This window comes from Triticum aestivum, chromosome 4A (genome assembly GCF_018294505.1).
Source record: "Triticum aestivum cultivar Chinese Spring chromosome 4A, IWGSC CS RefSeq v2.1, whole genome shotgun sequence".
Taxonomy (NCBI): Eukaryota; Viridiplantae; Streptophyta; class Magnoliopsida; order Poales; family Poaceae; genus Triticum; species Triticum aestivum.
Window position 1 is genome coordinate 686551275 of NC_057803.1, and position 72089 is coordinate 686623363.

Sequence of the window (72089 nt, forward strand, 5' to 3'; positions counted from 1 at the left end):
TTGTTTTATCATATGCATTAGACATGTCAAGTTCTCAATTAATGTGTGGTGCATACGTAGTTCAAAAGGAGTTTGCATGCAGAAGCAAAAGATGGGAGAAAAAAGGAAAAGAAAAACTGTAGGCGCTAAATTTTAAGATGCTAGAGTGGGAAAAGGGTGCCAAAGTGTTGCTATCAATTCATTCAGTTCCTTGAACCTATTCTGCAGTATTTTATCATCGGTCTTTCCGATGGATCACGCTGAGAGACCGAATATGTCCGTCCAATTTATCGAACCATTTGGTACGTTACGGACTTCCATGTCTGAACTTATGAACGATTTGCCGTGAAGAGCATGCAACTAATTGGTGTTCACAACTGAAGTAGGAGTAGATCACTATATAAAGTCGACCCTGCAGCTCTCTAACCACGCAAAAACAAACCAGTGTAGCAGCAACCAAGAAAAAGAGGGCTACAGTTCAAGTGTGTTCAGTAGCTAAGATGGCTACAGCAAGAGCTCTAGCCACCATGGCAATCTTCCTGCTGGTGGCGCTCTCCACCTCCGTCGCGTCCTCACTCCGCCCGAGTCTCGGTGTCTGCCGTGCAAGTGGCTATCTTCCAGGAAAGTCGGGCAACTGCGAGAAGAGCAACGACCCGGACTGTTGTGAGGACGGCAAGAGATACCCGCAGTACCACTGCTCGCCCCCGGTCACTGCAACCACCAAGGCCGTCTTGACGCTCAACAGCTTCGAGAAGGGCAAGGACGGTGGCGGCCCATCAGAGTGTGACAACGCCTACCATAGCGACGAGGAGATGGTCGTCGCGCTCTCCACCGGCTGGTTCAAGAACATGGCCCGTTGCGGGCACCGTATCAAGATCACTGCCAATGGCAACTCCGTGTATGCCAAGGTGGTGGACGAATGCGATTCCGTGTATGGCTGCGACGAGGACCACAACTATGAGCCACCCTGTGCCAACAACATCGTCGACGCGTCCCCGGCGGTGTGGAACGCATTGGGGCTCGACCAGAACGTCGGCATGGAGGGCATCACCTGGTCTGACCAGTGAGCATCTTCGTTTTGTAAACCACAGTTGCTGGCTGTGCTCGCATCACTTTGTCGGTCAGAGTGTCATGTATATAATTTTCGTTGTCAGAGAGGAGCCCAGTTATACCGATCCTATAGGGGGAGGTCAGATTATGTATATGATTGTGTGATTTTATAAAATAAACAGTGCAGCCTATGGTTTAGCACCGATGAGAAGTTCTTGCGTGTGATCTTCTAACTGCCTCTCAACACTCTCAAAAACTGACGAACAAATAGTGCAAAGAAACAACTTTACTCCCATAACAGATTAATAAGTAACATGGCATATATCCAAATAATAAGATATGTATCCGATTGAGCTTTCCCCTCCACACAGAACAAGCATCCACTGAAAAATTTGTAATTTTTGAGATGTGTGTAGATTATTAACGAGTCAAACATGGATATTGGATAATGAGAGCTAAAAAGCTCACCTTGGAGTCTTCAACGGTACCCGCATACTCGAAGAGTTCGGCAAGATACAGGCTGTCAATGTCGTAGTGTAGGTTCCCGACATACACCTTGGCTTCCGCGAGCAGCTCGTCGTTGTCCTCATACATATACTCCTCATCCACTTCGTGCTGGTATGGCTCTTGTCGCTGGGGGGTGGCGCCTCTAGGAGCTGCCTTGCGCACAATCAGACGTCTGCCGTACACTTCCTGTCCACATCGAAGGGCAATCAGAAAAGCATGAGAATTCTACATTCTTTACCACAAGCTTACATCTCATATGAATTAACCATGACAACTGCACGAAATGAACTAGATTTAAGAACAATCTCATGTGCATTTCATAGTAATGAATGAAACAAAGTTATTATAGAATGAAGAGGCTAGTGACTAAGCTGGTCTCAGATTAAGGTGTGAGAATGATAAACCAATATCAGCACATTCAATGGGTATTGCAAGCATGTAAATTACTAGCTCAACTGTGAGCACACAAGCTATAGCTAAGATAGGAGAATAGGTTCCCCATAACTCCTTTTGGTCAAGTGAGCCCTGGCACCAAAAGTTAAAATGTTTCAGTAGATTAGGAAATACTCCCTATGTCTCAAGATATAAGATGTTTTTTTGTTAGTACTGTAGTACATAAATATGTGTTACTATTTTTATGTGGGGTTGCAATATTTCGTGTAAGGTGTTGAATTTTTGTGAAACAAATTAGATGCATATTCGTTTGTCATTTTGGCCCCTGTTCCTCACTCCATTTGTGCAGTCCACACAACCATTTCTCCGCTATTTTTTGCATGTTAGTTATACATACTACGTAATAGGTACTACTCCCTCCATATCAAAATATAAGACGTTTTTTCACACTAGACATTTTTATTTTTGACTAACTTCTAAATAATTCTAAGAGTTCCTTTTTAAATTTTAAATGGACGTAGTGGTGCACGAGCTCCAAAAACCCACTATCAACATATTCGCTTGAACTAAAATTCGGAAAATATAAGGAAACCAGGCCCACCAAATTAGAACATATACTCACATAGCCATGGTAGATCCTCACAGCCCTGTCAGCCTCTTGAACAGTACTCATGGTGACAAACCCAAATCCACGGCTCTGGCCTGTTTCTCTGTTATAAATGACCTGCAAATCCCAACAGTAGATATATTAGCTGCATTTTACAACAGAGAACGATAGAGAAAACATACATATCCTAACACCTATAAAACGTCTGAGTGTATCGAATGCTTATGAAGTTCTCTAAAAAAAGAAGTACCAATCAAACAGATCAGCTAACAATATAATGAGTAGTGATCAATCTGAGTGGCAAGACCTAAATACGACTGCAACCTAAACATATTGTACAAGATCATTACAAACTAGCCAACTGACTCAGCAGCTTCTACTGTGCATAAATCCATTCATGCTGTTTAGGGATTTGAGGCCTTCACATGTCGATGAGAGGATAGGGAAAATTAAAAGCTATAAGGCTCACTTTCGAGGACAGAACGGCGCCAGCATGCTCGAAGCTCAACGCGAGGGCCCTGTTGCTAATGTTGTAAGGTAGGTTCCCAGCATACACCTTTGTGCCATCTCGCGCGTATTCCTCCTCTGTCATGTACTCCCCATCCTCTTCATGCCAGTCTGGCTCTGGTTGGTATCTTATTTCCGCAGCGTGAGCATTGCGAACATCTCTTGCAGCTCTTGTTGCAGTGTTTTCTCTTGGTGCACTGTCAGTTTGCTCTACAGGGTGAGTAATTTGAGAAGTGTAGCCATTGCTTGTATGTCTTGCAGCTCTCGTCGCAAGGTTTGCTCTTGGTTCACGGACAGTTGGATGTACAGGTTGAGTGATTTGAGCAGTGCGAGCATTGCTTGTAACTCTTACAGCTCTTATCGCAGGGTGTGGCATTGGTGCACTGACCATTGGTTCTAAAGGGCTAGTTACTTGAGCGGTGTCAACATTGCTTGTACCACTTGCAGGTCTTGTTGCAGGGTGTGGCCTTGATGCACAGGCAGTTGGCTCTACAATCAGTCGGGCTCTAACCGAAGTATGATTTTCTTGGTTTTGGTTCACAACATTCCGGAGAGGACTCCGGTTGGCAAGTGAAAGGCGGCTGAAAACTGACGTCACTGTTGGGTGCACCACTGTAGGGTATACAAGGTTTTCCTTTTCTGGATGAGATGCCGGAAGCCCTTTGCACTTGAATGCAAGCCTCATCGCTCTCCATTTTGTTTCCTTATCTGTAGCATGACAATGATCATCAGCCAAGAGACCTGTGCCCCAATAAGCACACGGAGCTGGGGCGTCGCATACAAAACAGTAGCACTGCATTTCGAAAACAACAATGAATTCGCATTGTACAGCATTGCCAACAGGATCAGGGAGTGAAAATGCTTGTAACTCACCATGGCACGTACAGTGCTTCTCGTGAGAGGTAGCGCCGAAGGGCATAGTAGAACATAAATGGCGCGAGTGAGGGAAGTCGCGGCATGCAAACTGCAGAGCAAAAACATAGCCGATAATGAAGGAATGATAGCGCAGTTAAACAGTAGTACTACAGGTTCTGCATAAAAGAAATATATAATGGGCGTCTATGTAACAATTTTTTTTCCTTTTCTGAAATGCGCATCTAAATGGGCGTTATTTTGTATTAGAAGAAACAAGCCCAAATATCGAAAAAATATAATGGTATCGGTAGTGACCACGAATGCCCAACCAAGTTAGATTTTGCAGTGAAAAACTTAGTGGCCTGCTCTAAGACAAATACAAAGAAATAAGAAATAATAGGCTAAAGTAGATAATTGCACAATAGTCAGGTACTCAGCTCAGGTGGGCCAAGTATGGAAGGGCAGAAACCATGTTACAAGTTGAATAATGCATCTTTCACATTATTTGCAATCATAAGTTGTGTTCTGCAGGAGTGACTGAACACACGATAGACTCTTAAATTTTTGTCTCCTGTTTTCTGTAAAGAAATCCACATGCTCTCCGAATCACCTTTGCAACTCGATTTTGAAGACAAACACACATACATGTCCAATAAATCAGGAATAGGTATGCATAAGGTTTTGGTTACCGAATGAGGTAATTTTACCTAGGGGGACTGGTAAACATGGTTACCACGGTTACCGAGAAATACCGAGAATATTTTGAACGAATTTTATTATTGAATTCTGAATTCAAATAAGTGAATAAATGAACAATCAAACCAGAGACCTCCCAAAACAGGAATTAGGTTGCTACCAACACGTCAGAACCAACTCTCATGGCATTAATTAGGTCTCACGTACTTTACTATAAATTGAGCGTTTAAATTCAAAAAATTAAAAAATTGGTATTTGTTGTTCGGTATGGGTATTTACCGAGGGTTACGGAAATACGCGGTAACCATGGAAAATCTTGCAATTTCGACCGGTAACCAAAACCTTGGGTATGCACACCACTGCTCGTACGGTATTTGCAGGATCAAAATTTAGAGAAACAAAATAGCTTGCCTTCCTCAGTAACTACATGTCAATGGAAACAACAAATGAATGACACTGCAGGTAAACTGTACTAGCAGTGTCGGAGCTATATGCGTGCTTTTGGGGGCGGGGGGCTGTCGCCCCCTAGTCTTGGGAAAATATGTGAACGAGTTTTTTTTAGAGGGCTTAGATGAGAAGTGGTGAAAATTGGCTATTTGCCACTTTCAATACGGGGCTTCACAAAATTGCCACTCTTAACAATAGCTTCGTAAAAATGTCATCCAGCTCGTGTGCACTTTGATTAACATGTCAGCTTTCTATTTTCCATTGCTTTCCTTTTTCTTTTCTATTTTCTACAAATCCAATGTTGAGAGTGCCAATTTTGCGAAGCTCCAAGTGGTAACTGGTGCCACACCAACTTCCCAGACCTCTTCGACGAACTCCAGAACTCCCTCCTGCCCACTCGCCACATTAGGTGGATGGAGATTGGAGCTCTCGCGTGGACCATCTGGACGATTTGCAATAAGCTCGTGATTCAGCATACTCCGCTTCGACGGGCTTCTGACGCTCTCTTCAAACTGTCTGGTTTCTTGCAGTTCTGGCGGCCGCGTAGCCGCCCTCAGGACCGGGACGACATATCCGCCTTCATCGTCGACATTCGATCGATGGCCGTCCGCCTGTCGCCGCCGCCTCCTCCGCCCCCTCCAGAGCCTGATTAGATGCTTGGCGAGCGCTCGCCTTGGCTTCGGCCTTTTTTATGTGTTTTATCTGGGCTTGTTGAGCTGTGCGCTCAGCAGTATCTTTGGATCTCTGTGTCTTTTTTGGGTGTGTGTTCTGTACTAGACATTGTATGTGTGCTTTGGGCGGTTTGCTTTATTTATAAAGCGGGGCGAAAGTCTTTTTTGGTAAGTGGCAAATAGCCAATTTTCTCAAGAAGAAAAATAGTATTACGCCTAGTACAGCTTTTACCCAAAAGCTTCTTGATTAGAGAAAACCCCTTATGTGACTAATCCCTTGTTTACCTGTCATTCTTTTTGGGTCTATATCCGGAAATCTGCAAGGCCTGATGGCTTTTATTTTGATCCCTGATTTAGTTCCCCGCATATTTTTTGGGGGTCATTAAATGAACACGGAATATAAAAATTAATATATCATCTCTAAAGTCTATACGACGTTTGCAACTCGATTCTGAAGTTAAGTCATGCACGCGCGTAGATGTCCAATCCACAGTTAGGCCCGATACGTTACGTAGTCTGTGGCACAGTGCAAAAACATATCATCTCCGTACGTGGAGCCTGTTCGGCAGCCCTCGGCTCCGCAGCACAGCTCCTGGAGCGGCGAGTGTGGCACCGAACGCGTTAGCGTCATGCTTTCCTCGAGGCGGAGCAGGCCATTTTCTCGGAGCGGCCCAAGTGACGCTCCGCGCGCTTCGCATCTACGTGGAGTAGGGAGTTGAGAAGCGAGGCCGAACAGGCCCGTAGTCTCCAATTTTCGCAAAGTGCTTCTGTTCTATTCTATGGCACACACAGAATAAATGCAGCGTTATGGATCAAATTACCTGGCCTTTCTCTGCAACTATCTGCAACTCATCCGAGCTGCCATCGTTTCCCGCAGCACCGTCCTCATCCGCAACGGCGACGGCCCCATCAGGGTCGCTGTCCAGAACCACGCAGTCACCGTCGGCACCGCCGGACTCGCCCTTCCTCGCCACGAGATCGCAGACCCCGTCATCAGCAGCATCGTCAAAACGCAGCTTCCTCCTCCTCCTCCTCGTCGGAGCTGATGTCCACAACGTCCGGCGCCGCAGGCCCGTCCCTTCCGCCCCCAGCACCCTTGGCTGGACCAGACGGAGGCCTCCGAGAAACCAGGAAGCCCTGAAGGAGGCCACAGTATCCCGCCATGGACGTACCAATCCCGGACCCCAGAGGCTGCCGCTGCCAAGAAACGGACTTTATGGGACCGCGCGTAGAAATGCAGCAGATCTTGGCTCGATCGGTCGCGCTCGCTTCTACCGCCGGTGAATTCGGCGTCGATTGAGGGCACCCCCTATCCCTATGATGCTCTGCTGTGCGTATGGGCGGTTCGCTTTTTTTTGTTTTTGAAATTTGACTTGCAACCCTGGCCGTTTCGTAAAAGAGGCGTGGGCCGGGTCGGTGGGAAATTATTGCCCAGCCCGCTTATCATTGGGTCCAGTACCAACAGCTGCAATACAATTTCTCAAAACAAAATTTTTACCTGCAATACATATTTTTTGTTTACTTCGCTCAAAACAAAATTGGGCATGGAACAACTGCAATATACAATGCTGGCGTTCTTTCACCAGAACGACTCCTACCGGAAGCAGGAAAAGGTGATATATAGCCTTGATTATGGTTGACGAAAGCATATATGATACGCATGCTTGTGCGTATTCTAGAAAAATGATTGGAGAAAGCAGAGCCAAAATCCTAAGAGGTTTCCTGTGAGTGGGTAGAGTAGCTGCACAGGACTACCACTCGCATGCCAACTAGGGTGTGTAGGCTCCTACCCTTGGGGACTTGTTTTTTCTGAATCCTAGGAATGCGATGATTAGCCATGGGGCCCGATGGCTGTAGAAGATGTGCACGGACCTCTTCACAATTGGGAGAGTTCTAGACCTCCAATTGGTGTTTGCCGCATCCAAGATGGTGGCTAGAAACAGATCATCCGCTTGTTCTAGGAGGATCGTTAGCTTGACGATAGTGCCTTACAAAGGTTGCGCTTGAGTTACCGCTTCTATTCTCAGGGCGCAACATGAAGCGGTGAATCATCTGGGAGGTCTTAGATGGACTATACTTTGATATTGGACATTTGGGGGGGTGGGGGGGGGGGGGGGGGGGTTGAGCCCTCTAGACTACATCGAGGTTTGGTGGATGGTGCGTATGTGCAACTTACCACCACACTAGATGTGCTCCTTTGGCATTCAACGGCAAACATATCCCATTACCCCCCCACCCCAACTTGTTTGGTAAAATGACCGAGAGGTAAAAAATAGTTTTCTATTTTTTATTGATTCCATGTGTTATTTCATTTGTGTGAAATTGTAATTTTCATCACAAGATTTTCCAACTCAAGAAAATGCATCAAAAGAAGAGCATGTTTCTTGACATGGAAGATGAGGGCTTTGGTTGAACCAAATCCACGGACGGCGGGGAGGGGAGCAAATTACACTACAAAAAGAAAACAAGTTGTTGTGTGTGACGCATGGAAGAAAATTGGTCTTGATCTGGTCATCGATGTTGAGCAACAAATTTCAATTTATTTAGAGTGTATCTATGAGTACTTCAAGGCCAACAATAAGGGTGTCATCCATCGATCACAAGTCTCGTGGCGTGTCAAAAGTGGTCGGCATGCTTGATATTTGTTGAGAGTCTCAATCCAAGTGGTACAAATGCCTATAATAAGGTGATTCTTTATTTGCATTGATCAATTTTTTCTTCATCTCTTGTATGCATTGGTGGCTAACTTATTTTCACAGTTGTGGTATGTAGCTCAACTTTGCTCAAGAATTGTACAAGGGCAAAGCAAAGAAAGGCAATGTATTCGGTTTACACCATTGTTGGGTGGACCTTCGCAATATGGAGAAATGGAAGAACTGCCTCATCAACAAAATCCCAAATACGAAGAAACTGCATAGCTCGGTTGGAAATGCTTTACAAGTTGACCACCGACGATGATGCATCAAGTATCAAGGAGTGAAAAAGAACCCCACTTCCAACTTGGATACTACCAATAGGCTCAATGGAGGAAGAAAGGCAAGAAGAAGTTGAAGAAGGGAGGATATAATGACTACAAGGAATCATTGGGCAACATCATATAGCAATAAGAAAGGACATGGCCGTTGAAAGGGCCACATTGGAGATCAAAGAAATGAAGGAGAGGAGGAAGGCGAGGAGAGGAGGGCGGAGGTCGGGGAGATGAAGGTGGTCTATGATGAAAGAATCAAGAGCTTGGAAGCATCGAAACACGATCATCTTTCACAATGCACAATTATCTTAGCGCCCCTACTTGACACATTTAAGTTGCATGCCAGGGAATGGATGATGATGGGCGTGAGGGGTATGGTGGTGTTGCTTCCGCTGGTGGCAATTTCTAGCATCGGGAGGCATCAAATTGTAATTTGTAGTTACGGGGTGTTTCCCTTCTTAGAGCTTGTACAAACATTTCTTTCTATCAATGTATCTAGAGTTCTAGACGCAGGGCTTTTGCATTTTCTTGCAAAAAATAACAAGAGAGGGAAAACGTGGCAAGGATGGCAGTATCTAACCCAACATCACATGGAAGCCAGTTTGAACCCCGATGGGAGATGGAGGAAATTTGGAACCTTTCGAAAAATTTTACCTATGCAATGCCATTTTAACTTTAAGTTCAAGGTAATACACTTCAAGATTCCTAACAAACAATCCCTCCTTGGTGGCTGACTGCGCTCGTGGTCACGCCCGACCCCATATTCATAATACATAAAGCAAAGATGGTATTTGAAGCATCTCCATAAATGATCGTGATTTTATTAGAAGGTGACAGGATATATTTAAGAATTTATTTCTCAAATAGACAGTAAATGGAACTTACTTTGATTGGAAAATATTGTACTGGACATGGCATTTTTGCACATATGTAGTTTATATATGCATAGAGGAGCATCTAGGATTTCTCGCAAGAAAAGAGAGGAGCTTCTAGGGTTTCTATTATAGAATTTTATCACAAGTGGATATGAGGGTTTGTTTGTAAATTCAAGACTAGAGTTTGTTATTTTAATAAACTAGATCATCAATGGTGCGCGATGTTGCGCCCGTCTATTCTTTTTTTTAACATAGCACAAACACAAGCACTCATACATACGCGCATACACTCATCCCTATAAACGCACACGCACACCCTACCCCTATGAGCCAGCATATCATCTTGAGATTTACGAAGTCGCCACGGGACGTCTCCACCCACTGAAAACACATCGCCGGAAATCCTTAAATAAATTAAGAATAATGTGAGCACCAGGACATGAGCCCTGGTGGGCTGAGGATACCACTGTCCTTCTAACCATCCAACCACAGGTTGGTTCGCTATTCTTTTATTCAAATGGTATGAAATATTCGTAGAATTTTGATACAAATAGAGTTGTTTGCAGTATAAGGCAACACCTGATCGGACTTTCTAGATTAACAGAATAGAGAACATGTACTTGTTCTTAGGGTGATAATACGATGAAACATATAGTATCTACAAACGACTTGGTGTATAGGGTGAGCAGTATATTCTTCTTTCCAACAAGTAGTGCTCATACACAACAGCCATCATGCTTTTCTTTAAAATGGTTCCAGCTTTTTACCTCATTAAACAAAATCTTCCTCGGCATACATCCAGCCATCATGACAGCTTCAATATAAAATTATCTAGTTAGAACAAGACTCGAGGCTCTATTTCTGAAAATATCATGCAATACAAAAGCATCGGATACCAAGATGCGATCACCAGCTAGGAAACTACGTATTATGCATGATTACTGACCTACTGCAGGAGGTGATGTTTGTATTTGTGTGCAAAGACAAATGCTTCATCAATTCAATAATATATAGTCACTGTTGCAACATTACACTGAAACTTTGTCGTAATGCCTTCTTATGATCCTAGTCTTAATTCATACGATAGTTTCAAATTTATACTAGTTTTGGTACTTTATTTCATCTATGTCATGCAGGTTTCAAACTGGCTATGTTCGTAGGCTGTTCTTTAGATAAGCCTTAAACAGGGCATGAAGTAATGGACATTTCTTAAGATGAAATTGTGACACTAGATAGGTTAATTACCCCTATCACTTGATTCACTTCAACATATACACCTAAGTTATTCTGCATCCAAGCAAGTTCCAGGCCGAGGTAAGAGTATCTAAGTTTCATGACCTTCTGCAGGTTCAGTTTGACCTTCTGTAGTAAAATAACCACGTACTGTTCTCAGAATAGCTCACAAGGAGCACATATCGAATCAAGATTAGTTAAGAACCTTACTTTACCACAAATCAAGCTTTCAAATTTTGGCTTATGCGCCTTAGAGTGTACCAGGATCTCACTAGAGGGAATCTCTGACGTTGCAACATTCATTATGGTAAAACTAGAAAATGGTGCAGCACATGTTCCTTTCCTAGACTACATTCAGCCCTATTTTGCACAAAGAGATATAGATATAGATAGTTCAAGGTTCAAGGTGAATGTGCATCGGTATGGAACTGGTTGGGCACAGGACTACTGTTGTATCGGCGCAGATTTGAGATTCAGATACCAAGCTTCCTGACCAACACTCCTAAATTCTCAATGTGAACATGAACAGAATTATGAAACAGCTTACCAGGGCATTTCCTTGCAGGGCCATTGGTAGTACTGCTGCTATTTAGATTGCCATTGATCCTGTGAAAGTGTGAAGCATGAGTTAACCAAGCATACTGGTGTGGATGCTTCTTTATAATGTTCCCACTGCCAACAATCAACAATATGTCTCAAATATGTTCCATCGCAAGTAGCGCATTTCTTCAACAAGGCTCAAACTTGAGAACAATGTAGGGTTCATGTTCTCAAACTCAATGATCTAGGCAGGCTCGAGGTCCATGTATATCCTTGTACTCCATTCACATTTCTGTGAGAGCAACAGGAAACTGAGGACAAATATTCTATATACTGGCTTCTGAGGAGTATAGTGCATAGGCATTGGGGCCCATAGAGGAACAATTAGGTAAAAGAGCAAAGGCCAATCAACTAGAGGGGATCTCATATTCTCCCGGCCTTGGTGCATTTACAGTTGGGTCTAGTCGGTGAGTAACTTGCGCAGTGGAAGCATTGCTTGTACTACTTCTAGCTCCTGTTATACGGTATGCTCTTGGGGCACTGACAGTTGGCGCTACATTCAGCGAGGCTCCAACCGAAGTATGTGCGTGTTGGTTTGGACTGACAGCATTCTGAGGAGGAATCCGGTTGCTAAGAGGGAGGCAGACTGGGTCTGCCCGCTCCCTTGCAACCTTCACTCCCAGGGCATTTCCCTCCAGAATCTGCAGAAATGCAAAGTGAGAACCAGATTCCCGAACCGAAACTCAAGTTGACACTCAAACCAACCAACCGTCACACTGACCTGCTTGTTGAGGGCGCGTATCGCCTTGTACGATTCCTCGTCGGTCGCCATTGTGACGAAGCCAAATCCCCTCGAACACGAGGCCCCTTCTCGGCGCTCATAGACAACTCTTGCATCAACCACTTTGCCATGCTTGCTGAACAGCTCCTCCAGCCGAGAGTTGTCCACTTGACTCGGCAGATTGCATACGAATATTCTGAGTGGGGAACCGGATTGACGGCGAGGGGCATCCACCCGGGCGCCTCCTCTAGGAGCTGCGATTTTTACAGTCAGAGGCCTGCCATACATCCCCTGTAATGTCCACACGAAAGGTTAATCAGCGAAGCCCAATGCAAAATGTTTCTAGTCTTTAGCAATATGAACTAAACAACGCATGACACATTCCTACAGGCTCAAAAAAATAACTTAGATTAAAGAACACTCTCATGTACATGCTGCATAGCACCTACGAATGAATGAGCTAGTATACGAGACTAACAGAATGAGAAAAGGATGATTAAGCTGGCTTGAATTAAAAGACTAGCCCCATCAAGTTACACAATATACTCACAGAGCCATGATAGATCCTCACAGCCTTCTCAGCCTCCTGAACAGTACTCATGGTGACAAACCCAAATCCACGGCTCTGGCCTGTTTCTCTGTCATAAATGACCTGCACATTTCATGCATTTTAGAACAGAAAGAAAGAAAAACATACCTACAAGCTGCATCCCAACAGTAATTTGAGGCATTTTTTCACGTATAGTTGTGTGGACAGACAATGAAGAGCTAAAAAGCTCACCTTTGAGAACAGGACGACCCCAGCACCTTGGAAGCTTAGCTTGAGTCTCTCATTGTCAATGTGGTAGGGTAGGTTCCCGACGTACATCGTGGCCCCCTCCGGCGCATCGGGCTCCGGGAGGTAGCCACCTGCAGTGGCAGGGTACGTAATTTGAGCAGAGTGAGCATTGCTTGAAGCTCCTGCCGCAGGGTATACTCTTGGTGCACTGACAGTTTGCTCCACGGTGCGAGTAATTTGAGCAGACTGAGCATTGCTAGTACCTCTTCCAGTTCTTGCTGCAGAGTATGCTCTTGCTGCACCGACAGTTGGCTCTACTGGGTGAGTAATTTGAGCAGTGTGAGTGCTGCTTGTACCTCTTCCAGCTCCCACTTCAGGGTGTGGCCTTGGTGCATTGACAGTTGGCTCTACTAGGCGAGTAACTTGAGCACTGTGGGCACTGCTTGTACCACTTCTTCCAACTCCTGTTGCAGAGAATGCTCTTGGGGCAGAAATTTGAGCAGTGTGAGTGCTGCTTGTACCTCTTCCAGCTCCTGCCACAGGGTGTGCCCTTGGTGCACTGACAGTTGGCTCTCCTAGGCGGGTAACTTGAGCAGTGTGAGCACTGCCTGTACCACTTCCCTCTCTTGGCGCATTGACAATCGGTGCTACACTCAGTGAGGCTCTAACTGAAGTATGTGTGTTTCGGTTTTGGGTCACAACATCCTGAAGAGAAATCTGATTGCTAAGAAAAAGGCGGCCGAGCGACACCATTGCTGGGTGCACAGCAGTTTCTGTTTCTGGATGAGACGCTGGTAGATTTCTGCACCTGAATGCCTCCCTCAGCATTTTCCACTTGGTTTCCTTATCCGTGGCGTGACAATGATCGCCAACCGAGAGACCCTTACCCCAATGACTGCATGGAGCTGGGGCGTCACACACAAAACAGTAGCACTGCATTTGGAAAATGGAGATAAAATGCCTTTTAAAACAAATCTACTGTCTGCTCTGCTTAATATAACCATTATGTATCACATTGTCAGCAGCACCAGGGAGTGGAAATGTTCATAACTTACCATGGCACAATGTTTCTCGTGAGAGGTAGCGCCGAAGGGCATATTAGAACATAAATGGCGCGAGTGTGGGAAGTCCCTGCATGCTACCTGCAGAAGCATATATAACCAATAATGAAAATATGATTCTGCAGGTAAACAGAAGTGGCATAGGTTCCACATAGAAGCTCCTAAACTCTGAAATGTCCTTCTCAAATTTAATTTCAACTAAAAAACCACATATATTCACAGACAATACGAGCAGACAAGCATGGAAGAATTGTGTTACAAATTGAATAATGTATCTTTAACAACTTGCAATAAAATCAGTTATGCTTATCACCAAATTCAGATTACGGTGTGCTCTCCAAATCACTTTGCAAGTCGACTGTCTCACATCTCTACAAAAAAAATGCCCTGAAATATAACAAGGAGGTACTGCTTCTACTGTAAATCCACAAAGTTAAATTGCAATTCCAGAGATCAAAATGCAAGGAAGCCAATACCTTGCCTTTCTCCGCGACTATCTGCAGCTCCTCATCCGAGCCGCCGTCCTTCTCATCATTCACGGCGACCGCGCTGAAAGGATCACTGTCCAGAATCACGCAGTCATCGTCGTCGTCGTCGTCTTCAACGCCACCGGCCATGCCCTTCGGCTGCGGTGGCGCCTCCGCCGGCGAATTCCTGACCATTGGGGACAACAAGCCCTCATCCTGACCAGCAGAACGCAGCTGCCGTGCCACTGGGAGAGAGTACTCCGTCTCGGCCATGATCTCCATATCCCACGATGTCAACCCAACCATAGAAGAACTCGAGCACAGATCGCCCGCCGCCGCCGGCGAGTTCCTGGCCGCGGGGGGCAGGTTCTCCTCCCGATAATCAAAACGCAGCATCCTCGCCGCTCCGGAAGAGCGTTCCATGTCGCAGCGGACCTCCACATCCCGCGGCGACACCGCCCACCCAGCCTGAGAAGAACTCAAGAACGGATCGCCGGGCCTCCTGGCGAGGATTCCAGCAGACGGACGCCCCCGAGGAGCCAGGAAAACCTGAGCAAGGCCGCAGAAACCCTCGACAAGGCCGCCGCAGCAGCCAAAGCTGTCGCCGCCCGCCATGGATCCGGAACCCCCAAAGGCCGCGCTACCAGGTGACGCCTCCGGGAGCACGCACGCCCAGCCCGTCGGGGTCGCTCAATGGCTTCTTACCGACGGGAATTCGGCGGCGATTGGGGGCGAGGAGCTCGGCCTGCGGCGCGACCATGGCCAGCACCGTCTCTAGCAGACTGATTCCCAGTAAACGGAGTACTGTACTGAGCAACGCCGTAGTCGATTGAAAAAAAATTTGTTCAGTCGATTAATGGAAGACAGAGCAGCCGCTCGCCGGAAAGGGGGCTGGGGGTTTAGAGGGATGAGCGGCGGCGACACCGGTCACGGGTGGCGGGGAACGGCGGTTGGGCCAGCGTCGGAGGTGACGCCGTAGAGAGGAGGAGGACGAAAGCCACGGAAGCAGGAGGACACAGGGGAAAGTGACTGAACTTGAATAAAAAAATCAGGTAAATGCCGTACATGTGCTCCTCTCATTATGCTCTGCTAATTATGATTGATTTGGTTTGATGCCACGGATGCTGAATAGTACCCAAATGCTAAACCACATGTGGCGCGAAGCGATTCGGCCTGACGTTTTCTATAATTACTCCATCCGTTCCTAAATATAAGTCTTTGTAAAGATTTTATTATGAAACACATACGGATATATATAGATGCATTTTAAGTGTAGATTCATCCATTTTGCTCCGTATGTAGTTCACCTAGTGAAATCTCTACAAAGACTTATATCTAAGGACGGAGGGAGTATTAGAGTCGTCATCTGAAAAAAGAAAATAAACCAGAAAAACTGAAAATTGTCATTTGAAAGGAAAGTTGGTATGCTTGACAACTAAAGTTGTGATCTTCGCGTCACTAAACTTGTCATAAAAAAAATTCAGAATTGTCATGTGTTTGTGTCACTTATGGCACTTATCAGGGTCCTGGAATCCAAATGATGGCTATTGGGAGTTTATTACCGACTTCTCTTACATCAAACTCACAAAAAGTTACTACATTCTAGCAATTATAATTTTGTCACATGTTTTTTTTGGGTAAATTTTATTAGATGTTGATTTGCTAAATAATCAAGTGGCGAGCAATACATTATCAAATGTATGAGTATGGTCGTACCTCCCCAAAAGGGACCGGATGTGGGCAGACTCGTTTTCTCATGCCTTAACATCTCTTGCACGTCCCTCCGAAAAATATGCCGTCTTCGATGGCACTATCGGTCGCAAAACACATATCGTTGACGCGTCAGGGTAAGGGTCTGTGCGCACCGACCGTTGGGGCGGATTGGGATGGCTTCCTCAACCCACGACAACAGCGGTGTGATGGGTCAAAAACTCTTCCTCTTCCTCATCCACCTCATCTCCAACACGACAGAGGGATGGATCTGTCCTATCCTCATTCATGAGGGTTAGGACTTGCGCTTTTAGCACCATGGATATAAAATAGGCTAATAAGTTATAAATAATAGATATAGTAGATAGTAAATATTAAGGGGAGCCCTCTTTTGGGGGGGCTCATGTTTACCAAAAAAAATAGAAACACACAATCAAGGAAGAGGACCAGGAGGTGGACTGTCAGACAAAAAAACGAATGACTTCACGGTGAATCCTATTTGACACTCATTGCGGCAAACTGTTGGCGAAACACACAAGGAAAGAAAAGAGTAACACAAGCTGGCCTCGTTAAAAAGGTCCTCGCATGTGACTATAGTACCCAGTTTTGCAAACCCTCTAAAAGGATCCTCGCATGTTTTGTAAACCTTTTAGAAGGTTCCTAAATTGGTTTTCTTTCTTTTTGTTGTTTTTCTTTACCTTTTTTGGTTTTCTTTTCTGTTTTTGTGTTTCTTTTTCTTTTTTCCTTTTTTCTGTTTCTTTTTTGTTTCGCAGATTTAGTACGAAATGTTGTTTGTGTTTCTTTTTTCCTTGCAGTGAAGTAAATCAGCGACACTTATTTTGAGATGGAGGGAGTATTAGTTACGCAGAAGAGAATTCTTCACTTAATTAGAGAAACTGTCACAAACTGTTGAGTGGCACACATAAGTTAGCCCACACACACCTCTCCCAAGAGGGCCCTGTCAAGATAGTACACTGTGTCATCATCACCACTTTTCCCCCGTGCATGTGTCTTCACCATCCCTAATATCGAGCAAGCGACTCCAACTTTCCCGCGGAGATCATTGACCCAAGTAACCCACAACGTAGAGGCCGTGCAGCGTCATGAAGATCCGCACCAGAACTCAGCCACCAGTGACAAGGACAAGACAGCTCCGACTCCGACGGAGAGTTACAAAGAAGGACTATGCAAGGTTGGTGCCACGAAAGACCACCGAACATACCACCTGTTGCTCGTCATCGTCACCTCCGAGACCCACGACCATAGCTCCGACTTTGCAACAACCAACAAACTGAAGCAATCCCGCAGACACACCAAAGAAGAGCTGACTAACACAACCGTTGACTCGTCCCCGACATCGCTCACCGTTGTCATCGTCGCCGCAGAAACCTCGACGCCGTCGCGACCATCGAGATGACTTTTCATCCTCACGCATCCACTAGTCCCACCAGCCGGAGACCACTCCAAGAACGACACCTACAAGGGAGCCCTCCTTTGGGCATTAGAAGTAGTAGATATTAGATATTAAAGGGGTGAAAAAATTGAAACACACAATTGAGGGAGATGAGCAGGAGGTAGAGTGTCAAACAAAAAAACGACGGACTTAGCAGTGAATCCTATTTGCCATTCATTGTGGCAAACTGCTGGCGAAACATACATGTGAGGAAATGAATGAGTAAATGGGCCGGCCTTTTGTAGCTAGCATAGGTGGCTTCAATACCCAATTTGGAAACCTTCTAGAAAGTTCCTGAATAGGTTTTCTTTCTTTCTGTCATTTTCTGTACTTGTTGTATTAGATTTATTTTTTCTCCTTCTTATAAATTAAAAAATCCACAAAATGTCCCCTTTTTCAAAATGTGTTCACAAATTCAACATATGTTTTCATTTTCAAAAAAAGTTTATTTTCCAATATTATTCACAAATTCAGAAAATAGTTCAGATTTCAAAAATATGATCCTACAAAATGTTCACAATTTCAAATTAGTTGTTGTTATACCAAAGATGGTAAAAATAATCGAAGATTGTTCCCATTTTTTCGAAAACGATTCGTGATTTAAAAAATCGAAACGTTTAGAGAAGATTTGACGCTCACTGCGCATAACAGGACGCAAAACTCACAGGGCGCGCGCTGTTGGGCCAGCCCATTCGCGCCGTTCTGTAGCAACCCGTACTATTTGCTGTGTGTGTTTTCATTTTAATAAGTTTTGTCGTTGATTTTTTGAAAAATAAAATGCAAAGCTTTATAATTTTAAATGTGAACTTTTTTCGAAATTTCGCAAACATTTTTCAAAATCTTAAGAAATTTTGTAGTTTTTGAGGACTTCCTGAACTTTCATAATATTTTCCCAATTCGAATGTTTTTGATTTTTTGTTGAAAGTGCAAAAAAAATTAGTTTTGACAGCCTTTTTTCAAAAAAGAATTTTCTTTTAAATTTTCAGAAAAATTTGAATTATAAAACATGTTGGTAAATTATGAACTTTTTGAATTTAAATAGTTTTCAACTGCTATTTTTATTATTATAAAATTTGGGAAAATTTCAAAAAAAATATTAATATTTTTTAAGTTTGTTTATAAAGGATTTTGAAAATAAAAACCACTAAGAAAAAAATGAACCAGACCAGAACCTTGTTGATTTATTTTTAGAAATCTTGTCTGACTTTATTGTATAATATAAGTGTTCAAGGGCAAGCTGGTCAGGGGAGTACGCAGCCATGAATGACGATTTATATCTAAATTACAGGCAAACATTGTGAGATTATGGGCTTCAAAATTGAAGCTTCTATGCTAGTGAATACAAACACAAGACTGGGAAAGATCCGAACCATCAACAATGTCTGTTATGATACCTCCGTTTCTTCCTCCGAGTCGTTGATGAATATCGTTGATTACTCCCAAGCAATCTTATGCAATATGTAAACGATAAAGATTCAGATCCTCAGCTAGTGCAAGTGCTTCCCGGACAGCAAAAGACTCCAACAGTGTAGGGTCGGTCACATGAGAATACTATCGCCGACGAACCCAGGTATGCTCCAGTTTGGTGGCGGCGTATCACAGCAGCTGCTCTAGGCTGACCATTGCGGGCGATGGCAATGGTCAACATTAAACTTTGAAGTATTTGCCGGTGGTGGGAGCCAACATCCAGGTTCATCAGCTGACAGTCGAGCTTGGGGACGAGGATGGCTCGTTGGAGTTGCCCTCACCATGAGATCATGCAGAAAGGAAAATAATGAATGCGTTTGTTTGCTGGGGACTTTGGAAAATCGATTCATATATAGCTTTCCTTCTTGCGTACCAGATGGAACATAGGGTGACCACTAGCCACGTGAATTGGTCATGGATTGAACCTTGTTTTTTATATGCGGGGTAAAAATAAAAACCCCATACCTGAGCCTAACGTTATTGGGCCCCATAATTTGGCGCACGGTGAGATGATATATATCGCTTGTGGGCGATCTTCCATCCAAAATGGGCGAGGCCGAGCCCGCGTTGAGACGTGCGTCTCCCAGAAGTGCACACCCTTGTTTTTTCGGCTTCCCCGTTGGTTGTTTTATGTTAGTCTGTTTTATTATATCAAATATTTATCTGGGTTTGGTTTTATTTTAAATATTATTTGTTGAATATGAAAAATGATATCAGATTTGGAAAAATATCACTAAATAAAAAAAATCATGAAATGTAAAAATATTCATGTAATTGTAAAATTATTTATGAATTAAAAAAACTCACGCATTTTTAAGAGTATTCACAAATTACAAAAACATCAAATTTGAAAAATATTCACGTTTTCAAAATGTTCATGAATTTGAAAAATATCCATGAATTACAAAATAAAAATAAAAGGGGAAATAAAAATAGAAAAAAGCAGAAAGAAAATCGGGAAATATAAACAAAACTTCTGAAATCTTCGTAAAACTGTCCAAAAGATTCCAGTCGCTTCTAAGAGCATCTCCAATAGATGGTTCAAATTATGACGGTCCAAAATCGGAGATGTAAATTTTGGACCGTCAAAAAGTGTGTTTTGGAGCTCCGAAAAAAGGCCAACTCAGACAGATGGTCCAAATTCATGGTCCAAAAGAGCAACTCCAATAGATGGTCCAAATTCATGGTCCAAAACCGGCCAGCAGCCGCCCGACTGTTGTTCAACTGCGGTGGAAGAAGATGGCCGCCGGTTGGATTGGCTGCTGCTGACGGCTGCGGTCGGCTCCGGACGATGACGGTGATAAGAAATGAGGTTGGAGGCCGACCAAGAGGAGCTCGGTGGGCCGCGAAGACTAGTTCGGCAGCCGGGCGGAGGGCAGCGGGGATGCGGTCGTGCGGCCGGCGCAACAACCGTGGACAGGCTCACGACCGACGGGAGGAGGTCGGCGGAGGCCTACCGCGGCAGCCGGACCGCCGGAGGGGCCGAATCCCGCGCCAGCTACCACTCGATTCGGCGGCGGACGGGCGGCAGCGGGGAGGCGATGGGGGCGGAGGGCGGCGGAGGGGATGGGGGGTGGCGGCGGCGCCGACGGCGAGGTTTTGGGCGGTTGCGGTGGCAGATTCCGGTCGCCTGTGTCGCGGGCGGGCGGACAGGCGCGGGCGGGAACGAAAATGAAGTGGCGGTTGGGCGTTCGCGGGCGGCGGCTAGTTTTGGACCAGATGCATCTCGTGATGTATATTTGCATCACGAGGTGTTGCATTTTACATTACGAGGAGGCCGCGGTCCATTCTTTTTTGCATATGGACCGTCTGTTGGAACAACATTTTTTTGCCCCAAACAGTCCAAAAGTTAGTTACTTTTACATTTGAACCATCTATTGGAGATGCTCTAAGAACCACCGAAACTTCCTCCTAGCGTTCCTCTGCTTAGGCTTTGTACAATGGGAGATGTTTAGGAAGATACTTAGAAAAATAAATCGGAATTTTTTGAAGCACCGGTGCCTATTTCTATAGAAGAAACGCTTAGTTAAGCATCTACCCTGTACAAATAAGCACCGGTGCTTAAGAAAATCTTGATTTATTTTTTTAAGCACCTCGCCTAAGCACCTCTCATTATACAAGGCCTTATGGGTCTGTCCAAAGAGATAGCGCTAGTGAGCGACTTTAGGCATATCATTTGCTCAAAATAAAAATTATTTATGCTCGTGCTCCTGCTACTTCCGCTATTGATGGGCCAGACCCCTCAAGGAATCGCTATGCTAATGGTTGCAACGGGCGATATATAGCATTTTGGGGCCTTCACATTTTTTGATACTGTACAATGGGTCGTAGTAACACATGAAACATACATATGAGGGTTGCCAAAATCACTAATTAAGGAGTACTCTTTGCAAATATCACTCCCACCTTCTCGGGTTGAGATAAGTGGCCCACTGACTTGTCGCAGCCTGAGAGTTTTCCAAAAAGGAAAATTTAGATTCGTTTATTCAAACCATTTTATCTCTTAAACTGTACGCCCAAATCTCAAACGTTTTCATCGTTGGAGTGCTCGCGCCGAGATCTTCAAACTAGATCACATGTTGAAAGGTTTTGGTAAACTTTTTTAACAAAAAACATCGGGCGAAAAACCCGAACCGGGAGCACGTGTTTTTTCCTTTCTGAAAGGCACTCGCAGAAGCAAATCCGTGCCTCCAATAAAAGAAAATATATTCCTCTCACGAAAAAATGTTTTTCCTTTTTTTCAGAAGCACATCTGTGCCCCATGAGAAGTACATATGTGCCTCCCACGGTAGAAAAAAAACACATTTTTCTTTTCTTTTCCGAGAGACACATGGTTGTGCCTCTCGCGAAAGCAAATTTGTGCCTCCAGGAGAAGTAAATATGTACCTCTCGCGGAAGGAAAATAAAAAGAACACGTTCTTTTTTACTTTTCTAAGAGGCATGAAAACACGTTCTTTTTCACTTTACTAAAATGCACAAACGGCTGTGCATCTTGCGGACGCAAATCCGCACCTTCGCAAGAACTACATATGTGCCTCTCGCGGGAAGTATAAAAATGCAGAAGCAAAACTATACCTCCACGAGAAGTAAATCTATGCATCTCGTGAAAGGGAAAAAACATCTAAAAACGAAAAAGCCAAAAAAAAATCTAAAAACGGAAAACGGTTAAAAAAACCCCGAAAGGAGCGCCTAGCACGCTACATGTGGCGCGCTCCTGCCCACCAAAAAAGACCTTTGCAGGGCTCCCCAAGGAGGGTCGTTGATTGGTTGCTCTGTCATTGTTGTTGTGGTCTCGAACCATCCTGCGGTACTGTGCTGCCACACATGTATGTGATCTTCTCCAATTTGCAGTTTCATGCACCAGCTCGTCCGCTGCCGCGCTGTAGCAACTGCTTCGTGCATCTTTGCTGGATGTGGGCGAAATCCTCACCAGAGTTCAATATTTGTGGTGTGTACCGCTCGCCATTTCATTGATCGCCTTTTTTAGAAATGTTACCCAAAAGTTTAGGGGGTTTGCAGGAAAAATGCAGTCAGTCATATGCAACCAAAACTCAAGTTGTGCGAGATAATTACACCTACGGTCCTCATACTCTCCGGCATGTAACACAACGGTCCCTGAATTCGCGGAACGCTCCACTACGGTCCTCAAATACGAGGATACACTCCTATACGGTCCTGGTTACGTCTCGCGCCCAACCAGGTGCCACGTCAGTGTACAGTAGATGTGTGGGGCCCCATGTCAGCATAGGAGAGAGAAAAACAAGGAAAAATAAAATGCTAGGCGGAGGATCGAACCTGAGACCTCCAGAAAAGCGAACAGACGAGCTGGCCACAAGGCCAACCTGTCCATCATGTTTACGTGTCAGCTAGGAAGCTATATAGAGCAGTTCCATATATCGCTAGCTTTCGCCTGCGCACATACTGGCCCGGCCCAGTAGCGTAGCGTATCTCTTCTACTTTTTTCTCGAATCTTCAAGCGATTTTCCTGTACGTTGCCTACCGGTTTCCTTTTTATTTTTACCCAGGTTTATGTTTAATTTTCCCATATAAAAAATATAATCATTATTAATATACAATTTCTGTGTATTTTAAATCTTTAATTTATTTTCATATAATTGGTCCGGCCTAGTAGCATACCGTGTTTATTTTTTCTTTCTATTTTTAAATTTCATTTTTTTAATATAAAATAATACAATTATTGTGTATTTTAAATATTTATTCTATTTTCATTAATTTGTACCTTGAAGACGTAAACATGAACTTTTTCCAAAATTTATGTGGATTTAAGAAAATGTCAGAAAAATGTATGTATCTTCATTCAGGACCACAAACATGCGCAATTATTGTGTATCTTCATTGTATATTTAAAATACACAAATATTTAGAAAATTGGCAACGTGTATTTTTGAATTATATTCGCGTGGTGTCACAAAATGTTTATATTTTTGCCCAATTATATGCCCAACTACCGGTTTTTATATTAAAGTAAATTTTCAAAAAAATAATAATCATGTTTACCTCTTCAAGTTACTCAATAATTAAAACACAATGAATATTAAAATACACAATAGTTGTGTATTAGAAATTATTGTAATTTTTTCTTACATTTGTTTTTTTAACTAGAAAAGATAAAAAGAAAACCGGTCATTGGGCATATAATAGGGCAAAAATATAAACATTTTGTAATTATTTTGGGCATATATTAGTAATTATTTTTGAATTATATTCGCGTGGTGTCACAAAATGTTTATATATTTGCCCAATTATATGCCCAACTACCGGTTTTTATATTAAAGTAAATTTTCAAAAAATAATAATCATGTTTACCTCTTCAAGTTACTCAATAATTAAAACACAATGAATATTAAAATACACAATAATTGTGTATTAGTAATTATTGTAATTTTTTCTTACATTTGTTTTTTTAACTGGAAAAGATAAAAAGAAAACCGGTCATTGGGCATATAATAGGGCAAAAATATAAACATTTTGTAATTATTTTGGGCATATATTAGTAATTATTTTTGAATTATATTCGCGTGGTGTCACAAAATGTTTATATATTTGCCCAATTATATGCCCAACTACCAGTTTTTATATTAAAGTAAATTTTCAAAAAATAATAATCATGTTTACCTCTTCAAGTTACTCAATAATTAAAACACAATGAATATTAAAATACACAATAATTGTGTATTAGTAATTATTGTAATTTTTTCTTACATTTCTTTTTTTAACTGGAAAAGATAAAAAGAAAACCGGTCATTGGGCATATAATAGGGCAAAAATATAAACATTTTGTAATTATTTTGGGCATATATTAGTAATTATTTTTGAATTATATTCGCGTGGTGTCACAAAATGTTTATATATTTGCCCAATTATATGCCCAACTACCAGTTTTTATATTAAAGTAAATTTTCAAAAAATAATAATCATGTTTACCTCTTCAAGTTACTCAATAATTAAAACACAATGAATATTAAAATACACAATAATTGTGTATTAGTAATTATTGTAATTTTTTCTTACATTTCTTTTTTTAACTGGAAAAGATAAAAAGAAAACCGGTCATTGGGCATATAATAGGGCAAAATGATAACCATGTTCTAAAACCATGCTGAACATTATTCAAAATATACTTTGTTAATTTTTAAAATTATTATGTATTTTAATACAATGAGGATACAAAATAATGCGTGTTTGTGGTCATGAATGAAGATACATAAATTTTCTTATAATTTATTTTATTTAAATCCATATAAATTTTAGAAAAAGCTAATGTTTATGTCTTCAAGGCACACAATAATGAAAATAGAATAAAGATTTAAAATACACAATAATTGTATATTTATAATTATTGTATTTTTATATGGGGAAAATAAACATATACCTGGGAAAAAAAGAAAACCGGTAGGAAATGGACAGGAAACTCGCTTGAAGATTCGAGAAAAAAGAAGAAGAGATACGCTACTGGGCCGGCCCTGTTATTTTTTCCCTCTCTTACGCAGAGGTCTCGGGTTCGATCCTCGGCGTAGCATTGCTTTTATTTTTCCTTTTTTTCTCTCTCCTATACTGACATGGGGGCCCACACATTTACTGTAGTACACTGACGTGGCACCTGGCTGGGCGCGAGGCATAGAGTGAGGTGTAGCCAGGACCGTATTGGAGCGTATCCTCGTATTTAAAGACCGTAGTGGAGCATTCCGTGAGTCCCAGGACCGTTTTGTTACATGCCGGAGAGTACGAAGACCGTAGGTGTAATCATCTCCAAGTTGTGCGGTCTGACTAATCGGTTTCTAAGTGTAGGGTGGATAAAGTGCACCCACGTCCCACCACACAAATTCTGCGATCGTCGGTGCCATTTGGAGATCGCAACGGCTTAATTTGGCCAAGGGAAAGAAACAGTTAATCTCGTTGTCGTTGCTAAACTAATGATCGGCCGATGATCTGAATTGCTTGACAGAGAGCAGAGCTAGAACGCACTCTCGGCCCCCAACGGGTGGTAGACACGACACCGGCCCTACTCGTCGTCTGCACACCTATTGCCCCAATGCGGCTACCGGACGTGCCTATCGCGCAAGTAAGTTAACCATTTTTCTTTTTGCACGACAGAAGAGGCGTCCCTCAAGGTAGGTATAGATTAGAAAGATAGCCCCGTTCAATCGGATCGACGGGCACATTCCGAGCACGGACGGAAGCGGCCAACTAAATTGTGTGTGCACGCGCGCACGGTAGCTCCATGGATGGATGGGCCTTTCAGTGCCTCATCATGCGGGTGCCGGCCACTGCCCAAAGCCTAGCTAGGCAGATAGCACTCCATGCAGCATGCATGGTAGCACCGGCCGGTGAGATAGCCATGCCCGGATCCGCCGCAAAGGCCGCACGTACGGTGGGCGGTGAATCGGACGAGCAGTCCGTCATCATACTGCCTCTCTGGCTCCCTGCTCGATCGAGCTTCCGTGCGGCGACGAACGATCATGCCGCGCTTTACGTCCCGCCCCTGCCGGCCGGCCGGCGCTATCTCCGCGTCCTCGGCCGATCGATCTCCTGCACGGGCCACTCGAGCGGTTGGTTGGCCTCCCTGTGCACGCACGCACGCACGCACGCACTCACCCACCTTCCTCTTCCATTTCCACGTCTCCTCTGCTTCTTATCCGCTTCGATCGCCTCCGCTCGCACTCACGCGCCACTCGAGCCCCGTCCCTACTCCTCAGGTGAAAGTGAAACCAAACGGATAGGGCTGACAAGTCGCTGGACGGAAAGCTTACCTGAAATGATGGACGGACACGGACGGTCGAGGGCGGCAGTGGCAGTCCCTGGCCGAGCACTAGCACCCATCCATCCAGCTCCAGGGCGCGAGTGGGAGCAGAAGAGAAAAGGCTCGATCGACATGCACTGCACCTGCACGTAGTACGTCCGCCCGGCTGGGATCCACGCGCCGCCGCTGCATGCGTTGCGTTGGCCTAGCATAGCACCGCCGGTCGCCGGAAGAGAAATGCCATTGTGGTTGGACTCCATACCACGTGTGGAAGAAACCAACAGGGAAAACGAACGTCATTAGCCGGCTTTTCTGCACGTGCCATGGATGAAGAACAATTTAATTAGTATTGCTGAAAACAACCACGTGCATGCATGCACTTGATCGCTTGGGGTAGGCACAAAGAACAAAACCGTGCATTCACCCAAGTTGTACTGCTGAAAACAATTGGCACCGGACGGAGTGGATGGGTACGTACGTGGTAACTCGTGTTGCTTAGTTGCACCGCCATGCACGGATATGCATGGTTCGTTGTCGTTGGTTGGTTGGTGTGTGGGTACGAACTACTCCTAGTAGCTAGGAGCTGAGGAAGCAGCAGGATGGATGAGGCAGTATCATGGATCTCTGTCGCGTCAGGCTTTGGCTCGTGTCGTGTCGTGTCGTGTGTTGATGCGGTTCCCGTAGGATAGGAGAACAATCAAACATGCATGCACACCTGGACTGCATGCCCATCGATTGGTCTGCCCGCTGGTTCGCACTATCGATCCACCGGTTACTTGGATAGATAGATGGATAGATAGATAGACGGATGGATACAATGTACTAGCTCGCGGCAAAGCACTTTACTCCACTTGACTGGGACTCGAAAGATGGGTCATGTCATTAAATCAAGTAGACACTTACCATTATAAACTTTTTTTGCTAAACAAGATTGCCATTTGCGACTTTTTTTTTGCAAAGAAAATTTACGGATAATAAGTTATGCAATTCGTACTGTGGTCTTCTGCACATCAGTATGTAGCTAACTCTGTGTTTTTTCTTACTCCTTCTCTCAGAGGTGCTCCTAGAGGCAGGATGTTTATACGTGTATTCATAGGGATGAGTGTATGTGTGTATGAGCTTATACATCTGTATTGTGTTTAAAAAAAAAGCTAAATTGACAACACAAGGATCTACTCGAGACCTACATAAATAGTTTTTACAAACTTTCATGAAATGCACAACTTTTTAACTTCCACAAAATTGGTTCATATGTACCGAAGGTCCAAAAATTCTCTTCGCCTACACATTTTTTTTGGGGGAGGGGGGGGGGGGGGGGGCACTGTACCTACTTTGCTGTTAGGCGCATGAGAAATTTTGAGTATTTTGCCCCTTGTTTCGGTTTAAATTAAGTTAAGAAATGCCACTATTTCAGATGTTTTTTTTTCGGGTATAAACTTGTACGTATTACTCAAGCAGCAACCTTACACTCGTCCTTACAGAAATCTCTGAAGGCCGGAGCCCAGCCACGGTTATCCTATCAGTTCTTGCAAAACTTGCTAAAAGTTCACTGACTACATCTTTTATCCCTCGCAAAAACATAAATCGTATGGTTGCATATAGGCTTAATTAGACGAAGGGACAAAACATGCATCAAACTGACAGGCGAGAGGCCGACGAAAAAGTACGACGTAGATTATAGGGCCGTTTGCTCTTTACCCCTCACATCTTCTCTTTCAATGCAGCTATCATTTGGTTATAGTACCTATCTCTTGTGTTGATGTAATAGCATCTACCTGCCCCCGTTGGAAAAGGACAAGAACAAGTCTGCTTGAGGTCATGTTTTTTCTGCCCTTTTAACATGTTTGCCCTGCCTCTTTAACCATGCAAAAAATTATGGTATTTACTCGACAATATAATTAGAATTTTTGTGTAGGTCAAGGTTTAAATATATTTCAGACCATGTATGTATATTCTATGATAATATGCACTATGAAGATAGTATCATACTCCCCACTAGTATATGATACTCCCCACTATGAGTAGTCTTACTGCCAATAATTGATATGCGTGTCGTGAGGTTGCTAGACTGCCTAGCTTCAGCATCCAATACTTGGGCCAGTTCTTTTGATGTTTTTTTTTTTGCTTCTAGAATAACATGTTCCGTACCCAGTTTATTCCAAAAATCCAAGCAAAAATGTTTTTGTAGAAATCCACTAGTCAAATCTTAATTAGTAGACTTCTAAAAAAATAATTTTTGTTGGGCTTCAAGAATAAGCTGGGTAGGGGCAGCCTATTCCAGCTTATTCTATAAACCAGTAAAAGAACCGGCCCTTGGTGGTTAGGAAAAAAACACTTAACTAAGGACTATTTATCCATAAATAAATCATGATGATAGCAGAAACAATATCAATTTTATAATTATATCTAAACATGTGAGCACATACTAAACATAAAACTGCAAATTATATGAAACATCACGTACTAAACATATAGAACTATAACATCTATGATCTATGAATCGTTGAAAACATTAAGTATGACTAATATGTGAACCAGTTAAATAGGGGATGAATGGACATATATATGTCTAAGCTTGGTTCAGCTCGCATTCAACAAGCACAGAGCGAGGTGGGCCGCGGCATAGAAGCGCGCGGAAATCTGTCCTTCTCAGAAGCTTCAATAACATGTGGGAGAGATCTCTTATAAAAAGGTCTCAACTCTTCTCCACTCCCGGGGTGGTACAAAATTTCCCATCATATCATTACACCCCGCATGGGCCTTCGAGATATTTCAGGAATTATTTCATTTATGGTGCCAAGGCTCATCTATAACTCAACAACTAAGACATAGTCGTTAGATGGGGGACAAGTGATGGACGATGGATAAGGAGTGGTGCAGTGAACTGGTCGCTCCCAATGGATAACTCAGAATAGAACATAGATGTAAAGAGTGTTATGAGTTTTCCCTCAAAAAAGATTGCTAGGAATTAAAAATAATAATAACTCATATACAAAATTAAAAAAATCATGAAAAAACTAAGAGTCCTTTTGTCATGTGCAAAAATGAAAAATATATAAGTATGCCTTTCTTGTCTTTTTGTATTGAAGGTAAGTTATCAGTTTTATTCTTTGCAAATTATCGATCAATAACTTTCCCTTTATTCATGACATCTTATTATTATTTTGAACTTTCGTTTTTGCGAGAAAAGGCATCTAGTTCTATTGCAAAAGTTCATCACAAGTACAAAGCATCCCAAATATAATAAAAAGTGCATCGAGATACTTAGACCACCAAACGACCAATACTTAAAACAACCGGCAATAACCGGCATGAGGTTTGGAGGGCGTGGTGAATTATATAAAGCAATGACAATATATATCATCAACCAATATGACATTCGATTCCGCGGACGACATAAATAGTTATTGCTGTTTCTGAAATTTTGCATCCATGTTCATCTAATTATTATTTTTGCATATAGTTCATAGACTTCAAAACAGCAAAGCGTATTTTGAGTCTGCAAATGCGAGCACACTTTAAACAATTTTACGAAGTTTACCATTCAAGTCAAGCTGACTACAAATGGTTCAAATGTAAAACAGACTTTTCTTCTCGCCAAGATTTTCTTTTTGACCTTTCTCTTGCAAAAGACAGCCCGATACCATTACCAATACCAATACCCAACACTCTGCACAGTCGTTTCATCAGTCTCTCTCTCTCTCTCTCTCCGGCCCGCACCTCCTTTATATAAGGGATAGGTGGCGCACTGAGAGGAATTGCGAGCCGCTGTGCACACACCAGGCAAAACAGCACAACACACACCAGAGAGCAGAGAAAGAGGGAAGGAGAGGCCAAGGAGAAGGATGAGGCAGCAGGCGAGCAGGTTCAAGAGGATGTGCGTCTTCTGCGGCAGCAGCCAGGGCAACAAGAGCAGCTACCACGACGCCGCCATCGACCTCGCCAACCAGCTCGTACGTACTCCTCATGCATCTGATCTCCTCTCCTCTTTGAGCATCACAGTTAAGCTCTTGTTTGCTGGCCAAGGGGGCTGTGAGGACGTTTTCCTGGCTTGTTCAGCTCATCAAGGCCTAAAGCAAGCGGGGAGACTTTTAGCGCACTAATTGCTGAATGATTAAGCGGTTAGTCTGTCTGTTGGTCTGACCCTTGATGAGATTCAGAATGGAGTACACCTTGATGCATGATTAAGAGAAACTTGTACTTACATGCATGCGCACCTGCTGCACATGCATGGACGGTCTTGTCTCCTCGCTGCTCGTTGACATTAATCAATCTCCCTTAACTTGCGCCGATTAATCACGTGCTGGATATTCCTATCAACCAACTGTCCCAAAAGGCCGATCTATTAGGAAGAAATGGCATTCAGACTACGTGTTCTTTTCAGATAGATACTGTGTCAAACTACATCTAATCTACGTACATGAGGATAGATGATCTTGCTTGCCAGCAGCTCTCAATAGTCAATACAGCGCTGGCATGCAGCGTGGTAGGGTAGAGCTTTTCTAATCACCCTCTTCCAGCTTCTTTGGCTCCTCATGTCGACTGGTAAATTAATATAACTAGTAAATGAGCACGTGCAATGCACATTAATATTAGAGAGAAAATCAATTGCACGTTGATATTAGGTCAGATATACCCCACAAAAAAAGATATTAGGTCGGATATCATTTACGTGTTAATTATGAGATTAATATAGATGTTGATATTTGATATTCTATCAATTGCACGCTCAACGTGTTGAGAGCTTACCATTAGAGCAATCTAGGTCGTTGGATTGACATAATTTGATGACCGAGATTACTTGAGTCTGTCTCTTTGACTCTTTTTATATTGGTATAGCTGCAGATATAGATAGATACCCACTACCCAAGCTGAAGGAGCAGTAGCCAATTAATTACGTGTCAGGTCCGGTCTGATGGCACCCGCAAATTAAAGCATTGGATCGTCAGCTTCAGTTCTCCTCCTGTAGGATCGGCGCATGCATCACTAGGCAGTACAGTTACAGTATTACGTACGTAGTACAAGTCCACCAGTATCCCCACGGCATTCACTCGTTACGTACGACAAGTCTTGTCTACTACTACTGTATTACTGTACAAGGACTTCACTCTCGATCACGTACGTTGTACGTACTGTCGGACCGGCTTGCGTACGTGCTGCCGGTCAGATCTCAAATGTACTTACGTACGTACGGTGGTACTGGTACGTACTGTAGCTAGGAGCTAGCTGACCAAACGTCGGATGCAGGTGGGCGGGGGCATCGACCTGGTGTACGGCGGCGGCAGCATCGGGCTGATGGGGCTCGTCTCGCAGGCCGTCTACCACGGCGGCAGGCACGTCATCGGGTAACAAGTTGCTACTTACTGTATAATATTGTATTACTCTAGTTCATTAGTATAATCTTGTGTCATCTTGGTGACTTGTTCCACTATGCGCGTGCAGGGTCATTCCCAAGACTCTGATGACCCCCGAGGTATGCACTGCACTACTTGTCTCCTACAGTCCTACTGAACTTAATACAGTAGAGTATTTCATTGGTATAGAAAGAAGCATGGCATGCCCATCCATTGCGAGCCTCGATCATGAGTTCATGACACTAGCACCTCACTGGATCTTGGAATGCCCACTTGTAGCTCCTGGCTAGCCTAGGACTAACTAATAATTAGTCTATTTCTCAGGAGTGTTCCATCCTCCTAATCCAAGGGAACACACAGCCCACCGGAACCATAGAGCTACTTCCTCCGTCCGGTAAAAAGTGTACATCTAGAAATTTTAAGACAAATTATGGAGTTAAATAAAAAATGCATTAAAAAAGTGCAGGCCATCATCTCTTTTCTCTTTAATTACCTAACCTTCAATGAGCTAAGTGCATGTAAAAAGTAAGAAGATCATGTGTAGATTGCTATTGGTCTTGATTACCGTGTGATGAGAGAGAAGTATTTTTTCTATTTTAAAGTTCATTGAAAAGATAGAAGTACAATTTTTTTATGGACAAATTTTGAAGCTGGATATACATTTTTCATGGGACGGAAGGAATAGACGTTGTCTCCCATATAAAACTGAAAAAACAATCCACAGAATCACCAGACCCCACGTACGGAGCACCCGCAGATCCAAGCCGGGCGGGCGTGAGCATAAACAACGGGGGGAGCAGCCGCAGCTTTGCGTGCGATTGCGCGATGATTCCGTTCCCCGGCCAACACGAGCAGACAGACATGCATGCTTCCCTTGGATTGGAATCAACATATCAAGGCCGAGACATGCTCCTCGATCGGACGAACGTTCTTAAACTGGGGTTTCTCTGCGTGTCGTGCTTAGCCCCGTACAGACAGGCGTGCCGATCACTCGCTGTCAGCAGCTGATCCGGGCAGGCTGGACTCACTCACTCACTGTCCAGCTGAGCACATTCACTAGCTCATCATGTGCGCCGCGCACACAGCGCTGCTCTGCTTGGACGTGCCGGTCTTATAACATGGGGTGGCAGCTACTAGCGTGCCCCTTACCGTTAATAACACCTGCAGGCTGCAGTGCAACTTGCACGCCGTGCAGCGGTGGGTGTGCGCAGTAGATGTCCATGTCCGTCAGACCATCGTGCCCACGCCCACGCAGATCGAGAAGAGGAGGAGTAGTAACGTCGTGGACTTCCTTCCCCCGCCCGGCCGGCAACGGCGAGCAGTCCAGCTCGTCTTGTTGCGTGCCGACATGCATGCGCAATGACGCGCCATTATCGTACCATACGCACAATTAAGCTGTGCGTGCATCTGCATTTCTCAGAGCGAGTGATTTCTGCGAGTGCATGTAATGGATGTGATGGTCCTTGTTCGTCTTTGTGGCAGATCGTCGGGGAGATGGTGGGGGAGGTGAGGCCGGTGGGCGACATGCACCAGCGCAAGGCCCAGATGGCCAGCCTCTCCGACGCCTTCATAGCCCTGCCCGGTACGTACGCTCGCATCATTGCCTCGTTGATTGATTGTCGCATTGCATTGCACCCGCTCAGTCTGTCGGCCAGGTCAGATTTGGCCCCCATGTCCATATTCATGGGCTCTGCACAATGCTAAATGCTTCTCTGACATGCCGCCTCTGTTTGTTAGTAGTACTAGTCGGCGGATGCAGCTTAATAAATCCCATGTGTTTTGTGGTTGATCAATTAAGGTGGGTACGGGACGCTGGAGGAGCTGCTGGAGGTGATCACCTGGGCGCAGCTAGGGATCCATCACAAGCCGGTACGTACGTGATTGAGACTCAACATGCATGCATGCATGAGAACCGAAGCTAAATTTAGCATCGTGGAGGGTTCAGGTGGGTCTGCTGAATGTGGAGGGGTACTACGACTCGCTGCTGACCTTCATCGACCAGGCCGTGGAGGAAGGATTCATCAGCCCCGCCGCCCGCCGCATCATCGTCTCCGCCCCCACCGCCCACCAACTCATGGAGAAACTCGAGGTGCGCGTGCGTGTGCCTGCAATTGAAAGTTAACTGCATGCAGAAATTCAGAAACAATCTACGGAGTACAACCAATTAATTTGAGTGTCTTGGAATATATCTGATGCGATCTAATACTTGTGTATTATATATATTAATCCCCAGGAGTACGTCCCTTACTACGAAATGGTCGCGTCCGGGCTGGACTGGGAGACGGATCGCCTAGACTTCTGATCATCGAGCAGGCATTCGCCATTTCTGTCATCGTGATGCATGCGCGCGGATCGAGCGAACAATGTGTTGAAGATTAGCGTAAAATAATACTAGCTAGTTCAGTTGTACTCGATCGTCTTCTGTAAGGGTGCGCTCAATATGAACTTTCGGCAGGTAGCTAGCTAGCGCCCAACCTTTATATATCTCATTAATTCAGTCACTAGTATTAGTTCCAAGGATCTAGCAGCCGAGGTTCACTGAAGCGAGAGTCCAGTTCTTGCCAATGAATAATAATCAGTATCGGTATGCATGGACTAAAGATAGCCGGAGATAATTCGGTTATTCGAAGGCAGTTGCGAAAGAATTTAGACTCAAGTTTCAAATTTTTGGCACGTGTGATAAATCAGGATATTTTTGGACTGAAGCTTTATTAACTCTCATTCTTTTTTTTCTTCGATTATAGCTGCAAACAACAATTGTAAAACAAACACCACACCCGAGCTAGTCCAAAGAAAAGCCTCCACACATATTACAAACACAACACAAAGGAGCACTAGTAGGAAAAGGCTCATCTATCCCGGTTGGGGAACCAGGACTAATGGGTCGTTAATAATGGCCTAGGCCTTTAGTCCCGGTTCTTATACGAACCGGGACAGATGGGCCTCCATGTGGCCGTTGTGGCACCAACCTGGACCAATAAGTTTCCACGCGTCAGCATTTCAGCGACAGTTTTTTTTAAAGGAGGTGGTTTAGGGGTTTTGGGGGTTAATTTAGGTTCGTATAAGTAGCTAATAGAGAGATGTGTCCTCTCTTATCTCCGTGCTACTGCTACTGCTATGCCTAAACATGACTTAGATTGAAGTGAGGCAACATGTGGTGCATGTCAAAAGTAATTCTAATCCTAACTTGATCAAGTTTGGATTGTACTACTTTCGACATGCACCACATGCATGTTACCTTCACTTCAATCCAATCCATGTTCATTTCACCCACAGATATATAATAACTCTTCATGCTCGCATTATGCATCATCATAATAACATGTCCTGCTAATCATCATCATACAACTTCTACTCGTTATTAATAACAAGTCATACGATCATCATCCTCATAGTCATCGAACCAACCCTACTTAATTGTTCTTAGCACATGATCATCAGTATTAGGTAGGGCCTAAATACCCTCTTTAAGGTAAAATAGCATAAAACAAAATAGATCCTGACTCTCCATTATGGAGAATGGAGATCATCCTGTCTTCAATTCTTACGCTTCGCTTCCTTTTGCTTCCAAGAACCTCCTTACGACCGTTCATACATTTTTTCCATTCTTTGATTTGCATGTCTCCACTTCTTTTAGAAATCTGGTATGGACAGTCGAGATTCGTAGGATGACCTGGTTGTATGTTCAAAACATTAAGGCTACCTTTCTGATACATCAAATGAGGCACACAATTCTCTGGGATTATCTGTTGAAAAACATAGTAATAACTTCATAGTTAGCAATGATGTACTAGTTTTAGAAGTATGCAAAAGATGCACGGATGTCGTAATAGTAAAAAAATCTTACCAGGGTATCTCCATGGTAGTTACCGTAGTTGAACACATGCACTAGTGGCATGTATTGACCATAATGTTGAGGAGTTTGATTATAGATATTATAATTCTCAATGTCAGTACAAAATCCGACCAGATAATTTTTCTCCTTGTAAGTTAATTCGGAGCCATCGGTGTAGTGGGTTTTGTCTACCATCTCCCGCACATTCTTTGAACAGTGAAAATAAGCTGTCAATGGAAATAAGCTGTCAACTATTTTGAAATAAACAATATAAATTAGCTGATAACTATGTTTGAGAAACTCACATAGCGGCAGTATTGAAGGCGTATCAATAAGGACTCAAATGTCCATATTGTCTTGCTCGATTTCAGGATCACCAAGATCCATGGTGACAAGCATACCCTCATCAAAACCATACATCTTGCAAAGTGCTTCCCATTTTTTGCAATCAAAATGGGTTACGCTCTCAGAATTGTACATCTTTACTTCAAAATCCACATCATGATGAGTCCTTAGGTGGATTTTCTTTGTTTCAAAACTTTCATGATCTTCAAAACCCATCCTCTCCAAGACATAGCGCCTTGCATGGCATGTGATAAGCTACTCGAATTGTAAAAGATGAAAATTACACGTTGAAATAGTTGTAGTCATGCTTAATTACGAAAAAACACTTGTCGTCGTTGCGTACCATTTCAACATTGAAGGTCTCCTCGAACTTAATGTTGAAGCACCGATGATCGTCCAGGTGAGGCATGTCGCATAGACCTCGATCGTCGTGGCACCAGCTGCACTCCCCCGAGAGACTTTCATCGTCTGATGACGACATTTCCTACGTTCATAATTCAAAGATTAAACTTGTACAATTAAATATATGTACTACAGAAACTAAATTAGATCATTATTATTCATCACGGGTTGACTATCGGTCTGTCAAGTCTTTTCTTGAAAACTCTCAGCTCACGTGGTGTATATATTCGACTCTCGGTGATGGTCGCTCCTCACTTTGTCCCCGAGTGCATTAAACCAAAATGTCTAGCACACGGAAACGAAGGAGAAGCGACCCCCACGACAACAGTCGGGATTCTTCGTCCTCTCATATATATATATATATATATATATATATATATATATATATATATATATATATATATATATATATATATGGTGGAACTCTCCCTCACTGATTCCTCTCTGACATTTGCGACCGTCGGTGATGGTCGTTACTCCTTCTTCCCCTAGTGCATAACAAAGGTCTAACACCCGGAGAAGAAGGAGAAACGACCCCCACGACAACAGTCGGGCTTCTTCGTCCTCTCGTATATGGTGGAGACTCGACAGACTTAAAATCAACCCGAAATATCGTTTATTTCTCCTCCTCCTCCTCCTCTTCTTCTTCTTCTTCTCCTTCCTCTTCTTATTTTCCTTTTTTCTCTCCTTTCTCTTCTAAATATTTCATATACAAAAATCATAAAAATTCTATGAACAAAATCTAAACTACACATCTAAATTAATACAACTAAATTACAACAACTAAATTAACTACACATCTAAACTACACATCCAAATTAATACAACTAAATTACAACATCTATATATAGGGGGCGCGGCGGCGGCGGAGCCATTACAGGGAGGAGGAGGAGGGGATTGGCGGGCAGCGCTCACAGGGTGCGCGGCGACAAGGACGAGGAGGCAGGGCCGTCGGCGTCGGGGCAGGGGTGGCGCGGGGCGGCGACAGCGTCGGTCCGAGGCGGCACGGCGTCGGGGCGGCACGTCGGAGGCAGGGGCGACGACGGCGATGGTGAGACAGGGGGGCAGCTTGGTGACGTCGCGGCGGGGGAATGAGCAACTGGAGGAAAAAATTGTTGGAAATATGCCCTAGAGGCAATAATAAAAGGATTATTATTATATTTCCTTGTTCATGATAATTGTCTTTTATTCATGCTATAATTGTGTTATCCGGAAATCATAATACATGTGTGAATACATAGACACCAACATGTCCCTAGTAAGCCTCTAGTTGACTAGCTCGTTGATCAACAGATAGTCATGGTTTCTTGACTATGGACATTGGATGTCATTGATAACGAGATCACATCATTAGGAGAATGATGTGATGGACAAGACCCAATCCTAAACATAGCACAAGATCGTATAGTTCATTTGCTAGAGTTTTTCCAAATGTCAAGTATCTTTTCCTTAGACCATGAGATCGTGTAACTCCCGGATACCGTAGGAGTGCTTTGGGTGTACCAAACGTCACAACGTAACTGGGTGACTATAAAGGTATACTACGGGTATCTCCGAAAGTGTCTGTTGGGTTGACACGGATCAAGACTGGGATTTGTCACTCCGTATGACGGAGAGGTATCTCTGGGCCCACTCGGTAATGCATCATCATAATGAGCTCAAAGTGACCAAGTGTCTGGTCACGGGATCATGCATTACGGTACGAGTAAAGTGACTTGCCGGTAACGAGATTGAACGAGGTATTGGGATACCGACGATCGAATCTCGGGCAAGTAACGTACCGATTGACAAAGGGAATTGTATACGGGGTTGCTTGAATCCTCGACATCGTGGTTCATCCGATGAGATCATCGAGGAGCATGTGGGAGCCAACATGGGTATCCAGATCCCGCTGTTGGTTATTGACCGGAGAGCCATCTCGGTCATGTCTACATGTCTCCCGAACCCGTAGGGTCTACACACTTAAGGTTCGGTGACGCTAGGGTTGTAGAGATATGAATATGCAGTAACCCGAAAGTTGTCCGGAGTCCCGGATGAGATCCCGGACGTCACGAGGAGTTCCAGAATGGTCCGGAGGTGAAGAATCATATATAGGAAGTGCAGTTTCGGCCATCGGGAGAGTTTCGGGGGTCACCGGTATTGTACCGGGACCACCGGATGGGTTCCGAGGGTCCACCGGGTGGGACCACCCATCCTGGAGGGCCCCATGGGCTGAAGTGTGGAGGGGAATCAGCCCATAGTGGGCTGGTGCGCCCCCTTGGCCCACCCCCTGCGCCTAGGGTTGGAAACCCTAGGGATTGGGGGGGGGGGCGCCCCACTTGCCTTGGGGGCCACTCCACCCTTGGCCGCCGCCCCCCTAGGAGATCCTATCTCCTAGGGCCGGCGCCCCCCCTTGGGGAGCCTATATAAAGGGGGGAGGGAGGGGCAGCGGCAACCTTGAGTCTTGGCGCCTCCCTCTCCCTTGCTACACCTCTCCCTATCGCAGTAGAACGGCGAAGCCCTGCTGCGGTGACCCCTGCATCCACCACCACGCCGTCGTGCTGTTGGATCTTCATCAACCTCTCCTCCCCCCTTGCTGGATCAAGAAGGAGGAGACGTCACGCTGACCGTACATGTGTTGAACACGGAGGTGTCGTCCGTTCGGCGCTAGGATCTCCGGTGATTTGGATCACATCGAGTATGACTTCCTCATCCCCGTTCTTTGAACGCTTCCGCGTGTGATCTACAAAGGTATGTAGATGCAATTGTTGGGGAACGTTGCAGAAAATTAAAATTTTTCCTACGGTTTCACCAAGATCCATCTATGAGTTCGTCTAAGCAACGAGTCTAGGGAGAGAGTTTGCATCTACATACCACTTGTAGATCGCGTGCGGAAGCTTGCAAGGTGATGATGTAGTCGTACTCGACGTGATTCAAATCACCGATGACCTGCGCCGAACGGACGGCACCTCCGCGTTCAACACACGTACGGAAACAGCCACGTCTCCTCCTTCTTGATCCAGCAAGGAAGGGAGGAGAGGTTGAGGGAGATGGCACCAGCAGCAGCACGACGGCGTGGTGTTGGTGGAGCTGCAGTACTCCGGCAGAGCTTCGCTAAGCGCTATGGAGTTGGAGGAGGTGTTGGGGAGGGAGAAGGAGGCAACCAAAGGCCAGGGCACAAGGTATGAAGTCCCTCCTCTCCCCCCACTATATATAGGGGTGCCAAGGGGGGGTGGCCGGCCCTAGGAGATCAAATCTCCTAGGGGGTGCGGCGGCCAAGGGGGGATTCCCTCCCCCCCAAGGCACCTAGGAGGTGCCTTCCACTAGTAGGACTCCTCCCCCTTGGAAACCCTAGGCGCATGGGCCTTGTGGGGCTGGTGCCCTTGGCCCATGTAGGCCAAGGCGCACCCCCTACAGCCCATGTGGCCCCCGGGGATGGGTGGCCCCACCCGGTGGGCCCCCGGGACCCCTCCGGTGGTCCCGGTACAATACCGATAACCCCGAAACTTGTCCCGATGCCCGAAACAGGACTTCCCATATATAAATCTTTACCTCCGGACCATTCCGGAACTCCTCGTGACGTCCGGGATCTCATCCGGGACTCCGAACAACATTCGGGTTACTGCATATACATATCCCTACAACCCTAGCGTGACTGAACCTTAAGTGTGTAGACCCTACGGGTTCGGGAGACATGTAGACATGACCGAGACTCTCTTAGTCAATAACCATCAGCGGGATCTGGATACCCATGATGGCTCCCACATGCTCCTCGATGTTGTCATCGGATGAACCACTATGTCGAGGATTCGATCAAACCCTGTATACAATTCCCTTTGCCAATCGGTACGTTACTTGCCCGAGACTTGATCGTCGGTATCCCAATACCTTGTTCAGTCTCGTTACCGGCAAGTCACTTTACTCGTACCGTAATGCATGATCCCGTGTCCAACACCTTGGTCACTTTGAGCTCATTATGATGATGCATTATCGAGTGGGCCCAGAGATACCTCTCCGTCATACGGAGTGACAAATCCCAGTCTCGATCCGTGTCAACCCAACAGCTACTTTCGGAGATACCTGTAATGCACCTTTATAGTCACCCAGTTACGTTGTGACGTTTGGCACACCCAAGGCATTCTTACGGTATCCGGGAGTTACACGATCTCATGGTCGAAGGAAGAGATACTTGACACTTGCAAAGCTCTAGCAAAACGAACTACACGATCTTTTATGCTATGCTTAGGATTGGGCTTGTCCATCACATCATTCTCCTAATGATGTGATCCCGTTATCAATGACATCCAATGTCCATAGTCAGGAAACCATGACTATCTGTTGATCACAACGGGCTGGTCAACTAGAGGCTTACCAGGGACATAGTGTGGTCTAAGTATTCACACGTGTATTACGATTTCCGGATAATACAGTTATAGCATGAATACAAGACAATTATCATGAACAATGAAATATAATAATTCTTTTATTATTGCCTCTAGGGCATATTTCCAACAGTCTCCCACTTGCACTAGAGTCACTAATCTAGTTACATTGTGATGAATCGAACACCCATAGAGTTCTGGTGTTGATCATGTTTTGCACGCGAGAGAGGTTTAGTCAGCGGATCTGCGACATTCAGATCCGTGTGTACTTTGCAAATCTCTATGTCTCCATCTTGAACATTTTCACGGATGGAGTTGAAACGACGCTTGATGTGCCTGGTCTTCTTGTGAAACCTGGGCTCCTTTGCGAGGGCAATAGCTCCAGTGTTGTCACAGAAGAGTTTGATCGGCCCCGACGCATTGGGTATGACTCCTAGGTCGGTGATGAACTCCTTCACCCAAATCGCTTCATGTGCTGCCTCCGAGGCTGCCATGTACTCCGCTTCACACGTAGATCCCGCCACGACGCTCTGCTTGCAGCTGCACCAGCTTACTGCTCCACCATTCAACATATACACGTATCCGGTTTGTGACTTAGAGTCATCCGGATCTGAGTCAAAGCTAGCGTCGACGTAACCCTTTACGACGAGCTCTTCGTCTCCTCCATAAACGAGAAACATGTCCTTTGTCCTTTTCAGGTACTTCAGGATATTCTTGACCGCTGTCCAGTGTTCCTTGCCGGGATTACTTTGGTATCTTGCTACCAAACTTACGGCAAGGTTTACATCGGGTCTGGTACACAGCATGGCATACATAATAGATCCTATGGCTGAAGCATAGGGGATGACACTCATCTCTTCTTTATCTTTTGCCGTGGTCGGTGACTGAGCTGAGCTCAGTCTCATACCTTGTAACATAGGCAAGAACCCCTTCTTGGACTGATCCATTCTGAATCTCTTCAAAATCTTATCAAGGTATGTACTTTGTGAAAGACCTATGAGGCGTCTCGATCTATCTCTATAGATCTTGATGCCTAATATATAAGCAGCTTCTCCAAGGTCCTTCATTGAAAAACACTTATTCAAGTAGGCCTTAATGCTGTCCAGAAATTCTATATTATTTCCCATCAGGAGTATGTCATCTACATATAATATGAGAAATGCTACAGAGCTCCCACTCACTTTCTTGTAAACGCAGGCTTCTCCATAAGTCTGCATAAACCCAAACGCTTTGATCATCTCATCAAAGCGAATGTTCCAACTCCGAGATGCTTGCACCAGTCCATAAATGGATCGCTGGAGCTTGCATACTTTGTTAGCGTTCTGAGGATCGACAAAACCTTCCGGCTGCATCATATACAGTTCTTCCTTAAGATGCCCGTTAAGGAATGCTGTTTTGACGTCCATCTGCCATATCTCATAATCATAGTATGCGGCAATTGCTAACATGATTCGGACGGACTTTAGCTTCGCTACGGGAGAGAATGTCTCGTCGTAGTCAATCCCTTGAACCTGTCGATAACCCTTAGCGACAAGTCGAGCTTTATAGATGGTAACATTTCCATCCGCGTCCGTCTTCTTCTTAAAGATCCATTTGTTTTCTATCGCTCGCCGATCATCGGGCAAGTCTGTCAAAGTCCATACTTTGTTTTCATACATGGATTCTATCTCGGATTTCATGGCTTCAAGCCATTTGTTGGAATCCGGGCCCGTCATTGCTTCTTCATAGTTCGAAGGTTCATTGTTGTCTAACAACATGATTTCCAGGACAGGGTTGCCGTACCACTCTGGTGCGGAACGTGTCCTTGTGGACCTACGAAGTTCAGCAGTAACTTGATCCGAAGTACCTTGATCATCATCATGGTTTTCCTCTTCAGTTGGTGTGGGCATCACAGGAATGGTTTCCTGTGCTGCGTCACTATCCCGCTCAAGAGGTAGTACTTCATCGAGTTCTACTTTCCTCCCACTTACTTCTTTCGAGAGAAACTCTTTCTCCAGAAAGCATCCGTTCTTGGCAACAAAGATCTTGCCTTCGGATCTTAAGTAGAAGGTATACCCTATAGTTTCCTTAGGGTATCCTATGAATACGCATTTTTCCGACTTTGGGTTCGAGCTTTTCAGGTTGAAGTTTCTTGACATAAGCTTCGCATCCCCAAACTTTTAGAAACGACAGCTTAGGTTTCTTTCCAAACCATAATTCATACGGTGTCGTCTCAACGGATTTAGACGGTGCCCTATTTAAAGTGAATGTAGCTGTCTCTAGAGCGTATCCCCAAAATGATAGCGGTAAATCGGTAAGAGACATCATAGACCGCACCATATCCAATAGAGTGCGATTACGACGTTCGGACACACCGTTTCGCTGAGGTGTTCCAGGCGGCGTGAGCTGTGAAACGATTCCACATTTCTTTAAGTGTGTACCAAATTCGTGACTTAAGTATTCTCCTCCACGATCTGATCGTAAGAATTTTATCTTTCGGTCACGTTGATTCTCCACCTCAGTCTGAAATTCCTTGAACTTTTCAAAGGTCTCAGACTTGTGTTTCATTAAGTAGACATACCCATATCTACTCAAGTCATCTGTGAGAGTGAGAACATAACGATATCCTCCGCGAGCCTCAACGCTCATTGGACCGCACACATCGGTATGTATGATTTCCAACAAGTTGGTTGCTCGCTCCATTGTTCCGGAGAACGGAGTCTTGGTCATTTTACCTAAGAGGCAGGGTTCGCACGTGTCAAATGATTCATAATCAAGAGACTCTAAAAGTCCATCAGCATGGAGCTTCTTCATGCGCTTGACACCAATGTGACCAAGGCGGCAGTGCCACAAGTATGTGGGACTATCGTTATCAACTTTAAATCTTTTGGCATCTACACTATGAACATGTGTAATATTACGCTCGAGATTCATTAAGAATAAACCATTGACCATCGGAGCATGACCATAAAACATATCTCTCATATAAATCGAACAACCATTATTCTCAGACTTAAATGAGTAGCCATCTCGTATTAAACGAGATCCAGATACAATGTTCATGCTCAAACTTGGCACTAAATAACAATTATTGAGGTTCAAAACTAATCCCGTAGGTAAATGTAGAGGCAGCGTGCCGACGGCGATCACATCGACTTTGGAACCATTCCCGACGCGCATCGTCACCTCGTCCTTTGCCAGTCTCCGTTTATTCCGCAGCTCCTGCTGTGAGTTACAAATATGAGCAACGGCACCGGTATCAAATACCCAGGAGTTACTACGATTACTGGTAAGGTACACATCAATCACATGTATATCAAATATACCTTTGGTGTTGCCGGCCTTCTTATCCGCTAAGTATTTGGGGCAGTTCCGCTTCCAGTGACCCTTCCCCTTGCAATAAAAGCACTCAGTCTCAGGCTTGGGTCCATTCTTTGACTTCTTCCCGGTAACTGGCTTACCAGGCGCGGCAACATCTTTGCCGTCCTTCTTGAAGTTCTTCTTACCCTTGCCCTTCTTGAACTTAGTGGTCTTATTGACCATCAACACTTGATGTTCTTTCTTGATTTCAGCCTCTGCTGACTTCAGCATCGAGAACAATTCAGGAATGGTCTTTTCCATTCCTTGCATGTTGTAGTTCATCACAAAGCTCTTGTAGCTTGGTGGGAGCGACTGGAGGATTCTGTCAATGACCGCCTCATCTGGGAGGTTAATGTTTAGCTGGGTCATACGGTTGTGCAACCCAGACATCTTCAGGATGTGCTCACTGACAGAACTGTTTTCCTCCATCTTACAACTGTAGAACTTGTCGGAGACATCATATCTCTCGACCCGGGCATGAGCTTGAAAAACTAGTTTCAGCTCTTCGAACATCTCATATGCTCCGTGATGCTCAAAACGCTTTTGGAGCCCCGGTTCTAAGCTGTAAAGCATGCCGCACTGAACGAGGGAGTAATCATCAGCGCGAGTTTGCCAAGCATTCATAATGTCTTGGTTCTCTGGGACGGGAGCGTCACCTAGCGGTCCTTCTAGGACATATTGTTTCCTGGCAGCTATGAGGATGATCCTCAGGTTCCGGACCCAGTCCGTATAGTTGCTGCCATCATCTTTCAGCTTGGTTTTCTCTAGGAACGCGTTGAAGTTCATGTTGACATTAGCGTTGGCCATTGATCTACAAGACATATTTGCAAAGGTTTTAGACTATGTTCATGATAATAAAGTTCTAATCAAATTATGAACTCCCACTTAGATTAGACATCCCTTTAGTCATCTAAGTGTTACACGATCCGAGTCGACTAGCCCGTGTCCGATCATCACGTGAGACGGACTAGTCATCGTCGGTGAACATTTTCATGTTGATCGTATCTTCCATACGACTCGTGTTCGACCTTTCGGTCTCCGTGTTCCGAGGCCATGTCTGCACATGCTAGGCTCGTCAAGTTAACCCTAAGTGTTTTCGCTGTGTAAAACTGTCTTACACCCGTTGTATGTGAACGTAAGAATCCATCACACCCGATCATCACGTGGTGCTTAGAAACGACGAACTGTAGCAACGGTGCACAGTTAGGGGAGAACACTTCTTGAAATTTTATAAGGGATCATCTTATTTACTACCGTCGTTCTAAGTAAACAAGATGCATAATACATAATAAACATCACATGCAATTATATAGTTGTGACATGATATGGCCAATATCATATAGCTCCATTGATCTTCATCTTCGGGGCTCCATGATCATCTTGTCACCGGCTTGACACCATGATCTCCATCATCATGATCTCCATCATCGTGTCTTCATGAAGTTGTCACGCCAACGACTACTTCTACTTCTATGACTAACGTTTAGCAATAAAGTAAAGTAGTTTACATGACGTTATTCAATGACACGCAGGTCATACAAAAAATAATGACAACTCCTATGGCTCCTGCCGGTTGTCATACTCATCGACATGCAAGTCGTGAATCCTATTACAAAGAACATGATCTCATACATCACAATTCATCATTCATCACAACTTCTGGCCATATCACATCACATGATCAATCGCTGCAAAAACAAGTTAGACGTCCTCTAATTGTTGTTGCATCTTTTACGTGGCTGCAATTGGGTTCTAGCAAGAACGTTTTCTTACCTACGAATCACCACAACGTGATTTTGTCAACTTCTATTTACCCTTCATAAGGGCCCTGTTCATCGATTCCGCTCCAACTAAAGTGGGAGAGACAGACACCCGCCAGCCACCTTATGCAACTTGTGCATGTCAGTCGGTGGAACCGGTCTCACGTAAGCGTACGTGTAAGGTTGGTCCGGGCCGCTTCATCCCACAATACCGTTGAGCAAGAAAAGACTAGTAGAGGCAAGTAAGATGACAAAATCCACGCCCACAACAAAGTTGTGTTCTACTCGTGCAAAGAGAACTACGCATAGACCTAGCTCATGATGCCACTGTTGGGGAACGTTGCAGAAAATTAAAATTTTTCCTACGGTTTCACCAAGATCCATCTATGAGTTCATCTAAGCAACGAGTCTAGGGAGAGAGTTTGCATCTACATACCACTTGTAGATCGCGTGCGGAAGCTTGCAAGGTGATGATGTAGTCGTACTCGACGTGATTCAAATCACCGATGACCTGCGCCGAACGGACGGCACCTCCGCGTTCAACACACGTACGGAAACAGCCACGTCTCCTCCTTCTTGATCCAGCAAGGAAGGGAGGAGAGGTTGAGGGAGATGGCACCAGCAGCAGCACGACGGCGTGGTGTTGGTGGAGCTGCAGTACTCCGGCAGAGCTTCGCTAAGCGCTATGGAGTTGGAGGAGGTGTTGGGGAGGGAGAAGGAGGCAACCAAAGGCCAGGGCACAAGGTATGAAGTCCCTCCTCTCCCCCACTATATATAGGGGTGCCAAGGGGGGGTGGCCGGCCCTAGGAGATCAAATCTCCTAGGGGGTGCGGCGGCCAAGGGGGATTCCCTCCCCCCCAAGGCACCTAGGAGGTGCCTTCCACTAGTAGGACTCCTCCCCCTTGGAAACCCTAGGCGCATGGGCCTTGTGGGGCTGGTGCCCTTGGCCCATGTAGGCCAAGGCGCACCCCCTACAGCCCATGTGGCCCCCGGGGATGGGTGGCCCCACCCGGTGGGCCCCCGGGACCCCTCCGGTGGTCCCGGTACAATACCGATAACCCCGAAACTTGTCCCGATGCCCGAAACAGGACTTCCCATATATAAATCTTTACCTCCGGACCATTCCGGAACTCCTCGTGACGTCCGGGATCTCATCCGGGACTCCGAACAACATTCGGGTTACTGCATATACATATCCCTACAACCCTAGCGTGACTGAACCTTAAGTGTGTAGACCCTACGGGTTCGGGAGACATGTAGACATGACCGAGACTCTCTTAGTCAATAACCATCAGCGGGATCTGGATACCCATGATGGCTCCCACATGCTCCTCGATGTTGTCATCGGATGAACCACTATGTCGAGGATTCGATCAAACCCTGTATGCAATTCCCTTTGTCAATCGGTACGTTACTTGCCCGAGACTTGATCGTCGGTATCCCAATACCTTGTTCAGTCTCGTTACCGGCAAGTCACTTTACTCGTACCGTAATGCATGATCCCGTGTCCAACACCTTGGTCACTTTGAGCTCATTATGATGATGCATTACCGAGTGGGCCCAGAGATACCTCTCCGTCATACGGAGTGACAAATCCCAGTCTCGATCCGTGTCAACCCAACAGCTACTTTCGGAGATACCTGTAATGCACCTTTATAGTCACCCAGTTACGTTGTGACGTTTGGCACACCCAAGGCATTCTTACGGTATCCGGGAGTTACACGATCTCATGGTCGAAGGAAGAGATACTTGACACTTGCAAAGCTCTAGCAAAACGAACTACACGATCTTTTATGCTATGCTTAGGATTGGGTCTTGTCCATCACATCATTCTCCTAATGATGTGATCCCGTTATCAATGACATCCAATGTCCATAGTCAGGAAACCATGACTATCTGTTGATCACAACGGGCTGGTCAACTAGAGGCTTACCAGGGACATAGTGTGGTCTAAGTATTCACACGTGTATTACGATTTCCGGATAATACAGTTATAGCATGAATACAAGACAATTATCATGAACAATGAAATATAATAATACTTTTATTATTGCCTCTAGGGCATATTTCCAACAGCAATCCGATCACTCGTTGCTAGATGAACTCATAAATGGATCTTGGTGAAACCGTAGGAAATTTTTTGTTTTCTGCAACGTTCCCCAACAGTGGTATCAAAGCCAGGTTTATGCGTAGTTCTTTTGCACGAGTAGAACACAATTTGTTGTGGGCGTAGATGTTGTCAACTTTCTTGCCGCTACTAGTCTTATTTTGCTTCAGCAGTATTGTGGGATGAAGCGGCCCGGACCAACCTTACACGTACGCTTACGTGAGACCGGTTCCACCGACTGACATGCACTAGTTGCATAAGGTGGCTGGCGGGTGTCTGTCTCTCCCACTTTATTTGGAGCGGATTCGATGAAAAGGGTCCTTATGAAGGGTAAATAGAAGTTGACAAATCACATTGTGGCTTTCACGTAGGTAAGAAAACGTTCTTGCTAGAACCCTATTGCAGCCACGTAAAACTTGCAACAACAATTAGAGGACGTCTAACTTGTTTTTGCAGCAAGTGTTTTGTGATGAGATATGACCAAAGTTGTGATGAATGATGAATGATATATATGTGATGTATGAGATGTTCATGCTATTGTAATAGGAATCACGACTTGCATGTCGATGAGTATGACAACCGGCAGGAGCCATTGGAGTTGTCTTTATTTTTGTATGACCTGCGTGTCATTGAGAAACGCCATGTAAATTACTTTACTTTATTGCTAAACGTGTTAACCATAGTAGTAGAAGTAATAGTTGGCGAGCAACTTCATGGAGACACGATGATGGAGATCATGATGATGGAGATCATGGTGTCATGCCGGTGACAAGATGATCATGGAGCCCCAAGATGGAGATCAAAGGAGCTATGTGATATTGGCCATATCATGTCACTATTATTATTTGATTGCATGTGATGTTTATCATGTTTTTGCATCTTGTTTACTTAGAACGACGGTAGTAAATAAGATGATCCCTCATAATAATTTCAAGAGAGTGTTCCCCCTAACTGTGCGCCGTTGCGACAGTTCGTTGTTTCGAAGCACCACGTGATGATCGGGTGTGATAGATTCCAACGTTCACATACAATGGGTGTAAGACATATTTACACATGCAAACACTTAGGTTGACTTGACGAGCCTAGCATGTACAGACATGGCCTCGGAACACAAAAGACCGAAAGGTCGAGCATGAGTCGTATAGAAGATACGATCAACATGAAGATGTTCACCGATGTTGACTAGTCCGTCTCACGTGATGATCGGACACGGCCTAGTTAACTCGGATCATGTTATACTTAGATGACTGGAGGGATGTCTATCTGAGTGGGAGTTCATTAAATAGATGAACTTAATTATTATGAACTTAGTCTAAAATCTTTACAATATGTCTTGTAGATCAAATGGCCCACGTTGTCCTCAACTTCAACGCGTTCCTAGAGAAAACCAAGCTGAAAGACGATGGCAACAACTATACGGACTGTGTCCGAAACCTGAGGATCATCCTCATAGCTGCCAAGAAAGATTATGTCCTAGAAGCACCGCTAGGTGACGCACCCGTCCCATAGAACCAAGACGTTATGAATGCTTGGCAGACAAGTGCTGATGATTACTCCCTCGTTCAGTGCGACATGCTTTACAGCTTAGAACCGGGGCTCCAAAAGCGTTTTGAGAGACACGGAGCATATGAGATGTTCGAAGAGCTGAAAATGGTTTTTCAAGCTCATGCCCGGATCGACAGATATGAAGTCTCCGACAAGTTCTTCAGCTGTAAGATGGAGGAAAATAGTTCTGTCAGCGAGCACATACTCAAAATGTCTGGGTTGCATAACCGCTTGACTCAGCTGGGAGTTAATCTCCCGGATGACGCGGTCATTAACAGAATCCTTCAGATGCTTCCACCGAGCTACAAGAGCTTTGTGATGAACTTCAATATGCAGGGGATGGAAAAGACCATTGCTGAAGTATTTGCAATGCTGAAATCAGCAGAGGTAGAAGTCAAAAAGGAACATCAAGTGTTGATGGTGAATAAAACCACTAAGTTCAAGAAAGGCAAGGGTAAGAAGAACTTCAAGAAGGACGGCAAGGGAGTTGCCGCGCCCGGCAAGCAAGCTGCCGGGAAGAAGCCAAAGAATGGACCCAAGCCTGAGACTGAGTGCTTTTATTGCAAGGAGAGTGGTCACTGGAAGCGGAACTGCCCCAAATACTTAGCGGACAAGAAGGCCGGCAAAACGAAAGGTATATGTGATATACATGTAATTGATGTGTATCTTACCAGTACTCGTAGTAGCTCCTGGGTATTTGATACCGGTGCAGTTGCTCACATTTGTAACTCAAAGCAGGAGCTGCGGAATAAGCGGAGACTGGCGAAGGACGAGGTGACGATGCACGTCGGGAATGGTTCCAAGGTCGATGTGATCGTCGTCGGCACGCTACCTCTACATTTACCTACGGGATTAGTTTTGAACCTCAATAATTGTTATTTAGTGCCAAGTTTGAGCATGAACATTGTATCAGGATCTCGTTTAATACGAGATGGCTACTCATTTAAATCCAAGAATAATGGTTGTTCTATTTATATGAGAGATATGTTTTATGGTCATGCTCCGATGGTGAATGGTTTATTCTTAATGAATCTCGAGCGTAATGCTACACATATTCATAGTGTGAGTACCAAAAGATGTAAGGTTGATAATGATAGTCCCACATACTTGTGGCACTGCCGCCTTGGTCACATAGGTGTCAAACGCATGAAGAAGCTCCATGCAGATGGACTTTTAGAGTCTCTTGATTACGAATCATTTGACATGTGCGAACCATGCCTCATGGGTAAAATGACCAAGACTCCGTTCTCAGGAACAATGGAGCGAGCAACCAACTTATTGGAAATCATACATACTGATGTGTGCGGTCCAATGAGTGTTGAGGCTCGCGGTGGTTATCGTTATGTTCTCACCCTCACTGATGACTTGAGTAGATATGGGTATGTCTACTTAATGAAACACAAGTCTGAGACCTTTGAAAGGTTCAAGGAATTTCAGAGTGAGGTTGAGAATCAACGTGACAGGAAAATCAAGTTCTTGCGATCAGATCGTGGGGGAGAATACTTGAGTCACGAATTTGGCACACACTTAAGAAAATGTGGAATAGTTTCACAACTCACGCCGCCTGGAACACCTCAGCGTAATGGTGTGTCCGAACGTCGTAATCGCACTCTATTAGATATGGTGCGATCTATGATGTCTCTTACCGATTTACCGCTATCATTTTGGGGCTATGCTTTAGAGACTGCCGCATTCACTTTAAATAGGGCTCCGTCGAAATCCGTTGAGACGACACCATATGAATTATGGTTTGGGAAGAAGCCTAAGCTGTCATTTCTAAAAGTTTGGGGATGCGATGCTTATGTCAAGAAACTTCAACCTGAAAAGCTCGAACCCAAGTCGGAAAAATGCGTCTTCATAGGATACCCTAAAGAAACTATTGGGTATACCTTCTACCTCAGATCCGAAGGCAAGATCTTTGTTGCCAAGAATGGATCCTTTCTAGAGAAGGAGTTTCTCTCGAAAGAAGTAAGTGGGAGGAAAGTAGAACTTGATGAAGTATTACCTCTTGAACCGGAAAATGGCGCAACTCAAGAAAATGTTCCTGAGGTGCCTGTACCGACTAGAGAGGAAGTTAATGATGATGATCATGAAACTTCAGATCAAGTTTCTACTGAACTTCGTAGGTCCACAAGGACACGTTCCGCACCAGAGTGGTACGGCAACCCTGTCTTGGAAATCATGTTGTTAGACAACGGTGAACCTTCGAACTATGAAGAAGCAATGGCGGGCCCAGATTCCAACAAATGGCTTGAAGCCATGCAATCCGAGATAGGATCCATGTATGAAAACAAAGTATGGACTTTGACAGACTTGCCCGATGATCGGCGAGCGATAGAAAACAAATGGATCTTTAAGAAGAAGACGGACGCGGATGGTAATGTTACCATCTATAAAGCTCGACTTGTCGCTAAGGGTTATCGGCAAGTTCAAGGGGTTGACTACGATGAGACTTTCTCTCCCGTAGCGAAGCTGAAGTCCGTCCGAATTATGTTAGCAATTGCCGCATACTATGATTATGAGATATGGCAAATGGACGTCAAAACGGCATTCCTTAATGGTTTCCTTAAGGAAGAATTGTATATGATGCAGCCGGAAGGTTTTGTCGATCCTAAGAATGCTAACAAGGTGTGCAAGCTCCAACGCTCGATTTATGGGCTGGTGCAAGCATCTCGGAGTTGGAACATTCGCTTTGATGAGATGATCAAAGCGTTTGGGTTTATGCAGACTTATGGAGAAGCCTACGTTTACAAGAAAGTGAGTGGGAGCTCTGTAGCATTTCTCATATTATATGTAGATGACATACTTTTGATGGGAAATGATATAGAGCTTTTGGACAGCATTAAGGCCTACTTGAATAAGAGTTTTTCAATGAAGGACCTTGGAGAAGCTGCTTATATATTAGGCATCAAGATCTATAGAGATAGATCAAGACGCCTCATAGGTCTTTCACAAAGCACATACCTTGATAAGATATTGAAGAAGTTCAATATGGATCAGTCTAAGAAGGGGTTCTTGCCTGTGTTGCAAGGTGTGAAATTGAGCTCAGCTCAATGTCCGACCACGGCAGAAGATATAGAAGAGATGAGTGTCATCCCCTATGCCTCAGCCATAGGTTCTATTATGTATGCCATGCTGTGTACCAGACCTGATGTAAACCTTGCCGTAAGTTTGGTAGGTAGGTACCAAAGTAATCCCGGCAAGGAACACTGGACAGCGGTCAAGAATATCCTGAAGTACCTGAAAAGGACTAAGGAAATGTTTCTCGTTTATGGAGGTGACGAAGAGCTCGTCGTAAAGGGTTACGTCGACGCTAGCTTCGACACAGATCTGGATGACTCTAAGTCACAAACCGGATACGTGTATATTTTGAATGGTGGGGCAGTAAGCTGGTGCAGTTGCAAGCAGAGCGTCGTGGCGGGATCTACATGTGAAGCGGAGTACATGGCAGCCTCGGAGGCAGCGCATGAAGCAATTTGGGTGAAGGAGTTCATCACCGACCTAGGAGTCATACCCAATGCGTCGGGGCCGATCAAACTCTTCTGTGACAACACTGGAGCTATTGCACTTGCCAAGGAGCCCAGGTTTCACAAGAAGACCAGGCACATCAAGCGTCGCTTCAACTCCATTCGTGAAAATGTTCAAGATGGAGACATAGATATTTGTAAAGTACATACGGACCTGAATGTAGCAGATCCGTTGACTAAACCTCTCCCTAGAGCAAAACATGATCAACACCAGAATTCCATGGGTGTTCGATTCATCACAATGTAACTAGATTATTGACTCTAGTGCAAGTGGGAGACTGTTGGAAATATGCCCTAGAGGCAATAATAAAAGGATTATTATTATATTTCCTTGTTCATGATAATTGTCTTTTATTCATGCTATAATTGTGTTATCCGGAAATCGTAATACATGTGTGAATACATAGACACCAACATGTCCCTAGTAAGCCTCTAGTTGACTAGCTCGTTGATCAACAGATAGTCATGGTTTCCTGACTATGGACATTGGATGTCATTGATAACGAGATCACATCATTAGGAGAATGATGTGATGGACAAGACCCAATCCTAAACATAGCACAAGATCGTATAGTTCATTTGCTAGAGTTTTTCCAATGTCAAGTATCTTTTCCTTAGACCATGAGATCGTGTAACTCCCGGATACCGTAGGAGTGCTTTGGGTGTACCAAACGTCACAACGTAACTGGGTGACTATAAAGGTATACTACGGGTATCTCCGAAAGTGTCTGTTGGGTTGACACGGATCAAGACTGGGATTTGTCACTCCGTATGACGGAGAGGTATCTCTGGGCCCACTCGGTAATGCATCATCATAATGAGCTCAAAGTGACCAAGTGTCTGGTCACGGGATCATGCATTACGGTACGAGTAAAGTGACTTGCCGGTAACGAGATTGAACGAGGTATTGGGATACCGACGATCGAATCTCGGGCAAGTAACGTACCGATTGACAAAGGGAATTGTATACGGGGTTGCTTGAATCCTCGACATCGTGGTTCATCCGATGAGATCATCGAGGAGCATGTGGGAGCCAACATGGGTATCCAGATCCCGCTGTTGGTTATTGACCGGAGAGCCATCTCGGTCATGTCTACATGTCTCCCGAACCCGTAGGGTCTACACACTTAAGGTTCGGTGACGCTAGGGTTGTAGAGATATGAATATGCAGTAACCCGAAAGTTGTTCGGAGTCCCGGATGAGATCCCGGACGTCACGAGGAGTTCCGGAATGGTCCGGAGGTGAAGAATTATATATAGGAAGTGCAGTTTCGGCCATCGGGAGAGTTTCGGGGGGTCACCGGTATTGTACCGGGACCACCGGATGGGTTCCGGGGGTCCACCGGGTGGGACCACCCATCCCGGAGGGCCCCATGGGCTGAAGTGGGGAGGGAACCAGCCCATAGTGGGCTGGTGCGCCCCCTTGGCCCACCCCCTGCGCCTAGGGTTGGAAACCCTAGGGTGGGGGGCGCCCCACTTGCCTTGGGGCCACTCCACCCTTGGCCGCCGCCCCCCTAGGAGATCCCATCTCCTAGGGCCGGCGCCCCCCCTTGGGGAGCCTATATAAAGGGGTGAGGGAGGGGCAGCGGCAACCTTGAGTCTTGGCGCCTCCCTCTCCCCTGCTACACCTCTCCCGATCGCAGTAGAACGGCGAAGCCCTGCTGCGGTGACCCCTGCATCCACCACCATGCCGTCGTGCTGCTGGATCTTAATCAACCTCTCCTCCCCCCTTGCTGGATCAAGAAGGAGGAGACGTCACGCTGACCGTACATGTGTTGAACGCGGAGGTGCCGTCCGTTCGGCGCTAGGATCTCCGGTGATTTGGATCACGTCGAGTACGACTTCCTCATCCCCGTTCTTTGAACGCTTCCGCGCGTGATCTACAAAGGTATGTAGATGCAATCCGGTCACTCGTTGCTAGATGAACTCATAGATGGATCTTGGTGAAACCGTAGGAAATTTTTTGTTTTCTGCAACGTTCCCCAACAAAAATTACAAGTCCTGCTTATATAGACGAGGCATTGGTCCCGGTTCGTGGCACAAACCGGGACCAATGCCCCCTTTAGTCCCGGTTGGTGCCACCAACCGGGACCAATGGTCAGTTTTTGGCAGCCCAAAAGGCGGGAAGCGACTGCCTTTGGTCCCGGTTTGTGGCACCAACCAGTACCAAAGGGGGGCATTCGTACCGGTTGGTGCCACGAACCGGTTCCAATGCCCCCCTTTAGTCCCGGTTGGTGGCACCAACCGGGACCAAAGGTCTCATTCTGCCCGTGCCCAAATGTTTAGTCCCACCTCGCTAGCTGAGAGGGGCGCGCAGTGGTTTATAAGCCCCATTGCCGCACCCCTCTCGAGCTCCTCTCCATTGCAGGCTTTCGGGCCTAATTGTCACTGGTATGCTCGATGGGCCTACTGGGCCTTCTGCGGACCTGAATCCTGGCCCATGCATGAGTTTCTAGTCGTATTCAGACCATGGAGGCCCAGTAGGTGGCATATTTTTTATTTTTTCCCTGTTTTTTTGTTTTCTTTTTTGCTTTATTTATTTTGTTTTGTTTCTACTTACAACAAAAAAAATTATTTTATTTTGCTATTAAAGTTTCTAACAAAAAAAGTTCTTTATGAAAATTCCTTTTGCTTTTAATGATTTTGAATAGAAAATACTTTGATAATTTTAGTTGCATCAATTTTATATGTAATTTTAGTTTCAATAATACTAGAGATTGCTTATAATGTTTTGAACAGAAAATACTTTGATAATTTTAGTTTCATAAATTTTATTTATGTTATTAAAGTTTATTTTATTTTATTTTGTTTTGTTTCTAATTTTATATTTTATTAAAGTTTATATTATTTTGTTTCTAATTACTTATTTAATTTATTTTATGATAATTCTTTTTGCTATTAAAGTTTGTAACAAAAAAGTTCTTTATGAAAATTCTATATAATTTTATTAGTTGCATAAATTTTATATAATTTTAGTTTCAATAATACTAGAGGTTTACAAAATGCAACATTCAAAGCATTTCAACAAAACATTCAAAGCATTTCAACAAAACGGACAATCTGTTTCGAGATATCAGGGTTTCATACGGAAACTCGTCTGTTACAACATGCATTTCAAATGAACTAGGAAAAGGTTGAAAGTTGGCATGGTATCATCATAATAGTTGTGGACAAAAAGTCTTCACTTTTTCTTCGCTTGTGTGCTTTGTTTATTGCGCCATAACCATGGATAATCTTCATCGTTTATCAGGATGCTTGGGTCAGCCTTGACTTTGAAGGAAAAAATTTCATGAAACTTTTCATAATCTTCGGACATGCCTATCTTGCCCTCCACTCCAACGATGTCCCTTTTTCCTGAAAGAACTATGTGGCGCTTTGGCTCATCGTATGATGTATTCGCTTCCTTATGTTTTCTTTTTCTCGGTTTGGTAGACATGTCCTTCACATAGATAACCTGTGCCACATCATTGGCTAGGACGGACGGTTTGTCAGTGTACCAAAGATTGTTCAGATCCACTGTTGTCATTCTGTATTGTGGGTCTACCTGTACCCCGCCTCCTGACAGATTGACCCATTTGCATTTAAACAAAGGGACCTTAAAATCATGTCCGTAGTCAAGTTCCCATATGTCCACTATGTAACCATAATATGTATCATTTCCCCTCTCGATTGCTGCATCAAAGAGGACACCGCTGTTTTGGTTGGTGCTCTTTTGATCTTGGGCGATCGTGTAAAATGTATTCCCATTTATCTCACATCCTTTGTAAGTCAATACAGTCGAAGATGGTCCCCTAGACAACGAGTACAGCTCATCACAAACAGTGTTGTCACCTCTGAGACGTGTTTCCAACCAACTGCTGAAAGTCATGATGTGTTCACATGTAATCCAGTCGTCACACTGCTCCGGGTGTTTGAAGCGCAGACTGTTCTTGTGTTCATCGACATACGGGGTCACCAAGGTAGAGTTATGTAGAACTGTGTAGTGTGCTTGAGATCAAGAATGCCCGTCCCTGCATATTATTGTGTCCGCTCCTAGCGTGCCTTTTCCAGTCAGTCTCCCATCATACCGCGATTTAGGGAGACCTATCTTCTTAAGGTCAGGAATGAAGTCAACACAAAATCCAATGACATCCTCTGTTTGATGGCCCATGGAGATGCTTCCTTCTGGCCTAGCACGGTTACAGACATATTTCTTTAGAACTCCCATGAAACTCTCAAAGGGGAACATATTGTGTAGAAATACGGGGCCCAGAATGACAATCTCGTCGACTAGATGAACTAGGACGTGCGTCATGATATTGAAGAATGATGGTGGGAACTGTTGGGTTTCGTAGTAATTTCAAAAATTTCCTACGCTCACGCAAGATCATGGTGATGCATAGCAACGAGAGGGGGGAGTATGATCTATGTACCTTGTATATCGACAATGGAAGCGTTTGGTTGATGTAGTCGTACGTCTCCACGGCCCGACCGATCAAGCACCAAAACTACGGCACCTCCGAGTTCTAGCACACGTTCAGCTCGATGACGATCCCCGGACTCCGATCCAGCAAAGTGTCGGGGAAGAGTTACGTCAGCACGACGGCGTGGTGGCGATCTTGATGCACTACTGCAGCAGGGCTTTGCCTAAACTCCGCTACAATATTATCGAGGACTATCGTGGAAGGGGGCACCGCACACGGCTAAGAATATGATCACGTGGATCAACTTGTGTTGCTCTGGGGTGCCCCTGCCTCCGTATATAAAGGACCAAAGGGGGGAGGCCGGCCGGCCATCATAGGCGCGCCAGGAGAGTCCTACTCCCTCTGGGAGTAGGATCCCCCCCCCCCACAATCCTAGTTGGAATAGGACTCGCGGAGGGGGGAAAAGAGAAAGGGGGGCCAGCCCCCTCTCCTTGTCCTATTCGGACCAAGGGAGGGGAGGGGCGCGTGTCCCACTTTGGGCTGCCCCTTTTCTTTTTCACTAAGGCCCATTAAGGCCCATCTAGCTTCCGGGGGGTTCCGGTAACCTCCCGGTACTCCAGTAAAATCCCAATTTCACCCGGAACACTTCCGATATCCAAACATAGGCTTCCAATATATCAATCTTTATGTCTCGACCATTTCGAGACTCCTCGTCATGTCCGTGATCACATCCGGGACTCCTAACAACCTTCGGTACATCAAAACTCATAATAACTGTCATCGTAACCTTAAGCGTGCGGACCCTACGGGTTCGAGAACAATGTAGACATGACCAAGACATGTCTCCGGTCAATAACCAATAGCGGGACCTGGATGCCCATATTGGCTCCTACATATTCTATGAAGATCTTTATCGGTCAGACCGCATAACAACATACGTTGTTCCCTTTGTCATCGGTATGTTACTTGCCCGAGATTCGATCGTCGGTATCCCATACCTAGTTCAATCTCGTTACTGGCAAGTCTCTTTACTCGTTCTGTAATACATCATCCCACAACTAACTCATTAGTCGCAATGCTTGCAAGGCTTGAGTGATGTGCATTACCGAGAGGGCCCAGAGATACCTCTCCGACAATCGGAGTGACAAAACCTAATCTCAAAATACGCCAACCCAACATGTACCTTTGGAGACAGCTGTAGTACTCCTTTATAATCACCCAGTTACGTTGTGACGTTTGGTAGCACCCAAAGTGTTCCTCCGGTAAACGGGAGTTGCATAATCTCATAGTTACAGGAACATGTATAAGTCATGAAGAAAGCAATAGCAACATACTTAAACGGTCAAGTGCTAAGCTAACGGAATGGGTCAAGTCAATCAGATCATTCAACTAATGATGTGACCCCGTTAATCAAATAACAACTCGTTTTCCATGATTAGGTAACATGACCATCTTTGATTAACGAGCTAGTCAAGTAGAGGCATACTAGTGACACTCTGTTTTGTCTATGTATTCACACATGTATTATGTTTCCGGTTAATACAATTCTAGCATGAATAATAAACTTTTATCATGACATAAGGAAATAAATAATAACTTTATTATTGCCTCTAGGGCATATTTCCTTCAGTCTCCCACTTGCACTAGAGTCAATAATCTAGATTACACAGTAATGATTCTAACACCCATGGAGCCTTGGTGCTGATCATGTTTTGCTCTTGGAAGAGGCTTAGTCAACGGGTCTGCAACATTCAGATCCGTATGTATCTTGCAAATCTCTATGTCTCCCACCTGGACTAGATCCCGGATGGAATTGAAGCATCTCTTGATGTGCTTGGTTCTCTTGTGAAATCTGGATTCCTTCGCCAAGGCAATTGCACCAGCATTGTCACAAAAGATTTTCATTGGACCCAATGCACTAGGTACGATACCTAGATCGGATATGAACTCCTTCATCCAGACTCCTTCATTTGCTGCTTCCGAAGCAGCTATGTATTCCGCTTCACACGTAGATCCCGCCACGACACTTTGTTTAGAACTGCACCAACTGACAGCTCCACCGTTTAATGTAAACACGTATCCGGTTTGCGATTTAGAATCGTCCGGATCAGTGTCAAAGCTTGCATCAACGTAACCGTTTACGATGAGCTCTTTGTCACCTCCATATATGAGAAACATATCCTTAGTCCTTTTCAGGTACTTCAGGATGTTCTTGACCGCTGTCCAGTGATCCACTCCTGGATTACTTTGGTAGCTCCCTGCTAGACTTATAGCAAGGCACACATCAGGTCTGGTACACAGCATTGCATACATGATAGAGCCTATGGCTGAAGCATAGGGAACATCTTTCATCTTCTCTCTATCTTCTGCAGTGGTCGGGCATTGAGTCTTACTCAACTTCACACCTTGTAACACAGGCAAGAACCCTTTCTTTGCTTGATCCATTTTGAACTTCTTCAAAATCTTGTCAAGGTATGTGCTTTGTGAAAGTCCAATTAAACGTCTCGATCTATCTCTATAGATCTTTATGCCTAATATGTAAGCAGCTTCACCGAGGTCTTTCATTGAAAAACTCTTATTCAAGTATCCTTTTATGCTATCCAAAAATTCTATATCATTTCCAATCAGTAATATGTCATCCACATATAATATCAGAAATGCTACAGAGCTCCCACTCACTTTCTTGTAAATACAGGCTTCTCCAAAAGTCTGTATAAAACCAAATGCTTTGGTCACACTATCAAAGCGTTTATTCCAACTCCGAGAGGCTTGCACCAGTCCATAAATGGATCGCTGGAGCTTGCACACCTTGTTAGCTCCCTTTGGATCGACAAAACCTTCCGGTTGCATCATATACAACTCTTCTTCCAGAAATCCATTCAGGAATGCAGTTTTGACATCCATCTGCCAAATTTCATAATCATAAAATGCGACAACTGCTAACATGATTCGGACAGACTTAAGCATCGCTACGGGTGAGAAGGTCTCATCGTAGTCAATCCCTTGAACTTGCCGAAACCCTTTTGCGACAAGTCGATCTTTGTAGATTGTAATATTACCGTCGGCGTCAGTCTTCTTCTTGAAGATCCATTTATTCTCAATTGCTTGCCGATCATTGGGCAAGTCAACCAAAGTCCACACTTTGTTCTCATACATGGATCCCATCTCAGATTTCATGGCTTCAAGCCATTTTGCGGAATCTGGGCTCACCATTGCTTCTTCATAGTTCGTAGGTTCATCATGATCTAATAGCATGACTTCCAGAACAGGATTACCGTACCACTCTGGTGCGGATCTTACTTTGGTTGATCTACGAGGTTCAGTAGTATCTTGTTCTGAAGTTTCATGATCATCATCATTAGCTTCCTCACTAATTGGTGTAGGTGTCATAGAAACAGTTTTCTGTGATGCACTACTTTCCAATAAGGGAGCAGGTACAGTTACCTCGTCAAGTTCTACTTTCCTCCCCCTCACTTCTTTCGAGAGAAACTCCTTCTCCAGAAAGTTTCCGAACTTAGCAACAAAAGTCTTGCCTTCGGATCTGTGATAGAAGGTGTATCCAATAGTCTCCTTTGGATATCCTATGAAGACACATTTCTCCGATTTGGGTTCGAGCTTATCAGGTTGAAGCTTTTTCACATAAGCATCGCAGCCCCAAACTTTCAGAAACGACAACTTTGGTTTCTTGCCAAACCATAGTTCATATGGCGTCGTCTCAACGGATTTTGATGGTGCCCTATTTAACGTGAATGCAGCTGTCTCTAAAGCATAACCCCAAAACGATAGCAGTAAATCAGTAAGAGACATCGTAGATCGCACCATATCTAGTAAAGTACGATTACGACGTTCGGACACACCATTACGCTGTGGTGTTCCTGGTGGCGTGAGTTGCGAAACTATTCCGTATTGTTTCAAATGTACACCAAACTCGTAACTCAAATATTCTCCTCCACGATCAGATCGTAGAAACTTTATTTTCTTGTTACGATGATTTTCAACTTCACTCTAAAATTCTTTGAACTTTTCAAACGTTTTAGACTTATGTTTCATTAAGAAGATATACCCATATCTGCTTAAGTCATCTGTGAAGGCGAGAAAATAACGATATCCGCCACGAGCCTCAATATTCATCGGACCACATACATCTGTATGTATGATTTCCAACAAATCTGTTGCTCTCTCCATAGTACCGGAGAACGGCGTTTTAGTCATCTTGCCCATAAGGCACGGTTCGCAAGTACCAAGTGATTCATAATCAAGTGGTTCCAAAAGTCCATCAGTATGGAGTTTCTTCATGCGCTTTACACCGATATGACCTAAACGGCAGTGCCACAAATAAGTTGCACTATCATTATCAACTCTGCATCTTTTGGTTTCAACACTATGAATATGTGTGTTACTACTATCGAGATTCAATAAGAATAGACCACTCTTCAAGGGTGCATGACCATAAAAGATATTACTCATATAAATAGAACAACCATTATTCTCTGATTTAAATGAATAACCGTCTCGCATCAAACAAGATCCAGAAATAATGTTCATGCTCAACGCCGGCACCAAATAACAATTATTTAGGTCTAATATTAATCCCGAAGGTAGATGTAGAGGTAGCGTACCGACTGCGATCACATCGACTTTGGAATCGTTTCCCACGCGCATCGTCACCTCGTCCTTAGCCAATCTTCGCTTAATCCGTAGCCGCTGTTTCAAGTTGCAAATTTAGCAACAGAACCAGTATCAAATACCCAGGTGCTACTGCGAGCATTAGTAAGGTACACATCAATAACATGTATATCACATATACCTTTGTTCACCTTGCCATCCTTCTTATCCGCCAAATACTTGGGGCAGTTCCGCTTCCAGTGACCAGTCTGCTTGCAGTAGAAGCACTCAGTTTCAGGCTTAGGTCCAGACTTGGGTTTCTTCTCTTGAGCAGCAACTTGCTTGCTGTCCTTCTTGAAGTTCCCCTTCTTCTTCCCTTTGCCCTTTTTCTTGAAACTAGTGGTCTTGTTGACCATCAACACTTGATGCTCCTTTTTGATTTCTACCTCCGCAGCTTTCAGCATTGCGAAGAGCTCGGGAATTGTCTTATTCATCCCTTGCATATTATAGTTCATCACGAAGCTCTTGTAGCTTGGTGGCAGTGATTGGAGAATTCTGTCAATGACACAATCATCTGGGAGATTAACTCCCATCTGAATCAAGTGATTATTATACCCAGACATTTTGAGTATATGCTCACTGACAGAACTGTTCTCCTCCATCTTGCAGCTATAGAATTTATTGGAGACTTCATATCTCTCAATCCGGGCATTTGCTTGAAATATTAACTTCAACTCCTGGAACATCTCATATGCTCCATGACGTTCAAAACATCGTTGAAGTCCCGGTTCTAAGCCGTAAAGCATGGCACACTGAACTATCGAGTAGTCATCAGCTTTGCTCTGCCAGACGTTCACAACATCTGGTGTTGCTCCAGCAGCAGGCCTGGCACCCAGCGGTGATTCCAGGACGTAATTCTTCTGTGCAGCAATGAGGATAATCCTCAAGTTATGGACCCAGTCCGTGTAATTGCTACCATCATCTTTCAACTTTGCTTTCTCAAGGAACGCATTAAAATTCAATGGAACAACAGCACGGGCCATTTATATACAATCATACATAAACAAGCAAGATACTCTCAGGTACTAAGTTCATGATAAATTTAGGTTCAATTAATCATATTACTTAAAGAACTCCCACTTAGATAGACATCCCTCTAATCCTCTAAGTGATTACGTGATCCAAATCAACTAAACCATGTCCGATCATCACGTGAGATGGAGTAGTTTCATTGGTGAACATCACTATGTTGATCATATCTACTATATGATTCACGCTCGGCCTTTCGGTCTCCATGTTCCGAGGCCATATCTGTATATGCTTGGCTCGTCAAGTATAACTTGAGTATTCCGCGTGTGCAACTGTTTTGCACCCGTTGTATTTGAACGGAATGGGTCAAGTCAATCAGATCATTCAACTAATGATGTGACCCCGTTAATCAAATAACAACTCTTTGTCCATGATTAGGAAACATAACCATCTTTGATTAACGAGCTAGTCAAGTAGAGGCATACTAGTGACACTCTGTTTTGTCTATGTATTCACACATGTATTATGTTTCCGGTTAATACAATTCTAGCATGAATAATAAACTTTTATCATGACATAAGGAAATAAATAATAACTTTATTATTGCCTCTAGGGCATATTTCCTTCAGGAACACCAGCTCGAAACTGACAAGACATTGCGCCACATTACTCCTTAGCCTTGGTATGATTTCTGGATCGATCACCTTCTGAGAGATTGCATTGAGAAATGCACATAGCTTCACAATGGCTAATCGGACGTTTTCCGGTAGAAGCCCCCTCAATGCAACCGGAAGCAGTTGCGTCATAATCACGTGGCAGTCATGAGACTTTAGGTTCTGAAACTTTTTCTCTGGAATATTTATTATTCCCTTTATATACGATGAGAAGCCAGTCGGGACCTTCATACTGAGCAGGCATTCAAAAAAGATTTCCTTCTCTTCTTTGGTAAGAGCGTAGCTGGCAGGACCTTCATACTACTTTGGAGGCATGCTGTCTTTTTCGTGCAAATGTTGTAGGTCGTCTCGTGCCTCAGGTGTATCTTTTGTCTTCCCATACACGCCCAAGAATTCTAACAGGTTCACGCAAAGGTTCTTCGTCACGGGCATCACGTCGATTGAAGAGCGTACCTCTAACTCTTTCTAGTAGGGTAGGTCACAAAATATAGATTTTTTCTTCCACATGGGTGCGCGTCCCTCAGCGTCATTCAGAACAACTAGTCCGCTGGGACCCTTTCTAAATATTACGTGTAAATCAGAGACCATATCAAGTACATGATCACGGGTATGCATGGCGGGCTTCTTCCGGTGATCTGCCTCGCCTTTAAAATGCTTGCCTTTCTTTAGACATTGATGGTTGGTCAGGAGAAATCGATGATGGCCCAGATACACATTCTTTTTGCATCTGTCCAGGTATATACTTTTGGTGTCAGCTAAACAATGTGTGTATGCATGATATCCCTTGTTTGTCTGTCCTGAAAGGTTACTGAGAGCGGGCCAATCGTTGATGGTTACAAACAGCAACGCATGCATGTTAAATTCCACCTGTTTGTACTCATCCCACGCACGTACACTGTTTCCATTCCACAGCTGTAAAAGGTCTTCAACTAATGGCCTTAGGTACACATCAATGTCGTTGCCGGGTTGCTTAGGGCCTTGGATGAGAATTGACATCATAATGAACTTCCGCTTCATGCACATCCGGAAGGTTATACATACATAGAGTCACGGGCCAGGTGTTGTGATTGTTGCTCTGCTCCCCGAAAAGATTAATGCCATCCGCGCTTAAACCAAACCATACATTCCTTGGGTCACCTGCAAATTGAGCCCAGTACTTTCTCTCAATTTTTCTCCACTGTGACCCATCAGCGGGTGCTCTCAACTTCCCGTCTTTCTTACGGTCCTCACTGTGTCATCGCATAAACTTGGCATGCTCTTTGTTTCTGAACAGTCGTTTCAACCGTGGTATTATAGGAGCATACCACATCACCTTCGTAGGAACCCTCTTCCTGCGGGGCTCGCCCTCAACATCACCAGGGTCATCTTGTCTGATCTTATATCGCAATGCAGCGCATACCGAGCATGCGTTCAAATCCTTGTATGCACCGTGGTACAGGATGCAGTCATTAGGGCATGCATGTATCTTCTCCACCTCCAATCCTAGAGGACATACGACCTTCTTTGTTGCGTACATACTGTCGGGAAATTCGTTATCCTTTGAAAGCTTATTCTTCAATATTTTCAGTAGCTTCTCAAATCCTTTGTCAGGCACATCATTCTCTGTCTTCCACTGCAGCAATTCCAGTACGGTACCTAGCTTTGTGTTGCCATCTTCGCAATTGGGGTACAACCCTTTTTTGTGATCCTCTAACATGTGATCGAACTTCAGCTTCTCCTTTTCACTTTCGCACTTTTCCCTTGCATCAACAATGACCCGACGGAGATCATCATCAGGCACATCGTCTGGTTCCTCTTGATCTTCAGCTTCCTCTTGATCTTCAGCTTCCCCCCTTGCAGCATCACTATATTCAGGGGGCACATAGTTGTCATCGTCCTCTTCTTCTTTGCTGTCTTCCATCATAACCCTGTTTCTCCGTGCATCGTCCAAACATTATAGTGTGGCATGAAACCTTTATAAAGCAGCTGGTGTGAAGGATTTTCTTGTCAGAGTAAGACCTCGTATTCCCACAATCAGGGCATGGACAACACATAAAACCATTCTGCTTGTTTGCCTCAGCCACTTCGAGAAATTTACGCACGCCTTTAATGTACTCGGAGGTGTGTTTGTCACCGTACATCCATTGCCGGTTCATCTGCGTGCATTATATATAATTATGTGTGTAAAAAGTAAGAAAATTAGACAAGTATCTATCTAAAGTAAGATTTTTTTTCTTTCAGAAAGAAGATAAGAACAAGAGGCTCACCACGGTGGTGCCGGCGACGAGATCGGTGCGGGCGATCGATGGCGGTGAAGACGAGGACGGGGCGTGACGGACCGCTAAACCTAGACAAATCTCGGAAAAAATGGAGCTCCAAGATCGAGCTTCGAGAGGCGAAAGCTTAACTAATGTGGCTCGGGCATTTCATCGAACACCTCACATGCATAGGAGGTGAGCTAGAGCACCCAAATGCCCTTCCTCGCCGGCCAGCAAAAAACAGAGCACTGTGGAGTGCTCTGCTCGCCGGCGATGGGGTATATATAGGAAGCTCATTTGTCCCGGTTCGTGGCTGGAACCGGGACTAAAGCCCAGCCTTCTGTCCCGGTTCGAGCCAAGAACCGGGACCTATGTTTGTGGGCCAGGAGCGAGGCACATTGGTCCTGGTTCGTGCCTGGAACCGGGACAAATGGGTCCATACGAACCGGGACCAATGCCCACGAGGCCCCGGCCGGCCCCCTGGGCTCACGAACCGGGACGAATGCATCCATTGGTCCCAGTTCGTGGCAGAACTGGGACTAATGGGCTGGCCAGGCCCGAACGAAAGCCCCTTTTTCTACTAGTGGAGCCTGCCCTGAGCAGAGCATCAAAGCCGTGTCTTCAACCAACGTCGATCACCTGTAAGAACAACAACTTCAACCGGACTTCCCTTGTAAACACACCATCCAACCTTGAATGCCGAAAAGAAGACGGCGAGTGGGTGGTGGGACTCGGATGGTCCCGAGAAAGCCACCTTCTTGGACTCACCAACATTGGCGTACATTGTGCCTAAGAACCTCTATTTGGACCAGCGACACTCGCCGAAGAACTGCATCACAGAACCTCCAAGCCAAGTCACCACTCACGGTGTACCAATAGAGGAAAGACGTCAAAACACCGCCATCATCAGTCCAAGACCTAGGCTCTCACCCGGAGACAGCAATCCAAACAGGAAGGGGAGATGCCGACACACCATAGCGACGCCTCCAAGAAGGGGGAGATAGACGGCTGATCCAAGATGCTGAATAGCGTCGGGAATTGTTTGTGGAGGGGTCGGTCATCAAGCCGTTGATCAATCCAGAACATGTTGTTTGTACCTCCCCCCATAGTAATAGACTGAAACAAGGCTTGAGATATTGGATGGCTTGCCAGAACTCGGAGCCCTTGGTCCTAGTACACATGGTGAAAGATTGGCCCTAAAGATAATTGGCCTCTATAAGGTCCAATCAAAGGCCACCGTCACCCGTCAAGAACTCAAGATCCTCCAAAACCACATATCCATTAGCTAGTCACATGCTCATATGACGCGTAGATGTGATGCTGAGGGCCCCCCCTGATCTTTCGGCATGAAAATATTCCTCCACTTGACCGTATGTTATTTCTGCTTATCCTTCTCCCTTTGTCAGAACAATTTGGATTGGTATTTGTCAATGTCCGCATGAACACCATCTGGCGAAAGGTGCAATCCCATAGCAAACATTGGTAGGCTGGCCATAGAAGAGGTAATGGGTGTCGATTTTCCAGCCTTAGACACCAACCTCCCCTGCCAGGGATCAACTCGGTGCACCGGCGTGCAAAAAACTCACGACCTTCTTTATCTCTATATATTTGGGATGTTCTAACCACATCTTTCCCGTCGCGTAAAAAAGTCTTTTATGTGAGATTCGTTCCTCTAGTAGTTTCGGTTTGAGCATTCCATTATTTTTTACAAACCTAGATCCGGCTCTATCCAAACTTTTCTGGTTCACCCCGAACATTACCTGCTAGTTTGACTGACCCTAAGCAGTTTTGGGATACTAAACAAAACAAAAAAAAATAGGAAAAATGACTCGAATAGAAAAAATAGAAGCGGACTCAAGTTCCGGCTAACTTCAAATAGTAGGTATCTTAATTGCTATTATCTCGTGAATCCCCGTGGATTCAGAATCAATTGCATTGATCCACTTGGTTAGATCCACCCCTTATCTAGCTAAAGAATTTCTGTTTTTCCGTTGATCAAGGGAGGATTTGAACTCCTAGAGTTCAACTCATGCTCTCAACCCATGAACAACATGAGCCTGAAGCTTCTTTCATAACTCCCTGATACTACCACTTGGGATCTGGAACCTACATCCTTCATCCAGTACTAAATTGAGCTTCTGATAAGTATCCCACACAAGCACTTCCGCATAATAGCTCCACAAAAGGCGACCCTATATATTACCGGAATGACGTCGGGTACACCTGTCGTAATTTTGACTACCCAATAACCAATTTGATCCCAAGGCAAAGAGAATACCTAAGTGCCTTGTCTCTCTAAGGAACTCGATCGACATAATATCCCGTAGCTTCGGGAGAACGACCAAGAGATATTGGATTCTCTTTCGGATAGACTCTGGAAGGATAATAAATGCTGAAATGCCAACGGACCTCTGTCTACTCTAGTTACCCGATCCCATTAAAAAGCGATCAAAAAAGAGCACGCGAAGAACGAGCCGGGTGAGCTTTGGATGAATCGATCTATTATCAGGCGAGGTCTTATATCTTTCGCTCTTGCTCAAGCCGGATGATAATGAATTCTCATGTCCGGTTCCTTTGGGGATGGATCCTAAAGAGTTCACCCATCCCAATAACAAAGAAATTAGACTTAAATGATTCCGCAAGGTACTTTTGGAACACCAATGAGCATATTAAATAATATATTAAATTTAAGTAAGAAAACCATACTTTAATATGGAAAGGTACACTCTATCAACCACGGATCTCAAATCTTTCACAAGAATTTTTATATCACTATCAGTTAAGTATTTTGTTCCGGTGCAAAGTCTTGCATTCCGCATGCTACATGCGCACTTCTGTCTATTTTCCAGTAAATAAAGCCAATAAATCTCAAGGGAAATTATCACAAGGATCCATTTCTCCGCCCCGATCAAATTTAACCTCCCCTAGAAAATAAAATCAAATTTAACCCACTTTTGCGGGGGAAAAATTCAATTTTTTGATGTAGCTCCTCTAAAAGTAAAATCAAATTTAACCCTTTCCAAGTTCTCAACCACCGAACCACCGCTCTTATTGGACGCAAGATTATCTGCTTTCACTCTGGTCTGATACGGATAAATCGCGGGTAAAATTGCACTGTATGAGTATTCGTCGTCTTGGTCGAGGACAAAAAAAAAAAGCAAACGCAAAGCCCGTTGAAAATTCTCAGCTCCCGCTGCCAAACGGATAGATTTCCGCTCGCCGCTGACGAATCCGGTGCGTGATGGTGGGTCGATCGACGCACACGCTCCCCCACCCCACCGGGTCTCATCTTCCTCCCATCGGCACTTTTCTTCTGCCACTTCTTCTACGTAGCTAGCTCTGTGCTTGAGCAACACAGCTGAGCTTCTTCTGCCTTGAGAAACTTCCACCAGACGGGCATATGACCCCATTAAAAAGCGATATGATGCACTTCCATGTCGTCTGTCCCAATCTGCATCTCCATATCCCCAAACCCCATCGTAGCTCATCCCCATCCACTGGTCTCCTCCGAGCAGGGCCTGCCTCGAGCTACGTTGCATGGATACTTGGATACGTATCGGATACGCGATACGGGGATACGCCCGATACGTCAATTTTTTAAAAACATGGATACGGGGATACGTTTATATATAGATAATACATATATTATTTATTAAAAATAGGGAAAAAAATAAGGAGCTTCCAGGTCAAAGAATGCCTCAGTAGGATTACCCCCTTTCTTTTCTTGCACTTGGTCCACTTTCATCAATTAGCAGTGGGATTTTCTTAGGTTTGTTGTTCCAATCAGTGCATCGTCTCTATCTTGCTCACATCTCAATTGAGTAAGAACATTGCCAGTTATGTTTTGACATGAACTCATGCCCATCTTGGGAATTTTCAAAAGGTGTGCGGTTACTATTGAGGGGATTTCACATCGAACAAGGGGTTTGAGGTATCCAAAACGTATCACAGAAGTATCCCCGGAGTATCAAACATTATATTCTTTTTTTAAAATTAAAAAATCAACGGATACTTACGGGATACGTATCGGGCCGTATCGAGGCAGTATCCGAGTATCGGGGCAGTATCCGACAGGATACGCACGCTTTCTGAAGTATCCGCGCAACATAGGCCTCGAGCAATGCACCATCATCCCGTAGTGTACTAGTGTTAAACGAGGAGCAGCACGCGGCCAAAGGGCCTCCTGCGTTGCCGCTGCCCCTGAGAAGCTGCCCGGCCATCAGACCTCGCTGTGGGGCGATTATTTCCTTGACTACCAGCCAAAACCACTGCAGGTATATACAGTAGTACTCTTCTTATCTGCTCTTATGGAGAGCTCCCTTATATAGGCTTCTAATGGGTGCAAGCAACCCACACCGCTGCCAACGATTAGGCACCGGCATCCAGCCGCGTCTTCTTTTTTTTACTCGAAACTGTAGCAATTTTTTTCCCACAGTGATTTTTTTTTATAAATTTCTTTTCGGAATATGTGTTATGTACAAAGAAATGAAAACTAGAGCCTAGGAGTCTCAAAACAAACACAAATACATGCAAATACAACAACCACAAGGAAAAGCTTGCAGTGCAGCTTCAAGCTATCATTATACAAGTGTACACTATTCCCTTGTTAGACTAAATGTACTTTTTCAAGTGTATATTTCAGTGTTTGTAGTCATCGCTAGGTGGTCTACCGACCTGGATTATGTAATTTTTATTATTTCTGGTGTTCGTTATACTGCCATGATTGAAGATGAATAAATTAGAAGTTTTCTCAAAAAGAAAAGTGCACATTTCCAATCTAATCCCTTGATGCGTCCTTGCATCTGTGTAGAGATCGGAGAAATGGATGAGTGTGAGAGCTGATAAACTGAAGGATGAGGTCCAGGTGTTGTTTAAGACTTGCAATAACACGGTGGAAATAATGACCTTATTAGACACTGTCCAGCGTCTCGGAATAGATCACCACTTCAAAGAGCAGATTGATGTTGCCTTAAATGACATCATCGGCAGCGACTTATGTAGCTCTAGCCTCCACGAAGTTGCTCTCCGGTTTCGTTTGCTTAGAGAACATGGTCTTTGGGTATCTCCAAGTATCTATGGATATGTCTTCTTTTGAATACATACAAGGCATTAGTTAATTCCCACAAAACATATATACTAGAAGATTGTCCAAAGCTTAGATTACTCCCTACAATTTGATATGGGCAGCATTCATAACAGTATGCCACTAGCATTTGTCCTCAGATGTTTTCAACAAATTCAAGAATGAAGATGTGACTTTTAGGATAGATATTACCGGTGACCCAAGAGGACTTTTAAGTCTATACAACGCAGCTCATCTTCTCATTCATGGCGAGCCATCACTCTAAGAAGCCATCTCTTTTGCAAGTCATCACCTTGAATCGATGAGAGACAGTCTCAAGTCCCCTTTAGCTGAGCATGTTAAGCTTGCCTTTGACGTACCTTTGCCACGGACCGTTAAGAGGGTGGAAACAGTGCTTATATCTCGGAGTACCAACATGAGGAAGGGCATAACCCAACTCTACTGGAGTTCATGAGGCTGGATTTTAACCTTCTGCAGCATGTCCACTTGAAGGAACTCAAATATCTTACTAAGTATGTCTCTGTTGTATCCACTACTCATTTAAGATGGAACCAATAAAGATTCATGCCTTTATGTAATGTATCCTACACATATATGTTTCTCACCGTCCATCTAATCACAGTTTAGTAGGAATAATTTCTTTTACTAAACTATCAAACTAGTTCAAATAAATATTTCCAGGTGGTCCGATGATTTTTATGGATATGTGGGGCTAAACTATGTTCGGGACCGTGTGGTGGAGGGCTACTTTGCACCATATGCGGTCTACCATGAGAAAAACTTCACCCTATCAAGAATATTCTTTACCAAGCTGATGGTGCTAATGACCATGATAGTTGACACATATGATTCCCATGCTACCATAGAGGAAGTTCGGCGGCTAAATGCGGCTATACAAAGGTTAGTAGTTTTGATTTTCCTGCTTATACGGAAAAGTAGTAACATACAATGCAAGGAGTGGCTGAATTAATTTTTCTTTGAACTATCTTCATGCAATGCAATCTAACATGCAGATGGGATGAGAACGCAACTTCTCTTCTACCCGACTACTTGAAAAGGTTCTATAATGAACTCTTGAAGATCTTTAAGGATGCCGAGGATGAAGCATTCATTGACACCTACCATGTTGCCGATGCTAGGAAAGCTGTACATCATCGTGTACCGTATATATATTTATA

General features: G+C 44.5%; 3 protein-coding genes across 3 annotated transcripts in view; 1 reads left to right on the plus strand and 2 right to left on the minus strand.

The window, feature by feature from the left end:
- LOC123084276 (31 kDa ribonucleoprotein, chloroplastic-like) overlaps positions 1 to 6876 on the minus strand; it is a 13818-nt gene extending 6942 nt beyond the window's left edge. Inside the window, exons 1-6 of the mRNA XM_044505966.1 lie at positions 6725 to 6876; positions 6534 to 6678; positions 3925 to 4007; positions 3006 to 3840; positions 2552 to 2653; positions 1677 to 1722 (exon numbers count right to left, since the gene is read on the minus strand). Coding sequence (XP_044361901.1) covers positions 1677 to 1722; positions 2552 to 2653; positions 3006 to 3840; positions 3925 to 4007; positions 6534 to 6678; positions 6725 to 6876 — 1363 coding nt within the window. The remainder of the gene's footprint in view (positions 1 to 1676; positions 1723 to 2551; positions 2654 to 3005; positions 3841 to 3924; positions 4008 to 6533; positions 6679 to 6724) is intronic.
- A 3155-nt stretch (positions 6877 to 10031) lies between these two features.
- On the minus strand, positions 10032 to 15449 carry LOC123088142 (uncharacterized). The gene is made up of 7 exons (XM_044510314.1): positions 14425 to 15449; positions 13943 to 14029; positions 12891 to 13820; positions 12660 to 12761; positions 12110 to 12400; positions 11336 to 12029; positions 10032 to 10369 (listed from the first exon to the last, which is right to left on the minus strand). The coding sequence occupies exons 1-6, from the start codon at positions 15028 to 15030 to the stop codon at positions 11736 to 11738; spliced, it is 2310 nt and encodes a 769-aa protein (XP_044366249.1). The 5' UTR covers positions 15031 to 15449; the 3' UTR covers positions 10032 to 10369; positions 11336 to 11735.
- Positions 15450 to 30075: 14626 nt separating this feature from the next.
- On the plus strand, positions 30076 to 34328 carry LOC123088143 (probable cytokinin riboside 5'-monophosphate phosphoribohydrolase LOGL3). Its single transcript, XM_044510315.1, has 7 exons — positions 30076 to 30259; positions 31554 to 31651; positions 31749 to 31779; positions 33143 to 33242; positions 33459 to 33529; positions 33606 to 33749; positions 33894 to 34328. Exons 1-7 carry the CDS (start codon positions 30152 to 30154, stop codon positions 33960 to 33962), a joined length of 621 nt encoding a protein of 206 aa, XP_044366250.1. The 5' UTR covers positions 30076 to 30151; the 3' UTR covers positions 33963 to 34328.
- Positions 34329 to 72089: the final 37761 nt, after the last annotated feature.

Excerpts from the sequence above, each read along its gene's own strand:
- LOC123088142 (XM_044510314.1), bottom strand. The coding sequence starts at position 15,030 with ATGGCGGGCGGCGACAGCTTTGGCTGCTGCGGCGGCCTTGTCGAGGGT. Across the intron at positions 13,821-13,942 it reads ACGAGAAACATTGTGCCATG|TGCTACTGTTTTGTGTGTGA; the intron begins GTAAGTTATGAA and ends TTCCAAATGCAG. Across the intron at positions 12,401-12,659 it reads TGAGGATCTATCATGGCTCT|GGGATGTATGGCAGGCCTCT; the intron begins GTGAGTATATTG and ends TGGACATTACAG.
- LOC123088143 (XM_044510315.1), top strand. The coding sequence starts at position 30,152 with ATGAGGCAGCAGGCGAGCAGGTTCAAGAGGATGTGCGTCTTCTGCGGC. Across the intron at positions 30,260-31,553 it reads TCGACCTCGCCAACCAGCTC|GTGGGCGGGGGCATCGACCT; the intron begins GTACGTACTCCT and ends CGTCGGATGCAG. Across the intron at positions 33,530-33,605 it reads TAGGGATCCATCACAAGCCG|GTGGGTCTGCTGAATGTGGA; the intron begins GTACGTACGTGA and ends TGGAGGGTTCAG.